This window comes from Leuciscus leuciscus (genome assembly GCF_965113295.1).
Source record: "Leuciscus leuciscus genome assembly, chromosome: 10".
Classification (NCBI taxonomy): domain Eukaryota; kingdom Metazoa; phylum Chordata; class Actinopteri; order Cypriniformes; family Leuciscidae; genus Leuciscus; species Leuciscus leuciscus.
The window spans coordinates 41,524,399-41,596,487 of NC_138734.1; the positions used below are offsets into that span (position 1 = coordinate 41,524,399).

Sequence of the window (72,089 nt, forward strand, 5' to 3'; positions counted from 1 at the left end):
TGGGCCGGGCGATGTCCACTCTCGTGGTCCAGGAGCGACACCTGTGGCTCACCCTGGCTGATGAGAAGGAGTCGGACAAGAGTAAGTTCCTGAACTCCCCCATATCCCACCGCGTCGCCGAAGAGCCCACCCTGGGATATGGGGGAGTTCAGGAACTTACTCTTGTCCAACTCCTTCATATCAGCCAGGGTGAGCCACAGGTGTCGCTCCTGGACCACGAGAGTGGACATCGCCTAGACCAGGGAACGTGCGGTGACTTTCGAGGTCCGTCGCCGTACGCAGCTCTTGCAGCACCCCAGGGTCGGTACCACCCTCCAACATGTCACTGAGCGCTTTGGCCTGGTGGACCTGGAGAAACGCCATGGCATGCAGGGCAGAAGCAGCTTCTCCACACGCACTATAAGCCTTTCCAGTCAGACTGGAAGAGAACCTACAGGCGCTGGAGGGGAGCGTGGGGTTACCCCGCCAGGTGGACGCAGTCTTGGGACACAGTTGCATCGCCACCGACCGTTCCACTGGGGGGATGCCCTCGTATCCCTTCACTGCCCCGCCATCGAGAGTGGTGAGGGAGGAGGAGGGAGTCGACCTGTGTCGGGCCGCCCGTCCACGATCTCGTCACTTCGTCATGCACCTCTGGAAAGAATGGCACTGGGGCGGCGCGCTGAGTACCAGCACGGCCCGCCCCGAGATACCAATCGTCGAGCCGCGAGGGTTCGGGACACGGTGGAAGATTCCACACAAGCCCAACACTCGCGGCCGCCCGGGCAAGCATAGCGGCCATTTCTGGGTCCGGCTCGGACAACGCTACCACACCCGAAGGAAAAAGATGCATTTGGATTGGCATTTAAAGACATTCTGAACTAAAAGCAAGTTAACCTATTCTATTACACCCAATAAACAAAATAATGAACTTTTAAAATAGAATCATATGACCTCTTTAAAATGTACAAATGTAGATCGGGGGGATGCGTCATGGTTGGGTCCAGGTGCAGGTCCACCATCTGATCTGGATACGGCCAGAGTCCACCTCACTTCAGTAAACGGAGAGACTGGTTGACACTTCAGTACTGGGTTGTCGTCGCGTCCAGGCGCAGGTCCTTCATCAGATCTGGATACGGCCTGGATCCGGCGGACTGCGGTAAACCTCGGTATAAACAGAGAGACTAATATTAGCGTAGACGCCATTCTTCTTATGATGTAACGAGTACATCAGGATTTATGGGAAGTGTTGCATCGCCATTCTCAGACCACCCATGGGATTAGCCGAAGTAGCCTTCTTCTGAACTGAACCAGAAGAAGAACTAGATCGGGGAATCTCCAAAGGGACTCCCCCTCGTCTGAGGGTTCACAGTCTCAATCTCAACGTCGCGATGGTCATGTTCCTGCAGTGGGAACACGACCATCGTGACGTTGAGATCGAGACTGAGAACCCTCAGACGAGGGGGAGTCCCTTTGGAGATTCCCCGATCTAGTTCTTCTTCTGGTTCAGTTCAGAAGAAGGCTACTTCGGCTAATCCCATGGGTGGTCTGAGAATTACAGTGAGGAATAACCCACCGGGTGAAAGACCCCTCACTCCTCCAGCGTCGCTGCCATCGGAGTCTTTGATGGAGACAGCCGGGCCATCTCGTGTGGCTCCGATTGTTTCCTTCGGAGCTCCGCCGGAGGACCAGATGTCGTTCGCTGCATCGGAGGGAGAGCGGTCATCTTCTGGGGATGACGACTCGGCTGCGTTGCCCCCTTCGGGTGTGGTAGCGTTGTCCGAGCCGGACCCGGAAATGGCCGCTATGCTTGCCCGGGCGGCCGCGAGTGTTGGGCTTGTGTGGAATCCTCCACCGTGTCCCGAACCCTCGCGGCTCGACGATTGGTATCTCGGGGCGGGCCGTGCTGGTTCTCAGCGCGCCGCCCCAGTGCCATTCTTTCCGGAGGTGCATGACGAGGTGACGAGATCGTGGACGGGCGGCCCGGCACAGGTCGAGTCCCTCCTCCTCCCTCACCACTCTCGATGGCGGGGCAGTGAAGGGATACGAGGCCACCCCCCCATTGGAACGGTCGGTGGCGATGCAACTGTGTCCCAAGACTTCGTCCACCTGGCGGGGTAACCCCACGCTCCCCTCCAGCGCTTGTAGGTTTTCTTCCAGTCTGACTGGAAAGGCTTATAGTGCGTGTGGAGAAGCTGCTTCTGCCCTGCATGCCATGGCGCTTCTCCAGGTCCACCAGGCCAAAGCGCTCAGTGACATGCAGGAGGGTGGTACCGACCCAGGGGTGCTGCAAGAGCTGTGTGCGGCGCAGACCTCGCCCTCCGGGCAACGAAAGTCACCGCACGTTCCCTGGGCCGGGCGATGTCCACTCTCGTGGTCCAGGAGCGACACCTGTGGCTCACCCTGGCTGATGAGAAGGAGTCGGACAAGAGTAAGTTCCTGAACTCCCCCATATCCCACCGCGTCGCCGAAGAGCCCACCCTGGGATATGGGGGAGTTCAGGAACTTACTCTTGTCCGACTCCTTCATATCAGCCAGGGTGAGCCACAGGTGTCGCTCCTGGACCACGAGAGTGGACATCGCCTAGCCCAGGGAACGTGCGGTGACTTTCGAGGTCCGTCGCCGTACGCAGCTCTTGCAGCACCCCAGGGTCGGTACCACCCTCCAGCATGTCACTGAGCGCTTTGGCCTGGTGGACCTGGAGAAACGCCATGGCATGCAGGGCAGAAGCAGCTTCTCCACACGCACTATAAGCCTTTCCAGTCAGACTGGAAGAGAACCTACAGGCGCTGGAGGGGAGCGTGGGGTTACCCCGCCAGGTGGACGCAGTCTTGGGACACAGTTGCATCGCCACCGACCGTTCCACTGGGGGGATGCCCTCGTATCCCTTCACTGCCCCGCCATCGAGAGTGGTGAGGGAGGAGGAGGGACTCGACCTGTGTCGGGCCGCCCGTCCACGATCTCGTCACTTCGTCATGCACCTCTGGAAAGAATGGCACTGGGGCGGCGCGCTGAGTACCAGCACGGCCCGCCCCGAGATACCAATCGTCGAGCCGCGAGGGTTCGGGACACGGTGGAAGATTCCACACAAGCCCAACACTCGCGGCCGCCCGGGCAAGCATAGCGGCCATTTCCGGGTCTGGCTCGGACAACGCTACCACACCCGAAGGGGGCAACACAGCCGAGTCGTCATCGCCAGAAGATGACCGCTATCCCTCCGATGCGAGGATCGACATCTGGTCCTCCTGCGGAGATCTGACGGAAACAACCAGAGCCACACGAGATGGCCCGGCTGTCTCCATCGAAGACTCCGATGGCAGCGACGTGGAGGAGTGAGGAGCCCGTGGGGGTCTTTCACCCGGCGGGTTATTCCTCACTGTAATCCTCAGACCACCCATGGGATTAGCCGAAGTAGCCTTGTTCTGAACTGAACCAGAAGAAGAACTAGATCGGGGAATCTCCAAAGGGACTCCCCCTCGTCTGAGGGTTCTCAGTCTCAATCTCAACGTCGCGATGGTCATGTTCCTGCAGTGGGAACACGACCATCGTGACGTTGAGATCGAGACTGAGAACCCTCAGACGAGGGGGAGTCCCTTTGGAGATTCCCCGATCTAGTTCTTCTTCTGGTTCAGTTCAGAAGAAGGCTACTTCGGCTAACCCCATGGGTGGTCTGAGAATTACAGTGAGGAATAACCCACCGGGTGAAAGACCCCTCACTCCTCCAGCGTCGCTGCCATCGGAGTCTTTGATGGAGACAGCCGGGCCATCTCGTGTGGCTCCGGTTGTTTCCTTCGGAGCTCCGCCGGAGGACCAGATGTCGTTCGCTGCATCGGAGGGAGAGCGGTCATCTTCTGGGGATGACGACTCGGCTGCGTTGCCCCCTTCGGGTGTGGTAGCGTTGTCCGAGCCGGACCCGGAAATGGCCGCTATGCTTGCCCGGGCGGCCGCGAGTGTTGGGCTTGTGTGGAATCCTCCACCGTGTCCCGAACCCTCGCGGCTCGACGATTGGTATCTCGGGGCGGGCCGTGCTGGTTCTCAGCGCGCCGCCCCAGTGCCATTCTTTCCGGAGGTGCATGACGAGGTGACGAGATCGTGGACGGGCGGCCCGGCACAGGTCGAGTCCCTCCTCCTCCCTCACCACTCTCGATGGCGGGGCAGTGAAGGGATACGAGGCCACCCCCCCATTGGAACGGTCGGTGGCGATGCAACTGTGTCCCAAGACTTCGTCCACCTGGCGGGGTAACCCCACGCTCCCCTCCAGCGCTTGTAGGTTTTCTTCCAGTCTGACTGGAAAGGCTTATAGTGCGTGTGGAGAAGCTGCTTCTGCCCTGCATGCCATGGCGCTTCTCCAGGTCCACCAGGCCAAAGCGCTCAGTGACATGCAGGAGGGTGGTACCGACCCAGGGGTGCTGCAAGAGCTGTGTGCGGCGCAGACCTCGCCCTCCGGGCAACGAAAGTCACCGCACGTTCCCTGGGCCGGGCGATGTCCACTCTCGTGGTCCAGGAGCGACACCTGTGGCTCACCCTGGCTGATGAGAAGGAGTCGGACAAGAGTAAGTTCCTGAACTCCCCCATATCCCACCGCGTCGCCGAAGAGCCCACCCTGGGATATGGGGGAGTTCAGGAACTTACTCTTGTCCGACTCCTTCATATCAGCCAGGGTGAGCCACAGGTGTCGCTCCTGGACCACGAGAGTGGACATCGCCTAGCCCAGGGAACGTGCGGTGACTTTCGAGGTCCGTCGCCGTACGCAGCTCTTGCAGCACCCCAGGGTCGGTACCACCCTCCAGCATGTCACTGAGCGCTTTGGCCTGGTGGACCTGGAGAAACGCCATGGCATGCAGGGCAGAAGCAGCTTCTCCACACGCACTATAAGCCTTTCCAGTCAGACTGGAAGAGAACCTACAGGCGCTGGAGGGGAGCGTGGGGTTACCCCGCCAGTTGCATCGCCACCGACCGTTCCACTGGGGGGATGCCCTCGTATCCCTTCACTGCCCCGCCATCGAGAGTGGTGAGGGAGGAGGAGGGACTCGACCTGTGTCGGGCCGCCCGTCCACGATCTCGTCACTTTGTCATGCACCTCTGGAAAGAATGGCACTGGGGCGGCGCGCTGAGTACCAGCACGGCCCGCCCCGAGATACCAATCGTCGAGCCGCGAGGGTTCGGGACACGGTGGAAGATTCCACACAAGCCCAACACTCGCGGCCGCCCGGGCAAGCATAGCGGCCATTTCCGGGTCTGGCTCGGACAACGCTACCACACCCGAAGGGGGCAACACAGCCGAGTCGTCATCGCCAGAAGATGACCGCTATCCCTCCGATGCGAGGATCGACATCTGGTCCTCCTGCGGAGATCTGACGGAAACAACCAGAGCCACACGAGATGGCCCGGCTGTCTCCATCGAAGACTCCGATGGCAGCGACGTGGAGGAGTGAGGAGCCCGTGGGGGTCTTTCACCCGGCGGGTTATTCCTCACTGTAATCCTCAGACCACCCATGGGATTAGCCGAAGTAGCCTTGTTCTGAACTGAACCAGAAGAAGAACTAGATCGGGGAATCTCCAAAGGGACTCCCCCTCGTCTGAGGGTTCTCAGTCTCAATCTCAACGTCGCGATGGTCATGTTCCTGCAGTGGTTTACTAAATGGTTTAGCTCCACAGTACTTGAGCGAGCTCTTAACGCAGTATAGTCCTTCACGTCTATTGCGATCTCTAAAGTCCGGCCAGTTGATAATACCTAGAATATCAAAATCGACTGCGGGCGGTAGATCCTTTTCCTATTTAGCACCAAAACTTTGGAACAGTCTTCCTACCATTGTCCGGGAAGCAGACACACTCTGTCAGTTCAAAGCTAGACTAAAAACACATCTCTTTGACCTAGCATTCACATAATACACTATAGACTTCTATAATTCAATGTTAGGCTGCATAGATTAGGTCAGCTGGAACCGGGAACACTTCCCATTAATCCTGATGTACTCGTTACATCATGAGAAGAATGGCAAAGAATTTGCGGACTTTCTATCAGAATTAATATTGACTGCAGATAAAATACTAATTGTTGGTGATTTTAATATACACATCGATAATGAAAAAGATGCATTGGGTTTGGCATTTAAAGACATTGTAAACTCAATTGGAGTTAGACAACACATGTCAGGACCTACTCATCGTCGTAATCATACTCTAGATGTAATATTATCACATGGAATAGATGTTGATGCCGTTGAAATTCTGCAGCAGAACGATGACATCTCAGATCATTATCTAGTCTCGTGTAAATTACATTTAGCCAAGGCTGCAAAGCCGACTCCGTGTTTCAAATATGTTAGACCTATGACTTCTGCCACTAAAGATTGCTTTATTAATAATCTTCCTGATCAGTTTCATCATCTCAGCATCCCAGATAGCTTAGAAGAACTTGATATTGCAACAGAAACTTTTAACTCTCTCTTTTCCAGCACTTAAGACACAGTTGCTCCGTTGCGCTTAAAGAAGATTAAAGAAAATAGTCCAACGTCGTGGTACAACGAGCACACTCAGGCCCTTAAGAGAGCAGCCAGAAAAAAAGGAGCGCAACTGGAAGAAAACAAAACTAGAGGTATTTCGCATTTTATGGAAGGAGAGCTCGATTACTTACAGAGAGGCTTTAAAAGCTGCTAGATCTGCTTATTTTACAACCCTATTAGAAGAAAATAAACATAATCCTAGGTATTTATTTGAAACGGTGGCTAAACTAACGAAAAAGAAAGCTTCAAGCACCAAAGTTTCCAAGCAACACAGCAGTAATGACTTTATGAACTTCTTCACTTATAAGATTGATAATATCAGGGACAAAATTATAACAATGCAACCGTCTACTACAGTATCGCATCAGGCAGTGCATTGTAGTCTCCCTGAGGAAAAATTTTATTCATTCGTTGCTATAGGAGAGGAAGAATTTACTAAACTCGTTAAATCATCTAAATCGACAACATGTATGTTAGACCCTATACCGACTAAGCTACTGAAAGAGATGCTTCCAGAGGTCATAGATCCTCTTCTTAATATCATTAATTCTTCTTTGTCTCTAGGATACGTACCAAAAAACTTTAAGCTGGCAATGATTAAACCGCTTGTTAACAAAACGCAACTTGATCTTACAGAATTAGTCAATTACAGGCCGATCTCGAATCTACCTTTTCTGTCAAAGATATTAGAAAAGGCAGTATCTTCACAACTGTGTTGCTTTCTTGAAAGAAATGATATCTGCAAGGATTTCCAGTCCGGATTTAGACCGTACCATAGCACTGAGACTGCCCTCATTAGAGTCACAAATGATTTGCTCTTATCATCCGATCGTGGTTGTATCTCTCTATTAGTGTTACTCGATCTTAGTGCTGCATTTGACACTATCGACCATAACATTCTTTTAAATAGACTCAAATTATGTTGGCATTAGTGGAATTGCATTAGCATGGTTTAAATCCTACTTGTCTGACCGTTATCAGTTTGTAGCAGTAAATGAAGAGATGTCTCATCGATCACAAGTTCAGTATGGCGTACCACAAGGCTCAGTACTAGGACCGTTGCTGTTCACTCTGTACATGCTACCATTAGGAGATATCATTAGGAAACATGGAATTAGCTTCCACTGTTATGCCGACGATACTCAGCTCTATATTTCTTCAAAACCTAACGAAACTTACCAATTCACAAAATTAACGGAATGCATAGCTGATATAAAAAATTGGATGACTCGTAATTTCCTACAACTAAATTCTGAAAAAACAGAGATTCTAATTATTGAACAAAAAATTTCCTCACGTAATAATCTAGAATACTGTCTAACACTTGATGGCTGCTCTGTTAAGTCTTCGTCGTCGGTTAGGAACCTGGGTGTGCCATTGATACCAATCTTTCATTTGAAAGTCATTATTTTAAAATGTGTTTAAAATAATGTTTATTTTAAAATGTATACAATGTTTAATAGGGAACCAGTGCAGTGTTGACAGAACTGGGCTAATATGGTCATACTTCCTGGTTCTGGTAAGAACTCGAGCTGCTGCGTTTTGGACCAGCTGTAATTTGTTTATTAAGCGTGCAGGGCAACCACCCAATAGAGCATTACAATAATCTAGCCTTGATGTCATGAACGCATGAACTAATTGTTCCGCATTTATCAATGAGAGCATATGACGTAATTTATATATATATTTTTAAGATGGAAAAATGCGGTTTTACAGATACTAGACACGTGACTTTCATATGAAAGATTGGTATCAAAGAGCACACCCAGGTTCCTAACCGACGACAAAGACTTAACAGAGCAGCCATCAAGTGTTAGACAGTATTCTAGGTTATTACGTGAGGAAGTTTTTTGTCCAATAATTAGAATCTCTGTTTTTTCAGAGTTAAGTAGTAGGAAATTACTAGTCATCCAATTTTTTATATCAGCTGTGCATTCCGTTAAATTTGTGAATTGCTAAGTTTCGTCTGGGCGTGAAGAAATATAGAGCTGAGTATCATCAGCATTACAGTGAAAACGTCTCGGTTACGTATGGTAACCCTCGTTCCCTGAGTGAGGGAACGGAGACGTCACGTCGGTAGGAGTTACCAACGAATTGGGATCATGCTAGGGAGACCAATTGCCTTCGAGTGAAACTAAAACGAGCCAATGAACATTGGCATGCAAGACTTGCATTCCGTGCCCCGCCTGCCAGTGCGGGTATAAAAGGAGGAAGCGAGAGCATACACAAATCGCTTTTTGCTTCGGAGCCGGCCGGTTGTGTCCTCTGAGTGAATGAGCGTTTGGATAGTGTTTTCCCTAAGCTCAACGAGTCTGCTGTTTCGAGACCTCTCTGTGTTGGTGTTACGGCGCGGCAGTGATCTTCGCGAGCTCCCGGATATCAACTGTCATTGATATGCAGTCTGCTTCTTTCAAAGAGCTGTTGTCACAGCTGGTATCTGGTTGAGTGCACACAGTGGGCTTGCAGTTTCTCCGCTGTGTTGCCGCGTTGATCCCTGCGTGCTTCAGCACACTAAGAGAGCGTTCTCGGAAAGAGTAACACGAGTGAAGATCGCGTCCTTTTCAGGATGACGTTTCACCCGTGTGTTTCTGGATGTGGTCAATATCTGCCAACGGTTGATGGTCACGATCGCTGCCTCTCGTGTTTGGGCCTCGCGCACGCTGAGGCAGCGCTCGTGAAAGAGTCGTGTTCCCACTGCGGGAACTTGACCATCGTGATGTTGAGATGGAGACAGAGAACCCTCAGACAAGGGGGAGTCCCTTTGGAGATTCCCCGATCTAGTTCTTCTTCTGGTTCAGTTCAGAAGAAGGCTACTTCGGCTAATCCCATGGGTGGTCTGAGAATTACAGTGAGGAATAACCCGCCGGGTGAAAGACCCCCACGGGCTCCTCACTCCTCCAGCGTCGCTGCCATCGGAGTCTTTGATGGAGACAGCCGGGCCATCTCATGTGGCTCCGGTTGTTTCCTTCGGAGCTCCGCCGGAGGACCAGATGTCGATCGCTGCATCGGAGGGAGAGCGGTCATCTTCTGGGGATGACGACTCGGCTGCGTTGCCCCCTTCGGGTGTGGTAGCGTTGTCCGAGCCGGACCCGGAAATGGCCGGTATGCTTGCCCGGGCGGCCGCGAGTGTTGGGCTTGTGTGGAATCCTCCACCATGTCCCGAACCCTCGCGGCTCGACGATTGGTATCTCGGGGCGAGCCGTGCTGGTTCTCAGCGCGCCGCCCCAGTGCCATTCTTTCCGGAGGTGCATGACGAGGTGATGAGATCGTGGACGGGCGGCCCGACACAGGTCGACTCCATCCTCCCTCACCACTCTCGATGGCGGGGCAGTGAAGGGATACGAGGGCATCCCCCCAGTGGAACGGTCGGTGGCGATACAACTGTGTCCGAAGACTGCGTCCACCTGGCGGGGTAACCCCACGCTCCCCTCCAGCGCCTGTAGGTTCTCTTCCAGTCTGACTGGAAAGGCTTATAGTGCGTGTGGAGAAGCTACTTCTGCCCTGCATGCCATGGCGCTTCTCCAGGTCCACCAGGCCAAAGCGCTCAGTGACATGCAGGAGGGTGGTACCGACCCAGGGGTGCTGCAAGAGCTGCGTACGGCGACGGACGTCGCCCTCTGGGCGACGAAAGTCACCGCACGTTCCCTGGGCCGGGCGATGTCCACTCTCGTGGTCCAGGAGCGACACCTGTGGCTCACCCTGGCTGATATGAAGGAGTCGGACAAGAGTAAGTTCCTGAACTCCCCCATATCCCACCGTGTCGCCGTAGAGCCCACCCTGGGATATGGGGGAGTTCAGGAACTTACTCTTGTCCGACTCCTTCATATCAGCCAGGGTGAGCCACAGGTGTCGCTCCTGGACCACGAGAGTGGACATCACCCGGCCCAGGGAACGTGCGGTGACTTTCGAGGTCCGTCGCCGTACGCAGCTTTTGCAGCACCCCTGGGTCGGTACCACCCTCCTGCATGTCACTGGGCGCTTTGGCCTGGTGGACCTGGAGAAGCGCCATGGCATGCAGGGCAGAAGCAGCTTCTCCACACACACTATAAGCCTTTCCAGTCAGACTGGAAGAGAACCTACAGGCGCTGGAGGGGAGCATGGGGTTACCCCGCCAGGTGGACGCAGTCTTGGGACACAGTTGCATCGCCACCGACCGTTGCACTGGGGGGATGCCCTCGTATCCCTTCACTGCCCCGCTATCGAGACTGGTGAGGGAGGAGGAGGGAGTCGACCTGTGTCGGGCCGCCCGTCCACGATCTCGTCACCTCGTCATGCACCTCCGGAAAGAATGGCACTGGGGCGGCGTGCTGAGAACCAGCACGGCTCGCCCCGAGATACCAATCGTCAAGCCGCGAGGGTTCGGGACACGGTGGAGGAATCCACACAAGCCCAACACTAGCGGCCGCCCGGACAAGCATAGCGGCCATTTCCGGGTCCGGCTCGGACAACGCTACCACACCCGAAGGGGGCAACGCAGCCGAGTCGTCATCCCCAGAAGATGACCGCTATCCCTCCGATGCGGCGATCGACATCTGGTCCTCCGGCGGAGATCTGACGGAAACAACCAGAGCCACACGAGATGGCCCGGCTGTCTCCATCGAAGACTCCGATGGCAGCGACGTGGAGGAGTGAGGAGCCCGTGGGGGTCTTTCACCCGGAGGGTTATTCCTCACTGTAATCCTCAGACCACCCATGGGATTAGCCGAAGTAGCCTTCTTCTGAACTGAACCAGAAGATGAACTAGATCGGGGAATCTCCAAAGGGACTCCCCCTCGTCTGAGGGTTCTCAGTCTCAATCTCAACGTCGCGATGGTCATGTTCCTGCAGTGGGAACACGACTCATTCACGAGCGCTGCCTCAGCGTTCGCGAGGCCCAAACACGAGAGGCAGCGATCGTGACCATCAACCGGTAGCAGATATTGACCACATCCAGAAACACACGGGTGAAACGTCATCCTGAAAAGGACGCGATCTTCACTCGTGTTACTCTTTCAGAGAACGCTCTCTTAGTGTGCTGAAGCACGCAGGGATCAACGGGGCAACGCGGCAACACAGCGGGGAAACTGCAAGCCCACTGTGTGCACTCAACCAGATAACAGCTGTGACAACAGCTCTTTGAAAGAAGCAGATCGCATGAAGTGACAGTTGATATCCGGGAGCTCGCGGAGAGCACTGCCGCGCCGTAACACCAACACAGAGAGGTCTCGAAACAGCAGACTCATTGAACTTAGGGAAAACACTATCCAAACGCTCATTCACACTGGTCGGCTCCGAAGCAAAAAGCGATTTGTGTATGCTCTCGCTTCCGCCTTTATACCTGCACTGGCATGCGGGGCGCGGAATGCAAGTCTTGCATGCCAATGTTCATTGGCTCGTTTTAGTTTCACTCGAACGCAGTTGGTCTCCCTAGGGGGATCCCAATTCGTTGGTAACTCCTACCGACGTGATGTAGGAGTGACCGAACGAAAGGGAACTAATGCCATGCTTCCTAATGATATCTCCTAAGGGTAGCATGTACAGAGTGAAAAGCAACGGTCCTAGTACTGAGCCTTGTGGTACGCCATACTGAACTTGTGATCGATAATACATCTCTTAATTTACTGCTACAAACTGATAACGGTCAGATAAGTATGATTTAAATCATGCTAATGCAATTCCACTAATGCCAACATAATTTTCGAGTCTATTTAAAAGAATGTTGTGGTCAATAGTATCAAATGCAGCACTAAGATCGAGTAACACTAATAGCGAGATACAACCACGATCAGATGATAGGAGCAAATCATTTGTGACTCTAATGAGAGCTGTCTCCGTACTATGGTACGGTCTAAATCCTGACTGAAAATCATTTCTTTCTAAAAAGGAACATAGTTGTGAGGATACTGCCTTTTCTAGTATCTTTGACAGAAAAGGTAGATTCGAGATTGGCCTGTAATTGAATAATTCTGTAGGATCAAGTTGTGTTTTTTTAACAAGCGGTTTAATCATAGCCAGCTTAAAAGTTTCCGGTACATATCCTAGTGACAAAGATGAATTAATGATATTAAGTAGAGGATCTATGACCTCAGGAAGCATCTCTTTCAGTAGCTTAGTCGGTATAGGGTCTAACATACATGTTGTCGATTTAGATGATTTAACGAGTTTAGTAAATTCTTCCTCTCCTATAGCAATGAATGAATCTAATTTTTCTTCAAGGAGACAAAAAAGTACTGCCTGATGCGATACTGTAGTAGACGGTTGCATAGTTATAATTTTCTCCCTGATATTATCAATCTTGTTAGTGAAGAAGTTCATAAAGTCATTACTGCTGTGCTGCTTGGAAACGTCTGGGGTTGAAGATTTATTTTTCGTTAGTTTAGCCACTATTTCAAATAAATACCTATGGTTTTGTTTATTTTCTTCTAATAGGGTTGAAAAATAAGCAGATCTAGCAGCTTTTAAGGCCTCTCTGTATGCAATCGAGCTCTCTTTCCATGAAATGCAAATACCTCTAGTTTTGTTTTCTTCCAGTTGCACTCCATTTTTCTGGCTGCTCTCTTAAGGGCCTGAGTGTGCTCGTTGTACCACGGCGTTAGACTATTTGCAGCATTGGCTAAATTAAGTTTACACGAGACTAGATAATGATCTGAGATGTCATCGCTCTGCTGCAGAATTTCAACAGAATCAACATTGATTCCATGTGATAATATTAGTAATATCTTCAGAATTACTGAGAAGTCTTGTTTTAAATATAATTCTTTTGAAGTTTTGTTGCTAAATGTAACACTATCTAGTGTAAATGATAAATCACGTTTAACATTTGTGCTGGCTATGTCTATATGTCTATATGTTTGTATGTCCTAATTCGGGGAACAGACACAGTCTCTATATGATCTAGGTCAGTGGTTCTCAATCCTGGTCCTGGGGACCCACAGCTCTGCACAGTTTGTATGTCTCCCTCATTTAACACACCTGATTCAGATCATCTCGTTAGGAAAGAGCTCTATGAACTGAACTGGGTGTGTCAGATAAAGGAGACATATAAAATGTGCAGAGCTGTGGGTCCCCAGGACCAGGATTGAGAACCACTGATCTAGGTGAAAGAGGCTCTATGTGATGGGATTTATCTGACCTTGGTGACGTGAGACAGCTAGCAGACGGTCGGTTTAGCCAGTCTGGGAGGGATGAATACCATCTCTTTTCAACAGGTCAGGTCTGCCCCATTTTGACGTAGCCTCCATTTCTTCAAAAAGATGGAAGAGCTTGAACTTTGCGCTCCACTTCCTTGCAGTACTTTTCTGGGAGCCCAGCTTCCCTACGGTCAGAAGAGGAAATATGTGATTGTCTGTCTAAATCATTGCAAGATGTGTGTGTGTGTGACCATGACATATAGAGCCCAACATAATAATCTCTGCGATGTTAGAAGATTGGAACTATCTTTTTCTTTCCCACAACCTCTATATCTGGACACTTACGCCACACTTAAATTAATGTCATCATTAATCATCATTACATCATAAACCTAAATGGCAGAAATACAGTGCAAACACACTTCTCAAGAAAGGTGGCGGGGGATACAAAAATGTGGAAGTAGAATCTGCCGTTTTCACGAAAGTCTCGGAGTGTTTTGTGTCATCTGGCACACTTTTGCTGAAAAATGGAAGCAATTTCTAACACTGGAAATATTGTAGAAATTAAGAATTTCATGTTTTTTCCCTAGCTCTACTCGTGCCTTTTTCTTTTGTTTTGATTAACTGAAGTTCAGTTTACACATAGATCCCTCAACTCTCCTCCTTCCTAACCTAACTGTGAAATATGGTCAATAACACAGCAGCTCTTTCACATGTTAGATTTTTGTCATTCACTGCGGTTTCACCCATTGAGTGGCTGCGTTAGTGTTAGCTTAATACTAATGCAGCCACTCAGTGGGTGAACCCGTAATGTCTTACTTTGACGTCATGTGCATACTCTCTATAATGCTTTTCCCTTTCATTCTTGTATAGCAAGCAGATTTCTCTCTTGTCTTCCTTTTTTTTTTTTTTTGGAGTGGTAGAAATGATTGAAATACTAAAATGACTTGCTTCATACAAAGTTATGTTTCAAATATTTTTTACATAAAAAAACACTGAATTTATGACAATCTTTTGGGCCTTAGACTTGTTCCCAATAAAAACCCTGAATGCCACTACGGGCCCTATTTTAACGATCTGAAACGCAAGTATCAAACGCGAAATGCAAGTAACTTTGTGGGCGGATCTTGCTGTTGCTATTATACCGACGGGATAAATGACTCTTGCGCCCGACGCAAATCTAAAACAGGTTGGTCTGAAGTAGCTTCATTACTCATAGGTGTGGTTTGGGCGTAATGTGCCATAAACCAATCAGAGCGTCATCTCACATTCCCTTTAAGGGCAGGCGTGCTTGTTCCATGGAGGATGGCTATTATAACGGCGGATTTGCCAGGAGCGGTTCACAGCCGAGGAGACCGACGTTCTCATCAGGGCCATAAAAGACAGAGAAGTGACATTGTTCGGATAAACAGGCATATAATAATTTTGGTAAATATGTTAGCTAGATTTATGCCTATTTTGTCACATCTTCATGGACACCACAATGATTTCCCTGATGTGGAATATTTTTCCTTGTAATTATGTATGGTTTGCAAAAATGGCAACTGCTGTGTGTAGATGAGAGAATCAAAGTGTATGCGCGTTGTGCATTATTAGCCAAGCATGCGCCCTTAAAGGGGAAATGAAGCAGTCAATCAAGTTTACATGATTTACAAGATGCATTTCCACTATAATCAACAATTATATAAGAAATATGACAAATGTAAACATATAAAAGAAAAAAGAAAAACTGTTATATCTTTCGCAGCCAGGGATTGTGCAGTATTCTAACATGTGACGTCACGGGGTTGGTTGGCTTTAATAAACCTTGCTGAATGTAGGAATATCCCGACATCAAACTGTCTACACCACGGTGTTTTGACCGGGAACAACTAACGACGTCTAACGTTATATGTTATATACAATAGATGGACTCTGACACGGTGGGCATCGCAGTACAACAGCCACACTGACACCAGGTAGCGTTGCCAACCCGCTCTTCGCTCCAAACCGCCACCGGCTGTTCGACATAACGACGTACCACTAACTTACATGGTGTTGACAAGAGACAGGAATATGATGGCAGACATCGCGAACAATGTTTCCATGTGCAGTTTGTTAACATATAACGTTAGACGTCGTCTTTTTGTCTGGTACTAATAAACTTCACTAAGTTAGCTAAACACTAAGTTAGCGTTAGCTAGTTCATGCTTACAGCTGTTAGCTAATAATGACTGTACCTATCGTTAGTTGTTCGCGGTCAAAACACCGTGGTGTAGACAGTTTGGTGTCGGAATATTCCTACATTCAGCAAGGTTTATTAAAGCCAACCAACCCCGTGACATCACATGTTAGAATACTGCACAATCCCTGGCCGCAAAAGATATAACGGTTTTTCTTTTTTCTTTTATATGTTTACATTTGTCATATTTCTTATATAATTGTTGATTATAGTGGAAATCCATCTTGTAAATCATGTAAACTTGATTGACTGCTTCATTTCCCCTTTAAAATTGCATCTGAATAATGCGCAGAAAACTTTTCTGGAACTGCAAAATAGCACCAGGGAACGTTTGCGCCGGAACACGCCTCCTCTTTTCGCTGAACCGCCCCCGAGAGCACAAGTTCATTCCCTAATTTACCGACGTGCGTCTGTGGAGGGAAAAGTCCGCTGTGTGTCGGGTACATAATAGGAATGATACATGCGTCGGTGTACAAAGTCAATTGAGCTGGGTGCAAGATAGGGCCCTTGGTGTGATATTTTGTAGTTAATGCAATGAAATTCATACATTTTTAATTGTGCCGTAAGTGTCCAAACACTTTTTGAGGCCACTGTGTCGTCTTTCCTGTATGCAATCCATCATTCCTTATTTCATTACTCATTCATAACTCATATTTTCATTACAGTCTTATGTCATTTTTAGGGCTGCCCTGACTAAAGATTTTTTCTGGTTGACTAGTAGTTGTTCATTTAAGCCATTAGTCGACTAGTCGCACGTTTATGACATTAATTGAATTACTTTTAATCATTTATTGATAAACTAGTGTTTATTAGTCAATGTCGGTGGCAAAGAGAATAGTGTGTATATATAGAGAAAAATGCATTTTTCTGTCTACTTTACTCTAAGGACATACCTGAGTTCCCTCAGCTTCTTTTCTTTAATCTCGTCCAGTCGGGCTCTGCGACTGCGCGCCTCCTCCTGCAGTCGTTCCCCCTCTTGAAACAGCTCTCGGTGCTGGCTGACGGCCCGCAATTCTCTCTCCCGTATCTGCTGCCTCGCAGCCTCAGCATGCCTTTGGATGTGTTGATGCCGCTGCTCCTCTTTTCCTTGTTCTTTCTCAATTAAATCCTGCTGTGCCCTGGAAAAGGAGTATACAGCATACAATCTTCAATGTTATCTTTGTCCATTCTCCCCTCTAAATTGCATTTATTAGGACTCATGGGATAATATAAAAAATAATCCAAACTATAATAGCCTATAATAGCCTAGCCTACATATTTTAAAATTGTATCATATATTGCTGCCATGATAACCATTTCAAATTTTTACGTGCTTTCTTCTCTTTCCCATTTTTGTTCGCTGAGGTTGATTTGCGATGAAATATTGTTCTTGTAAATATTTTCCATCATTTCAGTAATAAAAGTGTAAATCTTTTATCTTTAATCTTTTTTTTAGTACGGTGCTCGGCAGTGATCAAAAAGGACTTAAACGGTGAATTTTGTATCTCTTCTTGTAAACTCAGAGATGTGGATGATTCAGACGGCAATTAAATTACCACACGACCTGTTTGTCAAAAAACAGTACGTACTAATTTGGCCAGGGATTTTTACGCGGGTTGGGTGAGAAGAAACACCCGCCGACTTACCCCTGTAAATGTTTAAAATACGAGCCCATGAGAAACAATTAGCGTCTGAATAGGCCTTAACTGACAGTAGCCTATGCTTTCACTGGCCTTTAAAAGCGCTCTTTAATTAAATGAATAATATTATACATATAATAATATAATAAAAAAATCAGTGTAATGACAATTTTATTCTTTGCATGAAAACACTTGAATTAGCCTAATTGAACACTGTCTGGGTGTATTAAAACTTCAGAGTTATATTCGTATTGACCTGCAACAGTGATAAGGTAAAGCTAAGAGTGGTCCAGACCAACCTTACGATGACTTACAGAAGGTATACTTAACTAAGAACATTTCGGGAAACACGTATTATCGATAAGGTACAGCTTAAGGTGTAACTTAAGAACGATGTAGCGTTAAGAAGGTTTCGGGAAACGCAGCCCTGCTCTAGACATGCTCGCAGAAATTGGTTCTGGTCAATCTGCTTGATTATTTCGGGCTCTAACTGATTCGGTTATACCAATGCCATTTACAGTTAATGTTTACATTTGCTTTAGAAGCCTTGGAGTTTCCAATTATGGAAAGTGCATTGAGGATTTTGGCCAATCACAATGCACTGGGTCAGCTGGCCAATCAGAGCAATCTGTGCTTCAGACAGACTGGGAATAGAGGCTATGCAATGACATACAGGATGTAAACAAATGCTGTGTTTTTTTTACATAAAAGCAAGTTAACCTATTCTATTACACCCAATAAACAAAATAATGAACTTTTAAAATAGCATCATATGACCCCTTTAAAATGCACAAATGTAGATCGGGGGGGATCATGTCCCCGTATGCCCCCGAAAATGTTAGCAAGCTTAGTTTTTGGACCTCTGTATTTCTAAAACCTTGTGTACGGCCATGCTAATAGTACTTGATACATGTGATGGTGTTTGTACCTCAGGACCCTCTCAAACTCTGCTCTCTCTCGTCTGGCTTCAATGGACACCAAGTGATCCTTATGAGTCATTTGCACCAAACGAGCAGCCTTTAATTTCTCTTCCTCTCCCAGCTTTTTCATAGTCTGCTCTTTCTCTTTTCTCCTCCATTCCCTCGCAGCCCCTTCCTGGTTCCTCTGTGCCCTGATCTCATTCTTACAGTTCAGAGAAAAACGAATTTATTTGAAATCCAGAATCCAGAATGCAAAATGTATTACGCCATAATGGGTATACATCTCATACAAAGGAATTTTGTAATTTTTTATAAAGACATACTGAAACATTTTACCTGCTCGGCTTTGTGGTCTCTGTCCCGTTCTTGAAGAGCTCTCAGTTGCGCCACTTCCTTCTCTTTTTCTTTTTTCATAATTACCTGCACAGCTTCATACTCTGCCTCTCGTTCCTAGAGTTAATTAAACACATATGGGATTGATGTGGCTATTCAATGTGGCATGGTGGGAAAGCCAACTGCAGCTGCTGATGTCCCCAGGCCCTTGAATTTTTTTGTTTCGCTTGTTTCAACATTTACCTATGGTTAATCTACCCTTATGTGATCCTTCCTTTGATCACAGTAAAGTAGGTCAGACTTAAAAATATGTTTTTTCACTTGTGGCCCACTTCTAATATTGCGCAAAATCAATGGACAAACAAATGACGGACTGGAAATAATTAATTTCCAATGAAGAATATTACGGTCCAGTTGCATGGAGGTCTGACTTATATGCATAAATGTTCTGATTCAATTTGAACTTTTGCAACTACACCATATGTGACCACACGGCCAGATCTTAATGAAAACAATGAGCACAAGAATTACCAGCATTTTTGCACTGAAATATTAATATTTAAACACTTTTTCTGTAAAATGGGTGGCTATAATTATGTATGTATATATGTATGTATTTGAGGAGCGGAGAAGAGTTTCTCCGTCTAGCATGTGTCGTTGTGTCATAGCCAATCCTGTACAAGCCCAATTGCCTGTGCAAAGCACTTCACAGTTTGTTACTTGAGATTTTGGCCAAATCACAGAAAAACTGACCAATCGAGTCTCTTCAGAAAATTTGGACTAAACCACTCAGTTCCTTTTTTACAAACTCTTTATGAGAAAGTGGTCAAAGTGTTAGTTGCGAAGACTGTCAATGGAGGGTCAGAAAGCTCTCAGATTTCAGCAAAAATATCTTCATTTGTGTTTTGAAGATGAACAAACGTTTTACAGATTTGGAACGACATGAGGGTGAGTAAATGAGGACAGAATTTTCATTTTTGGGTGAGCTATCCCTTTAAAGTAATCTGTAGTACTTAATACAAAAAGGGATCAGGGAAAATTTTATCTCACACTATAAGGCCAATTCACACTGCGCAGACAGACAGCAACAAGACAGTTCGTCTGGTGTTTCCAGATCAGTGCGTTACCACTGTTGGCATCTATTGGCATCTATTGTCATGGGCTTATAGGGCTTTTTGCCGATATAACAAGCTGAATCATGCTTGTCGGCTTGTGGAATGTCTGAGAAGTGACGTACTGTAATCTGGTGTTTGTCCACGTTGGTCGCTGTCTGTCGGTGCAGTGTGAATTGGCCTGTATGAATGCTTAATTAATCTTATTTATTGTATTTGATTAACAAGGTAAGAACTGCAAGAACAGTCTGCCCCTGATTTTAAAGTTTAAGATTACAGTGGTGGATGTCAAGAGAGGCGAAAGTGAGAAACCCATTAAAAAGACTTTTCTTACCAACTTCTTGGTTGTATACTCTTCAGCACGCAGATCTGCTAATCTCTCTTCTTCCTTTTTCTGCTTTTTAGCAAGCAGGTTTTCCTCATTAATCCTCTGAATATCCTGAAGCAATTTCCTCTGCTCCTCCTTCTTCCTTTCAATGACCTGAGATAACATTACACAAAGAGTGTGAGTTTGAAAACTACCAGTACTTTGGATTCAAATTGATCTAGAGATTCATTGTATGTACTTTGAGCTCCTCCATCTGCATCTTTTCCATGTTTTTCAGAAACTGCTGACCCTCCTCTTCTTTCATCTCATCCTCAAGCATTTTCTCCTCCCGACGCATCTGGATCTGGTCGCGGACGCGCAGCTTCCCCCTTTAATAACAACCACCCATTAACCAGGGAACAATACATTGTATTTAGAGTATATGGAATACAGAGCGTAAACATCCTTACTGAATCATCTTTTCTTTGCGCAGTTGTTCGTTTTTTTCCTGAGTTTCTACAGCCCGGCGACACTCCACCTCCATGATGGCATCCAGCCTTTTCTCCTCCTCCAGCCACTTTGTGCGGTTCTGTTTCTTCTCCTTAATCTGCGCATCCCAGACAGCATGGCACTGCACTTCCCGAATCAACTGCAGGAGTACAAAGACAACATTTGCATGTAGGAAATAACCAGTGCGTAATGGTTTGGCTTGTTAGTGTGGTCCTATCTACCTCATTGAGGTTCTTGACTTCGTCCTCTTGTTCCATTCTCATGGTGTTGGCTCGTTCCAACAGGTACTGAGCGCGGTCCCTCGCCTCTATCTCGAGCTCACTGAGTTTCTGGTTCTTCAGCCGAGAGAGGTCTGTCTGACGCATCTGTGCTTTTCTCTGCTCTACAGAATCCTGATATGACAACAACCAGATCAGGGACGTTTCCTCAGAGGAGGCAAGTGCCTCCTCAAAAAATTGGATCAAATATTCCAAAATGTTAACAGACCCCCTAAAGTGTGCGGTGGGTTTAGTGGGGGGTAATTAAGAATGAATGGGGGAAAGTCATGTGAGAGGAGGTACTGCCTCCTCCTATCGCACTATGATTTGTTCGTGTGATAAATCCCGCCTCCTGTTTACATGCGTATTCCACGTTCGCTACTCAGTCCGAATGAACAAAATGAATGCGTTAATGGGAAGACTAATTAAAAAGTCATTAAACAGCTCTGCCACTTAGATAACGACGCTTTATGTCACTTCAAAATTCAAACTTTAATTGGCCTGAAAACATGATGACACTGGTTTAAATAGCAATCTGCTCAGTGAAATTAAAGGTACAACTTCATGTCTGTGACCAGTGTTTACCGAGCTTGATGACCCGAAAATAAGTCGACTATTAAAAAGAACAGCTGAACATCAGGTCACAAATAAAATATATTGTTTAAATAGTTTACAGCCTTTAGTTATTATTTTGAAATAAATGTAAAAATTCTTAACCTACTCTGAACTAGATTTACAATTCCTGAAGCATATAGCAGTGCTTGGAAGACAACCAAAGAATATTGTGGAGGCCATTCATACGAAACACATTTTTGCACTGAAAAATGCGAGATGTGGGCAGGGGTATGGGGGGGGAATGGTCTCTCACACACACACACACACACACCACACACACACACAACACACAACACACAACACACACACACACACACACACACACACACACACACACACACACACACACACACACACACACACACACACACACACACACACACACACACACACACACACACACACACACACACACACACACACACACACACACACACACACACACACACACACACACACACACACACACACACACACACACACACACACACACACACACACACACACACACACACACACAGTGACAACAATGGCAGTGCCAAACAAGAACAAGTTCAGGAATCAAAGTCTTTACACAAATTAAATATTATGAAAATGATTGAGCTGCCGATGCTTACTCTATAAAGCACGAACATTTCATGAAGACCCAGCAACATATTACATTTTTGAGTCAGCTTCTGGCTGTCAGAAATGCTAGTTCATTTATTTCTAAATGATGGCACTTATAATTATGTTGTGCATTAATTCATTAAGCTGATGTGGTTTCATTATTTTATTCTATCGATATTAGATTAGCATTGTTGTTTCATTGAGTTTAATACATTCTTAAATTCCATTCATACAGAATTGTTTGTTTAATTCATTCTTGTAAAAATGTGCATGCATGAACAAAGAATAAACGTTGTTGTGGTCTTTTTAAAATAATTTCTCACGATGTAGCGATTCAAAGGAAATGACTGAATGAGTAAATATTCTGTTATTGACACTGGAGCACTGCTAGTAAAAAGCAATACAGGAAACATTTATATTTTATACTGGGATAATTCTGGGTGGCTTATGGTCTGGGAATGGTTTTTCTTAGGGTGGTCCACCCCATGCAACCCCAGTAGATCCGCTCCTGCATGTGTGTGATCAAAAAGTATTTAAGATAAATTGCAGATTGAGTTTGATATGGTTGACTCACCAGGGCTTCCTTGTGGGCTTGGCGTCGGGCCCTTAGCACAGCTGCCTTCTCCTCTTCACTAGGAACATGAGACCTAGCCATGAACTCCATGAACTGATCCGAGGACATGATTAAAGGCTGTTCAGGTGGGTTCTCTCTTCGGATTCTGGTAAAAAAAAAAAAAACAAGAGCAAAGAGCAGGCTTAAAAGGGGTTATGAACTGCATTTTTTATTATTATTCATTTTTAATGTTTCTTGAGGAGCACTTATAATGGTAGTAGGATTTTTACATAAAAAATTGTCATAATTTAGAAATAAAAGGGGCGTATCTACTGTGAGACTTCAGTGTAAACGCCGACTGCTGTGATTGGCTTGCATTTTAAATAAGTATTATATGTGGAACTCTCTCAAAAACTACATTAAGAAATCTTTAACTACATTTTTACTATTACAGCTGTCGAGATAAACTAATTGTGAAAAGTGTTGATTATAGCATTATACAGACCCTTTCCAAAAAATTTGAATATCATGGAAAAGTTTATTTATTTCCATAATTCCATTCAAAACGTTAAACTTCCATAGATTATAGATTCAGGGCCCACAACTTAAACGATTTCAAGTATTTAGTTATTTATTTGTACATAATTTGTACTTCCAGCTCATAAAACCCACGAAAACAGGATTTCAAAAAATTTGAATATTACATGAAATCACACAGTAATTACACCGTGATACCATGGTCATTGAACCAGGTTTTGGTTATTTTGGCAGTGTGGGCAGGTGCAAATCCTGCTGGAAAATGAAGTCAGCATCTCCATAAAGCTTGTCTGCTGAAGGAAGCATGAAGTGCTCTGAAAATGTCCTGGTAGACGGCTGCGTTGAGTGGACCAACACCAGCCGATGACATGGCTCTCCAAACCAACACAGACTGTGGAAACTTCACACTGGACTTCAAGCATCTTGGATTGTGTGCCTCTCCATTCTTCCTACAGACTCTGGGACCTTGGTTTCCAAATGAGATGCAAAATTTGCTCTCATCAGAAAAGAGGACTTTGGTCCACTGTGCTTTATTAAATCCAGAGTCAACACAGCTGTCTACCAGGACATTTTCAGAGCACTTCATGCTTCCTTCATTTTCCAGCAGGATTTGCACCTGCCCACACTGCCAAAAGAACCAAAACCTGGTTCAATGACCATGGTATCACTGTGTAATTACTGTGTGATTTCATGTAATATTCAAATTTTTTGGAAAGGGTCTGTATTTAGATCTACTCCCGTCGTATGAAAGGTTGCAGCGATGAGCATGCAGCCGATGACACACATGAATGCAGTGATCTTATCAATGCAACTCGATTTCTGCACTCTCACGAATGCTTTCATCATAACTAACAGTGCAAACACAATGTGAATAAGAGATTGATTATAATGGACTCAGTCACTGATAAACTTGCGCTCTTTGATTGGCAGCTCCAGCGATTATAAAGGGAGCGTTCTTTGATCGCTGTCAGTATATAATTTAATCACAGTTTAAATAACAGATTGCTACTAAGAGAAACGATGTGAAGTTGACTGTTTAGTCACTGGATTGATTTACTGATGCATAAACGGCAATAAACAATGAACGTCTGACTGTACATGAATCATTACATATCAGAAATCACTGATCACAGATTAAGCATTAGAATGAACACGGTTACTTGCATGTTGTTGCATTACTGTCGGGTTCATATCTTGCAGTAAAAGTCTGTTTGCAAAAAATTGCGACTGATTTACCAAAGAATTCACAGTGAAATTTTCCGAACAAACAAATAACATTACCTTCCATGCTAGGAATGTGCATTATGTAATGTCCAGTGATTCTGTATCTCTCTTTTCTTCTAATCTCACTAACATGCCAGTGGGCGGGGCCAAATATGCAATGATGTAGAAGACGGTCTTTCGTCGCACTATTGCGTCATAATATGGCAAAATCCGAAACTAGTTGTCTTCAGAGCTTGGTTTCAATAAAAGCTGTTTTTAGACTAACAAGGACGTTTTGAGTTCTGAAACTTACAGGATGTTTTTATAGTGCAATGACCTCGTATATGTCAAAAGATTAAGGATAATTTAATTTCTCAATTCATGACCCCTTTAAAAATAGTCAAAACACAAATGGCCAATATATGCAGTTCAGGGATAGACAGATTTACTGGTTTTATTCACGTCAAATCAGGTTACACTAACATTTTGAACAAGTAATGTAAATATCTCAATAAGGATAACTACATGTCTCCACAGTGTAAAAACCTTTTGCTTCTACTTGCCTGAGGTCTCTGATGAGGTCTTTAGTGATGATGCGGACTGTCTCTGGCTTTTTGGCTGCAGCAGCAGTGCGTGACAGTGTCCTTGACCTCACGCTTCTGCCTTCAGCACCGTCTTTCATATCCGCAGCAGAATGCTGAGAAAGATTCAATAGACTGTTGGATCTTCCTTTACTTTTCATTTAATGTCTAAGACTATAAAGTAAGCTTTTTTCTACCTGTTTGGGGGTCCCAAAAAGGGTCTCATCCACATAAGAGGTGAGGGCCCGTGTGCGATCGCGGCGAGACAGTTTCCCAGGTGATGATCCAGAGCACTGAGGCTGAAAAGCATGTCAAATTACCAACTAGTGAGTCGCAATGTGATTTAAGAATCAGGAGTCTTTAATACAACAACAAAACAATTCGTTTCTGGTTCTTTTTTTATTCATTATAAAAGTACCGACTCATAATATTAATTCGTTCTAGAATTGGACTACACTTCCTGCTGAATATACACGGGTGGTTAAAAGTTTGGAATAATTGTATTTATTTATTCATTTTCATGTTTTTGAAAGTATCTTCTGCTCATCAAGGCTGCATTTATTTGATCAAGTATACAGTAAAAAAAATGGTAAAATATTATTAAAATTTAACACAAGTGTTTCCAATGTGAATATATTTTAAAATGTAATTTATTCCTGTGATCAAAGCTGAATTTTCAGCATCATTACTCCAGTCTTCAGTGTCACATAAGTCCTTCAGAAATCATTCTAATATGCTGATTTAGTGCTCAATTTATCAGTTATAATTGGTGCTCATTTATTAATAATGGTTTATATTGCTGTCAATGTAAAAAAATAATAATACTGACATTTTTGTGGAAAATGTGATACTTTTTTTCAGGGTTCTTTATTATAAACAGTATCAAGTTAAAAAGAACAGCATTTAAATATACATATTGAATCAATTTAAACTGGTTAAACTTTTTCTATCTCGTTTCCAAAAATAAATAAATAAAAGTTAAGCAGCAAAACAGTTTTCAACGTTGATAATAAAATAAAAAATGTTTCTTGAGCAGCAAATCAGCATACTAGAATGATTTCTGGAGGATGTATTGTATTTTTCATCAAATAAATGCATCCTTGGTGAGCATAAGACACTTAACGTTAAACATTTTAAAATCTTACTCATTCCAAACTTTTGACAGCCAGAAAATTTTATCATTTTAATGCCCATAATATAGTGTATATCAGATATGGTGTGTAAAAGTAACGTTACTTACCATTTCTATCGAGTTGACGTGAAAAAGCTTAACGTTATAGGATAAGTTAGACGTTATGACACAGATACAAACAGAGTAACGTTTGTATTTAATTTATGTGTTTAAAATGGAGCTAAAATAAGAATAACACGTGTTAAACAGATAAGTTAGCGTACAAGCAATAAAACTGACTCTCCACAGTAATAGTTTGTTATTGTCTTTCCAGTTTCCATGGAGACGCGTCACGCGGTTACTGCGGTTATGTACAGAGCGTATTTAGGCCACGCCCACACCGACTTTGCATTGCGAGAGACTGCCTCCTTGTCATTTATGACTTATAACAAAAGACAAAACAATGTCTAAAAGCTGCTATGTGACAAGGTGTACAGCAAACAAGCTAAATAACCCAAGAATACATTTTTATAAGCTGTCGACCCCAAAAAACGGTTGTTTCAGGACATAAAAGTGGATAAATTGACACCGAGCGCAACTAGTTCTCGAACTTCGCTATGACTGTCAATCTACTGTGGTAAATAAAGCTTGTTTATCAACCCTCTCTGCCTCGCTCACACAGAGAAAGGGACATTTTATTGGAATGATGTATTCTTTGTATAATCTTTTTCCAAAATTCTCTAGTGTAGACGAAAATGTCAATTTATAAATTTACATATTACTTTTGTAAAGTAACTAGCTGCTAAAGTAATGCATTAGTTGCAAAGTTAACTTACCTTTTCAAATAAGTAACGCAAGTTACGTTGTTTTCCCATGTGTTGACTGACAGCTCTCCTGTCCCGATGTAGAGGAATCAGGAGTGAGAGCAGAGGTGTCGTGTGTGAACATCATGATTATTATGGATCTACACTAATGTACTCATCTCACTTACACAAACACAGATTCAATATTCCTCAAAATGAATAAAAACAGTGAAATGCAAAAGAATATTAGAATAATATTATGCAAATGCTCAGAATATTCTGCAACAGTTAAATGACGCAAATATACTTTCCCATAATACTGTGACGTGTTTTTAAATAAAATCCATCGATAACTGATTGAATCGTTTAAAGTTAAAATCAGTGAGGAAAAGAGGAGGTTGATGTCAGCTGAAAAGGAAAGTGTCCTCAGAGGCAAAATATTCTGTTGAATAATTGACAATAAGACCAGGAAAACGCATTAAAAACATTAAGAGGGACAATTCTGATGATTTCATGACTGTCGTTCAAAGCAAGATGCGATGCAACAGCCAAACCCGTGAAGGTGTAGTTTCTGTCAGCGAGTCTGTATTTCACAGTCACACAGAGACATCTGGTGGTTGTCTGAGGCACTTCAACCTCCACACACTATAACATCATCAGATAACGACGTTTGTCATGGCATGAAACTTCAAGTTTAATGTTCTGAAGGCTCACATTTACCACATAATCACATAGCATTACACATAAGTTTGATATATCAAAAGATTTCTTTATGAGTTTCTCATCAAACACATGGAATGACCTACATAATGTAAGATAAAGCCTGAAGGGTGTTGTGTGGCTTCTGAAGGAGCCGTCGAGCTCTCCACACCGTAACTATAATGATAATTGCTCGGAGGAACTGTATTGTTGGAACCACTTTCAAGGAATCTTTTTTTCAAAACATGAATGGTAAAAACAGAGCTTGAGCATTTAAAGCGGCAGATGATTAAAAAAACAATGCAGTGCGCGTTTATAATAACCAGAACAATATCATGCTTTGGTGTCTCATAGTTTATGCTATAGTCATTGTTCCTGTTGTGAACAGGCCTTAACAATAAAAGCTTAAGGTTTGATTTAGTCCTGTTTTATCTTAAACATCTCACAGTTAAGACAATGATCATCACACTTTAAGAGTACAACGAATAAAGCAGACATGACAAGGACTTCGCTTTCGCTTTTTATCACGTAAAAAAAAAAGAAAAAAAAATCTGACTAATATAACTCAATACTGTGGCATGCAGAGATGCATCCAGTCATTATTTTTTCATAATGCAGATCTGAGTGCCAAATGGCGAATCCATGATTTAGTTGTACATCTGTACACAGGACTCATCTGGATATATGAAGTGATTCTCAATATGAGAGTGAAGCTCAGACAGGAGCTCAAGTGTTGGAGAGAGCGGTGACGGATGTGTTCTGCAGCGCTGCCGAGCTCAGCAGGAGAGACGAGGAGATGGTGGCCTGTAGGGGTCGACCTGTCGAAGAAACACACCATTTATCTCCTTCATAAACTCAATCATTTTCATTTATTATGGCTACAACCTGGGGCTTATTAGACAAGTAACATTAATTTAAATGAGTCATCAATCCTTCCAAAACAATGTCTTTTTTTAGTTATGAGAAAGTCGCACAGAGCCGAAGTATAACCAAAAAAAAAATAAAGTTCTTCCACAAAATCAATGCAGTTTTGTTTTTTAACCGCTAGAGGGCCAAAAGTTACATCACGTACCTTTAACTGCAGACACTATTGGATGAGAACAAGATGTGTGCATGAATTGAGCTGGAGAAATGTCTGAATGAACTTTGCAATATTAACACGTTTATTGAACTGAATTAAAACTAACACTGAATTGACTTGAGCTGAATAATATTATTGTCGTCTGTAGAGATGGCTTAAATTGGGTTTCATAAATGATACATTTTACAACATTGTTTTTTTCCCCTGTTATTTACTACTTTTATTTTCCTTTTTTATTCATGTGAAGCTGCTTTGAAATGATCTTATATTGTATAAATGTGACTTGACCTGCATAAATGATTTGCTGTGGTTTGTGGGAACTGTCTGACCTGTGCCGCTGTGTTCTGCCGTGAGGTTCTGATTGGTCAGGCTCTCCTCACTGCTTTGCACTCGCTGAAACGACTCAAAGTTCACAGACGCATCAACTTCTGAAAGGCCATGTGCCACCTGTCCGTCACCAGGCCGACAAACCTCGAAACGCACCCACTGATAACTGAAGCAGGGAGGCAAACAGATACTCGATATATTTTGCACTGAGGCCACTAGTGTGTGTCATTAATAAATACATTTTTATGACCTAAAAAGTTTTATTGTGGCTTCTTAGACATTTTTAAAGCTTGCAATAAAATTAATTTTGTGGTGTAGAATAAAACCGAATGTGACTCACTTGCTGCACTTGCGAGCCCCAGGACAGCTCTGGATCAGGTTCTGAATGGTGGGATGAGAGAAACCAAAAAAGTCTGCTCCAGATGGGACAACGTTGATCAAGGGTTTGGCACTAGATAAAAAAAACAAAAAATCATGATCATTTTGGGAACATATTCTGTGTAGTACAAAGTAAACCGGTTATAGGGTGAATCAAACACATTTCTGGGTCACAAGGTGGATAAACCTAAATGCAAGATCATTAAGATTAAATTTTTAAATGTTTTTATTCATTTTATAAAAAATTTACACACATCACCGTTGAATAGTTTGGGGTCGGTACGATATTTAAAATATTTTTGAAAGAAGTCTCTTCTGCTCACCAAGGCTGCATTTATTTGATCAATTACAATAAAGTGTAATTTATTCCCTGTGATCAAAGCTGAATTTTCAGCATCATTACTCCAGTCTTCAGTGTCACATGATCCTTCAGAAATCATTCTGATATGATGATTTGATGATCAAGAAACATTTCTGATTATGATCAATGTTGAAAACAATATTTTTATGGAAATATTATTCAGGATTCGTTGATGAATAGAAAGCTAAAAAAAAAAATTTTAAAAACGTTTTTTGAAGAGAAGTATATAACAATCATATATAAATATATTTTACAATTTAATTATCTCTTTTTTTTTTTGCATTACAGTTCTGAGGATGTTGGGGGACAAAGTGCTTTAACGTGATGAAAATATGTACGATTTACACTGATAAAAGCTGGTTTGCAATATGTAGACTACTTTAATTCCATTCAGTTACGAGTACGAGCTCCAGATGAAACTGATCACATGTTCAAGGCCTCACCTGCGGGCAGCGATGGCTTTGAGCAGGTTTGTGTGGCATGTGAGCGCAGATGAAGCAACGATTGCATTCTGTGGGTCATCCTCTGGTGCGATCTCAAACTAAATATTACAAGAATAAATTACAAGAATGTTCAGTGAGATCATCAACGACAGGTCGGCTATACAGAAGCACGCGTCTGCACAAGTGAGCACCTGTGGTCCTTGGCCTCCATCTTTGATTTGGCAGGTGTAGAGACACTTCTGATCAGAATTCTTCATGCTGGCGAAAACTCTGGTGCTGCAGAAGCCCACAGGATAGATCGCAGTGTCGTCATGAAACAGAGCCCTGTCTGTGATGATCTACCATGAAAACACAAACATAGGAGCTCAGGAAGGAAAGATTCAATACAATATTTATTAATAAAGCACATTTAAAAACATCCAAGGCTGACCAAAGTGCTGTACAGAACAGAATTTTTTTTAATTAAATTAAACAACCAATAAAGGAACACACAACAATAGATAAACAATAATCGTTCCTAAATCAAGGAGTTTTAAAAGCCAAAGAGAATAAATAGGTCCTTAAAGAAGATTTGAAGGTGGAAACAGAGGGAGCTAATCTGATCACTTCGTTCTTTAAGTCTGGATCCAGGCACAATGAGTCGACAGTGATCACTGGATCTCAGAGTTCTAGGAGTGTACGGACAGAGCAGATTTTGGTATTTTTTTACTCTACATTCAGGGTGAAAGAAAAAAAAGTAAAGAAACAAATACATAAACAGGCATAAATAAGTAATAACAGTATCAATAACAAGATAAATAAAAGACAGAGTAAAAATGAAGGTGGTAAAATAAATATATAAATACAAATCCATTCTCATCAGCAGATAATGTAAAACTGAAAAATACTAAGACAGACAGACAGATAAAGTAATAAGTGCACTTAAAACTTAATTCTAAATATTAATGTAAAAAGAAAACTATTAGCTGGAATGAAAAGGGTTAGTCAGACAAATTAAGAAAATGCAGAGTTTGTACATATGAAAAGTATGTACTGGGCCGGCGAAGAGAAAATCCACCTAGCGTGTGATGGAGGATGGGAGTTCTTCCAGTTAAGCAACATTTGTCATCTGGCCAACAATGTGAGAAAAGCAACAAAATCAGCAAAATAGCGGGGTACCATATAGTCAGCAGGCAGGACACCAAACTGGCCAATGATAGGAGAGGGTTGAATATTGAGAGGTAAAGAGTGAAAGGGAATTAAAAACAGACAACCAGAATGAGGATTGACCAAAACGTGTGTTAGAGTGGCAGGACTAGAGTGGCATCTCTCGCATTCGGGGTCAATCGCAGGATTAATACGGGCCAGTCTAGTCTTGGACCAATGCGCTCTGTGGACAACTTTACATTGTATCACTCCGTGACGAGCTCAGATAGAAGAGGAATGAACCCGACTGAGAGCTTCTGCCCAGGGCCCGGTTTCCCGATAACGCTCACTCTTAGCGTGCCAAGAAGACTCGAAAGATATATCTTACCAAATTTGTTTATGTTCCTAAGTGTGTTCCCCGAACTATACCTTAGAAAGCTGCTTAAGATATACCTTCTTACATGCGACGTTACCCGGCGCTGTCCGTGGCGATGGTGCTGAATTGGTTGAAATCGATGACTCGAGAATCAATTATTCTCTCGTGCAGGGGCTGTTTATGTGAGAAAGTGGTGTTCTTTATTAGAGAAGCACTTCAGAAATAGTTGAAATTGCATTTATTATGATTACTGGATATTATAAAAAAGAATCCAAACTATAGCCTATAATAGCCTAGCCTACATATTTTAAAATTGCATCATATATTGCTGCCACAATAACCTTTTCAAAAATTTACGTGCCGCCTTCTCTTTCCCATTTTTGTTTGCTGAGGTGGAGCTGCGATGAAATATTGTTCTTGGAAATACTTTCCAGCATTTCAGTAATAAAAGTTTACATCTTGCGTACGGTGCTCGGCAGATCAAAAAGGATTTAAACCGTGAATTTCGAATCTCTTGTAAACTCAGAGATGTGGATTCAGGCGGCAATTAAATTACCACACGACCTGTTTGTCAAAAAACAGAAGGTACTAATTTGGCCAGGGATTTTTACGCGGGTTGGGTGAGAAAAAACACTGATATTATGGATTCGGACGGCACTAAAATCACCGACTTACCCCTGTAAATGTTTAAAATACGACGAGCCCATGAGAAACAATATTAGCGTCCGAATAGGACTTAACTGACAGTAGCCTATGCTTTCACTGGCCTTTAAAAGAGCGTTTTAATTAAATTAATAATATTGTATAATAATATAATAAAAAATAAAAAAATCAGTGTAATGACAATTTTATTCTTTGCATGAAAACACTTGAATGAGCCTAACTGAACACTGTCTGGGTGTATTAAAACTTCAGAATTATATTCATATAGACCTGCAACAGTGATAAGGTAAAGCTAAGAGTGGTCCAGACCAACCTTACGAAAGTGTGACTTACAAAAGATATACTTAGCGTACGAACGTTTCGGGAACCGTCCCATAAGGTTAAGAGAGAGGTTAAGGAATAGGTTAAGAACTACTTTGAGATAAGAACGCTTTGGGAAACCGGGCCCAGGTTTCTTCATCTATTTCTTTACTAATGTCTTGGGACCAAGTGATAGGAAGTGAGTCGGTAGATATAGATTGAAAAGAGAAGATAGCACTGTATAACTCTGAAATAGACCCCCTTTGACATGGGCTAACACTTGGAATCATGTCGGAGAGTGAAGGTTTGTTTGGAAACCTGGGAAATTGTTTGCGCATGAAGTCTCGAATCTGTAAATATCAACAACAAAAAAGTGCCTTTTAGGAACATTAAAAGAATGAGTTAACTGTGAAAATGATGCCAAAATATAATCAATGTACAAGTCAGCAAAGGAGACAAGACCGCATTCTTTCCAAGAAGCAAATGCTCCATCCATGGTGGAGGGGGGAAATAGAGGGTTGGAGTAGATGGGAGATGACAAGGGAATGACCTGAATCCCCAAATAGCGTAAAAACTGGGTCTAGACCTTCAGGCTATTAGTCACTAACACATTATTGGACTATTTGACCACAGATGATGTGGTCGGGAGACAGACGTGCAGACAAGGAGGAGAGCTTTTTTTTTTTTTTTTTTTACTTATATTTTATTGAACTTTTTAACCAGAACAATAACAATATTAACATGACTGGGTTTTACATCATTATTAATTACTTTGCTTGTACAGTGACCAATTTTCCCATTTCCTTTCCAATTGTGGTTCTTGTAGTCTCAGTCTGTATGTCATTTTCTCCATTAGGAATAAGTCCTCAATTGTAGTTATCCATTGCTCCTTTGATGGCACTGTAGCTTTCCCCTATTTCCTTGTGATAGATTTTTTTGCTGCTATCAACATTATTTTGACCAAATATTCATCACATTTATGTATAGTACCATCACAAAAATTACACAAATATAAAACCTCGGGTTTCAAAGGAATTGTATATCCCAAGACTTGGCACATGACATTACAAGTATTTTCCCAAAACTCTAGAAGTTTCGGACATTTCCAGAAAATGTGTGAATGGTCAGCGTCTGTCTCCCCACATTCTCTCCAACATATCTGTTGCCTCTGTAATTGTTTACTTTTTAATTTGGGTGTGATAAAAAATCTTATCAGATTTTTCCAGGCAAACTCCCTCCATGTCCGAGAGCCGGTTATTGTATGATGTAATTTCCACATATCTAGCCAATCCATATCTTCAATTTCTATGTTAAATTCTTTTTCCCATTTTAATTTTACTTTTTGAGTTGTATGTTTATCATTTTTTATTAATTCTTTATATAATGCAGAAATGATCCTAATACTACTATCTTTGTAAGCTTTTGCCATTATTTGAACAACACCACTCTCTTCTATGGAGGGATCCACCTGAATCTCTCTTCTATAATAGTCTTTCATTTGAAGATAACGAAAAAAATCCTGTTTGTCAAATAAGTATTTCCGTGTCAGACTTTGGAAACTCTCCAACTTCCCATTATTCTCCAAAACACACCATGCTGTGACTCCCCTAGTTATCCAATATTTATAATTGTAATCTAATTTAGCCGGCATAAATTTATTATCGTATGCTATCCATTTTAATTTTGCTGCCTGTTTTTGGAGTTTATATCTCTTAAGTATTCTATACCATACACTAAATGTATGTTTAGTTATTACATCTAGGCAGCTTTTGTTTTGTTCATATGTGTCTTTATCTCCAAGGAAGTTTTGAATTGGCTGTTTCGTTGTCCCCATTTCAATCGCTTTCCATTTACCTTCACAATTTGGATTACACCAACCATATACATATTTCAATTGTGCCGCATAATAATAGTCTCTTAACTTTGGTAATGCCATCCCTCCTTCCTCTTTGGGTAACTGAAGAGTTCCATACTTCACCCGAGGCCTCTTACTTTCCCAAATAAATCTGGATATTATTCTATCCCAGTTTGTAAATTGCATTTGAGTGACCTCCACTGGAAGTGCTTGGAATAAATATAAATATCTGGGTAAAATATTCATTTTTACTATTTCAATCCTGGAACTAAAATCTAAGGGTAAAGTGGTCCATCTTTCTATATCTTTTAGTATATTGTCTTGAACTTGCTTATAATTTTTATTGTTGATATCCAAAAAGTCTTGTGTTATTTCTACTCCGAGGTATTTGATTGATTCCATTTCCCAATTAAATTTGTAGGATTTTTTTGTGTTTACAGAAGGTATATAATTAAATCTCAGAACTTGGGTTTTTGAAATGTTTATTTTATATCCAGATAAATATCCAAAAGATTCTAAGAGATTCATCAATTTAGGCAGTGATGTGTTTGGTTCTTCTAGGAATGCTATCACATCGTCTGCAAAAAGCCCGATTTTGTGCTCTACTCCATTTATCATAACTCCTTTAATTTCTTGACTTTGTCGTACTGCTTGCGCCAGAGGTTCGATACAAATTGAGAAGAGCGTAGGTGAGAGCCCACACCCCTGTCTAGTGGATCTTTGTAAATTAATTTTGTCTGTAAGGTTCCCATTTATTTTTATTCTGGCAGTTGGCTGACTGTATAGTGTTTTAACCATTCCCACTGAATTATCATTAAACCCCATTTTTCCCAAGACTTGATATAAAAAGTTCCAATAGACACAGTCAAATGCCTTTTCTGCATCTATACTGAGTATAACTGTACTCCTTTTCTCTCTCTGTGCCCTCTCATTTGTGATATGCAAAGTTTTCCGAATGTTATCGTGTGTCTGGCGCCCAGTTATAAACCCCGTCTGATCTTCATCAATTAGTTCTGATACAAAGGTATTTATTCTTCTAGAAATTATTGATGTATATATTTTATAGTCAATATTTAGTACTGAAATTGGTCTATAATTAGCGCAGCATTCCCTGTTTTTACCCGCTTTGGGGATAACTGATATTATTGCCTCTGACCACGACAATGGCATTGAGTTTTCTCTTAGAGTCCAATTCAAAGATTTATATAGAATTGTTATTAAATCATTCTTAAACATTTTGTACCATTCGGCTGGAAAACCGTCGCTTCCTGGTGCCTTGCCATTTTTTAATGTATTTATAGCTTTAAGTATCTCCTCTTGTGATATCTCCGCTGTTAATGCATTGTTTTGGCTGACTCCAATTGAAGGGAGATCCAGCGATTGGATAAAGTTTCTCATCTCTTCTTCGTTTGCAGAGGGAGGTTGTGTATAAAGTTTCTCATAAAAGGTTTTAAAGATATTCTCAATTTCTTCTGGCTTATGAGTTACTGTGTTAGTGTGTGGATCTTTAATTTTATAGATTGAGCTTAGTTCCTTTTGCTTCCTTAATCTTTTGGCTAAGAGTTTTACGGATCTTGGTCCCGTCTCATAGTAACGCTGTCTAAAATAAATGTTTTTTTTTTCTACTTCGTCCTCTAGTATGTTACCAATACGTCTTTTAGTTTCTAAAATCTGCTTATGAATTTCTGATGTTTTCGTTTTCAGGAATTTCTGTTCCAATTCTTTGAGCTTTTCACAACAATCCTCATATGATTTTATTTTTTATTTTTTCAACCAAGCTGTTTTGGATATCAACTTCCCTCGAACCACCGCTTTAAGGGCATCCCACACAACTGTCGGGTTCACTTCACCATTATCGTTTTGTTCAATATATTGTTTGATTTCTTTTTTTATTTCCTGTACTACTTTCTCATTGTTCAAAATACCTGTGTTCAATCTCCACAAAGTTAGTTTTTTCCTGCTTGTAATGTTAATTTTTAAATATAGAGCATTATGATCTGATACGTCTGCACAGCCAATTTTACATTCATCCACTTTATATCTATCAGATTTATTGACAAAAAAATAATCTATCCTCGAATGTACATTGTGACTGGAGGAATAGTGGGTATAATCTTTCTTAAAAGGATTTAGATTCCTCCATATATCTGTCAATCCTAGTTCTTCCATTGACAGTTTTACAAATCTGGTCAAATAATTTTTGTTTTTCCTAACACTCGTTGTGTCCAATTTGTGGTTTAAGATTATGTTAAAGTCCCCTCCACAGATTAAGGTTCCTTCGGCTTCAGTTGCGATGGTATTAAACATTGATTTAAAGAAATGCTTGTCGCTTTCAGGAGGAGCATAAACATTCACGATTGTGACCATCTCGTCTGCCACCCTTCCTTTTACTATAACATATCGGCCTTCCCTTTCTTTAATCTCCTTTTCCAAGTTAAACTTTGTAGAATTAGATACCAAAATTGCCACTCCTCTTTTGCGACCCTGTTTAAATGAACTGTAATATGTATTTCTAAATCCCATTTTTTTTAATTTCTCATGTTCCTCGTCATGCAGATGTGTCTCTTGTAGTAAAGCGAATTGTATCTTTTCTTTTCGTAATTTTTGTATTACCTTCCCTCTTTTCCTTGGGGTAGTTAGACCATTCACATTCAGTGACACGATATTTAAGATATGCATCTTATTATTTTTAGATGTGTAATTGTGTACCCAGCCAGCCAATAACAAATCAACAATAAATGAAAAACTAAACAACACTGAACAAATGACTTCCAATAAAGGGATGTCACCAGACCTCTCCCATTCCCCCTGTTGGTGGGTGGGCAGGAAATCCCCACTGCAAGTGGGGGCCCGCCTCTAGACACTTTAGAATATCCTTGTGGATTCCCTGGTCTAGCAATGTCCAACATAATCTTTATAGCTCTCTCTGTCGGCATTTATGTATACATAGGCGTGTCAATTTTAAAAGTCCTGGGCTCTTGTATCAGATCGAATTATTAAAATGAAACATTAGCCCAATTGACTCCACATTATACCGGGTCCCCTAACGGAACCGTTACCTCAGTGCTTCTGTCTTTGGTCTTGCTGGAGTCTCTGATATTCCCGCAGCTTGTCCCGTGTGCGTTCCTCCAACGCGACCGACTCGCTCCCATCCTGTAGCTGCATTGATGTTGTTGTTCCTTCCGCCACTCTCCTCTGGTAGGTTCACGTCGTATCCCCTGGCTTTTAGATCCAATGCTGCATCCATAGCGTTGTTGTAACTTTTGGTGCCTTCGCTCCAGAAAATCCGCATCTTAGTGTAGGGGGTCTGGAAGCGGACGCCTCGTTCCTTCAGCACTTTTTTAATGCCCGTATAAGCGCGTGCCGTCGTTTTTGCACTATTTCCGTGGGGTAATCGTGGTCAAACTGGATCGACCTATCTGCAACTCGTATCTTCTTCTCCCAAGCTTTCTTGAGAATCATCTCTTTGGTTTCAAACTCCAAAAAGTTGACCACTATTGCCCTGGGCCGCTCTCCTGGCTTTGGCTTAAAAGGAGGGGTTCTGTGTGCTCGTTGCATATGCAGCTCGGTGTCTTCCGGTAGGTTCAGCTCGCTTTTAAAAAGTTGGTCCAAATACGTCACCACAGAACCTTTTCGCCTCCTTCCAATAAACCAAATATTCTGATATTATTTCTCCTTGACCTTGCTTCAAGATCTGTTATCTTATCTTGCATGCTTCGTGTATGAGTTAACATGCTCTGAAGTGAAACATTAGCCTCCGTATTCCGCTCTTCCAGTTCCGCGATGCGAGCTTGGGCCTCAGCCAGGTCAGCCTTTTGATCTTCCAGCACACTACTGCTTTCTCTGAATTTCCGCTCCATATCTTGACGAAGTGATGTTATGTCTTCTTTACGCTCGGTTTTGAACGAGGTTAGTTCGCATCTCATGGTCGTTTTGAAGTCTTGAATCTCGCTGCTAAGCTTAGCTAGCCCCTCTAGCATTAGCCTAGCATGGCCTGGATCAGCCTCGCTCATAGTCTCCTCTGTCCCTTCGCGGTCACTTCTTGGGTTTTCAGGGACTCCGGTCATTTCTTTTTGTCTTCTCATGCCTTTCCGTGATCCTGTTCCACTCATGCTATGTTCTCTAGCTTTTCTGGATCGGGTTTTGTGGAGTTCTAGTTCACCGACTTCGGAGAGCTATTTACTATGCGTCTGTCTCGTCCGCCATCTTCATGGAAAGTCCAGCAAGGAGGAGAGCTTACAAGAGGCCTTTTCAATGTGGAGCTGTCCAAGATGGGACAGTGCTGCCCAGTAATAAAATAAATAGTTGAGGAGTCCAAGGCCACCCAAATGTTTAGGTTTTTGCAGGATACTTTGACGAATCCTTGGAACTTTACTATTCCAAATAAACAGAGGTCAAACTATCAAGAGTGTGAAAAAAAGATTTGGGGGTGAAAATTGGGAGACACTGAAAGAGATATAGACATATAGACCAGCGCTTAAAGTCTTGAGCTAACTTCTTAATCAGGAGAGTGAAGTTATTATAAAAACAAATCTGAAAATTGTGCGTCACACAAATGCCTAGATACTTAAAAGTTGTGCTGAGAAGCTTTAAAGGGCAATGTTTGCAGTGGATACTCTAAGGCAGCAGAGTTGATAGGCATCAGCTCACTCTTGCGCAGATTCAATTTATAGCCAGACCAACGCCAAGGGCCAACGCCAAGGGTTCAATTGCTGTGGCAAACAACTGAGGTGAGAGCGAGCACCCTTGTCTCGTCCCTCGACTTAACGGGAAATACGTAGAATGGCACTTATTTGTCCGTACACTAGCTAAAGGGGAATTATAAAGAAGCCTAATCCATGAGATACATTTGTAACCAAACCCAAAGCTACTCAAAGTATAAAATAAGTACTGCCACTCAACTCTATCAAACGCGTCCAACGTATTCTTCTGCGTCCATAGAGATAACCAGTTCAGGGGCTCTTGATAGAGAAGGCTTGTAAAGAATATCAAGGAGACGCCTGATGTTGTCAAAGGAGAGTCTATTCTTAATAAATCCAGTTTGATCTGGTGAAATAATGATTGATAAAATGGGCTCTAAACTTTTGGCGAGGATTTTGGCTAATATTTTCACATCAACCCCGATCAGGGAGATGGAGGGGCCAATTTGTTGAGAGCTTTATAAACAAATAATAACATTTTAAAATCAATTCTAACTTTGACAGGCAGCCAGTGCAGTGTGGATAAAATAGGGGTGACTCATAGCCTAGAAATCTAGACGCATCCTAGCGGCAGCAACATTTATTTTGCAGCCAGTGTAGTCCAGCAACTCTCCGTTGACTTTCGAGCTGGAAAAACCAAACTCGGATTGAGCCCTGACAATGGTGAGTTGCCAGACCTCACATCTTGATGTAGGTCTGGCTTGCCAGGCTAGGTGACTCATCGACTCATAGTCGCGTGTCCCAGTGCGGAGTCTGCGTTTTGCAATAGCTGTAGACGGAAGAGGGAAGACTGAGAGACACCAATATAAAGTAAATTATAATAATCTGGACGAGTTGTCAACCAAAGCATGAATCACTGTTTGAAAGTTACTCTGGAATAAAAAGGGTTTGACTTTAGAGGTTTTTAGTAGGAAAATTCTTCACTTGAACGCTGAGCAAGACAGCGAGTTAAGCGTGCCAGCGATGGATTCCTGAGGATATGGCCAGCGAGAGGGACAGTAAAGAGTACAGGCCTGTGGTCAGAGAAGCATGCACTACTGATTTCTATGTTTGAAATAGAGAAACCATGGGTTCAAATTTCACTCTTAAAAGATTTCACTCTTAAAAACTGCTACTTCTTACTGCCAAGAAAACAATATGACCTTATATCACACGTGTCAAACTCGTGTTTTGTCTCGTGTCAAAAACGTAATTACCGTAATTATGAGATTTCAACTTGTAAAAAGAGTATATTACACTATTCCGTAGCATTAAATGATCATCATTGCCAGATGATTCTGTCAGCATTAAATACTTTTAAAATAATTGACCTCAAAACTCACTTTCATGTTTGAATGCCTTCTGTTTGTGATCCGATGTGGATTCTGATCACCGTATAAGGTAGAAATATGTATACGTGATGTAAAAGACTACGTACGCTAACCATTACCATAGTAAACATGGTAAATATGAACGCTTGAAGAAATCAGACAAATCATAAAAGGCTATCACAATCCTGTTTTTATTTTATCTGTCAGTAGTCTCTTTATACCGGACTATCATAAAATAAAGCAACTTTCTTTTCGGGAGCTTCCTCTGTTTCTCTGAATGAAAATAGAACTGTGTAGCCTACTGGGAGAGAGCGCAAAAGCTCCTCGGGTCGCATATTTGTAGAAATTATCATTCTTTCTAAATGTGATGTAAATATGTCCTGTAACTTCCAAATGAACAGAAACAGCCTAGACTGAATAAGTAAGAGTGTCCTCCTCCTTTTGTAATAGACCTAATGGTAAACCACTTTATTTCTGTGTGACTAATGTGACATTTTTACACAAATTAATTCATTATGGTCAATGTATCACTTTTTATTGTGAATATGTGGTAAAACATTGATTCCTGGGTTTTAAATATTCAAGTAAACAACGAAAATGCCAGCAAAAGGTCGCTTTTATCATGTTTGTTTTGCGATCACGCTGTTTCCAGTGATTTCTTTCTGATTAGTTTTCTGATAAAACTTCCATTTGTTGGTGAAAAGATGGGTCAGTGTGACGTTGTTCCAGAGAGGCATGTTTTAGTGAAGCGCTGTGGAGCTTCTGGCCCGACAGTGGAAACGCAGCAGATTTTGGACCTGGTGCTACAGGCCCGAGGCTATTAGTCCGGCACGGCCCGTTTAAAGCCCTGGCTCGCACTGGCCCGACAGTGAAAACCGGCTACTGTAACAATGACACCTTAAAATAAAGTGTAACCAAAAAGCCTTCATGTGCTTGTTGAACTTGTAATTACAACATGTAAACTCGTACGTTTTTTGAGAGCTAAGATTTGTACCACCTGACCACTGCAGATTTAAGCAACGCTGTGCAGACCAATAAGTGTATGACATCAAGGTACCACGAGAGCGATTTGAAAGTATTAGGAGCTTTATTTACGGTAATTATGATATAGCGTGAACACAGCACCAGGCCTGGACCTCTCTCTGCCGTCACTTCTCATTTTATCCTTCCGGAGCTCCTCTGTGGACTCGAGACTGGTGTGTCGCTCCGTTCCCAAGGCTCTTGGCCCCGCAGTGGCCACAAGCTGGTTTATGTGTGTTTTATTAGGGTTGGAGATGTAATCTGCATAGGGCTGGGCAATAAAACGATAACGATATGTATCGCGATAGACACGTAATCAATAAAAAATGCGTTCGATAAAACGTTCGATTTTTTTTTTCTTCGTCGGAAGAAACTAGAGGTTGCGAAGCAAGTTTGGTTGCATGAACAAAGGCAGTAAGGCACTCACTCTCTGGTAACCTAGCAACGTAGGGGGTGACACGCTAACAGCCAGTCATGTACAGTATGGTTGCACCCAGAGCCGTTGAAAAACGTATTTAATCATATTTAACGGCTCTGGTTGTGCCATATCATCGTCTCGTGTTGGATTCTTAAGTAACAGAACCGGCGTGGAGTGATAAGTGGAAAATGAGTGCCGCAGCGAGCTAGGAAAATGTTGATAAAACAGGAATAGTCAGATCGTCAGTATGGCAGTTTTTTGGATTTTACAAGCCTGACTGTAGTCAGACCAATGTTGTCTGCAAATTATGCAAGACCGTCGTCGGTTTCTCTATGTTTATATTTAACACTTTGCACTATTTTATTACACTTTATTAAGCATTTCTTATGTATTCTTTATGTAATTTACGTAGTACTTTACAACTTAATGTTAAGAGATAATTGTTAAGGTTTCATTGTGATTTTAGACTTATGTTTACATTTGAATTATTTAAGTTTTTTCCATGGTTGACATTTCTGCCTTTATAACTGAGGGGATTTTAATCAGAGGAAGGTTAAGTTTAAAATAAAAATGTTCAAATGTAATATATTTGTCTCCTGGTCCTTATTTTAAATAGGTCATAAAAAATATCAATAATTATCGATATCGACCGATATGAAACTTTTCAGCCATATCGCCCAGCCCTAATTCTGCAGAAATTGCTCTTCAAGGTTTGCATTCTCGAGCCACCAAACATAGTTGTCGTGCAAATGAACGGCCAGAACACATTAAAAGTGTTCTGTTTTCAGTTAAAACGGTGTCGTGTAAGTGCCCCCCAAGTTAACAACTAATGATCTTTGCAACGGAAGTGAATCAATCAAAAACTAACTTTAGCTGGACAATAACTTTATTCTAGAGCTTCTGTAAAGCCTAAACCATCTCTGTTACTTTAATTTCCTATTATCACTGTAAAGCTGCTTTGAATCAGTCTATATTGGTAAAAGCGCTATATAAATGAAGATGACTTGACTAAAATAACTGAGTTTGACACATTAGTACTGGATGATTGTCTGACCTCTCCTAGGCTGTACACGGTCAGTCCACCGAGGACGATGGGAAAGAGCGGTCTCCCGGACGAGTCCAGCGAGATGGGCTGAACAAGCTTACGCACTCCTCCCTCTGCAACTTTCCTCCTCTTACAAATCCTCTTCATGACTGAAAGTTGAGCAAACAAATGCTAAGTAACTATTAAATCAAAATACAGACGCATATAAGAGAGAACACAGCAGCGAGAAACACTCACATTCTTCCCTGCCATTCTCTCTTCCTCTCTCTTTTCGTTCTTTTTTGGGTTTCTTCAAAAGGCTGTCTTCAGATGCTGAGAGTCCGGGGGTCTGGCTGTGGCTCGCAGGTAGAGCAGCGCCCCCTGGTGTGCTGGAGCTCATAGTGACGGGTGTGTGTGTGTGAGTGCTGCAGCTGGGAGTCGGGACGGCCTCTCCTTCAGACAGAGACTGAAACTGCAACAAAGACTTCAGCAGGAATCTGGAGATACAGGATGAGATTAAGTGGACTGCATCTCACTTTTTGGTGTGTGTATATATATATATATATACATATGAAGAGTTCAGATGCAAAAGCCTCTAAGTGCCACCTGAAATTTTCTTCTAGAATGATCATTTTTATCAAGCCCGTATATTTAAGTTCAGTAATTTCACTTAATTGGCAATGAAAATTACCTATTAATTGTCATTAATTGTCATTTAAGTGAAATGACTAAACTTAAATATACGAGCTTGATAAAAATGATCATTCTAGAAGAAAATTTCAGATGGCACTTAGAGGCTTTTGCATCTGAACTCTTCATATATTATACCTATGTTAACTACGTTTTTTTTTTTTTTTTTTATGCCAGCCTCCACCGCCAGCATTTTTGATCATTTAAAAAAAAAATTGGCCCCCAGAAGATTTTGTTGTATGAATATCTGAACATCCAATATGTCAAAAGAAAGAACAGACCCTCTGCTTTTAAACAAAAAAACTGTTTTATTTTATCTTCATGTATTCTTTTTTTTATGGGTAGTTTGGCAAGTTTCATTAAAAAAAAAACTAAACTCTGAGTCACGTTTAGATTTAGTTCTGAGGGTCCCTTCACACCTTAAGGGATTTATTTAAAAAAATATACAACCTGATCATGTCGTTCCAAAATGTATCAATAGAAAAGAACAAAACAGAATGGATAGGAGAGTTAGGAATCGACATATCTGAAGACACCTGGGATAGAGCTGTTGATCGAGTAAATGGGACTTCATCTTGTGCAAGACTCAATCTGATTCAGATGAAAGTTCTCTACCGTATTCATTATAGTAAAACAAAGTTGGCTAAACTGTACCCAAATATAGATGAAGCGTGTTACCGCTGCAATGCATCAAAGGGAGATCTAACCCATATGTTTTGGTCATGTCCTAAATTGAGACAATTTTGGTTTTCAGTCTTTGAGATTTTAAACTCAGCTTTTAAATTGAGAATTCACCCTAACCCAATAATGGCTCTATTTGGAGTCAAATTTATCCAATTGAAAAAAATAAAGAGAATGCCCTGGCTTTTGCCACATTAATAGCTAGAAGAAGAATTCTCCTAGAGTGGAAATCACACAATCAACCTAATATGTCATCATGGCTTAGTGATCTAATGATGTTTCTTAAAAAAAATTAAATAAAAATAATAATTCTCAGGAGATAAACCAGAACATTTTACAAAACATGGGACCCTTTAATAAACTATTTTGAGAAGAATATACTCCTCCCTCTTTTAAGTAATTTGATGTTTCTATTTTAATATATTTGTCATATATTGCAAAATGTGCTGCTTGATATTTTTGAGGGAATTACATTTTTTATAAAAAAAAATAAAATAAAAAAATCTGGATTATTTGATGAATGGTAAGTTTAAAAGAACAGCTTTTATTTGTCATAGAAATATTTTGTAACGTTTATTAATGTCTACTGTAGCTTTTAATCAAAATATTGACCACAAACTTTTGAATGACTTTATGAAGAGTTTGGGAAAAAAAATGTGTTTCAAATACAAATTCAATTTCAATCAAGAATATTTTGTAATGAAGATAAGTGAATGTGGACAAACCTCCTTTCTTCTTTTGCCAGGACAAACTTCTCTTCCAGGTGAGCAATCTCATCATATAGTGCTGCGTTTTCCTGTGAGTCAAAGGGAACCAATTCAAGCATGGTTACACCGATAACCAGGCAATTACATATTTAAGCTGTGTTAACACTGTCAGCGTCGTCAGTGAGGTCACTGGATATTTATCTGTGACGAAAGTGCAAAATGCCGGTCTATCTGGTTTCACGAGACCATTCAGGCTCGTCGTCAGCATGGCGAGAACCACTGTATGTACAGAGATATGTCATAAATTACAGGAAAGTTACTGACCACTAAAATAACTTAATCTCCCTGCCCAAAACACTCTCCACTATAGGATGTAGTGACGGATCACGTGCGCTCCACTAACTTCACTCCTATTGGATGTCTCTGCCGCAAGTCGCCCCTTAATTTGCATGAAGTTACACATATTCAACTTGTATCACCAAAGGTCACTGTTGCTCGTGTCCAGGGCCGTCGCTAGTGGGGTGAAAGGTGGTGACAATTATAGGGGCCCCCGCTGCCCAGGGGGCCCCACAAAATCCAGCAGTTATACTATATAGGCCCCTGTTGTATGAATAATTATAATATTTATATTAGTTGCATGCCTGAGATTTAAATGAAAACCACAAAAACATACAATTTGGTTAAATATTTTTTCCAAATATCTGCTTCTCTTACCTCCCTAAAAATGGTTTAGTCCGATCTAAAGTATTTATTCATTATTTAGTCAGTGACAAACATCAGATGGACCCAATAAAATTGTAAGTCCCACCCCAGCTCGTGAACAGAACCAATCAGAGTTGAGGCGGATGAAGTTGGTGGAAGAGCAGGAGACTGACTGACTGAAAATTTCGGGGAAAAGAAAACATAAATCAGGGTACCAGAAACGACATGAACAGAATGAGAGGGAGGCCAGGAGAGTTGTTGTATCCCAGTCGATCAAGATGTTCTTAAAGACAGGTTGCATTGTTATTTCGCTGGGAACTACCGCCGACTAAAGCCTGCCGGGTCCTGTCACTTTTCATTATCGCTGCGCACCACAATCGACCGAATGGTTACGTGGTCAAAAGTTCTCTTTTTACACTATTGTACATAGAGTTAAAAAAATGTACATGAGTCACGACGCATTGCATTATGCACCGGACCTGCCGGCTGATGAAGTATTTATTACATCAAGAAAACACGGATACAACACACTGCACTTGGATGAATACATTTATTAGATTTATTTAATAATATTACCAGTTCCATATGATCTTTATTAAAAAATAAGACAATAAATGATTTAATTTTTTTTATTTGACTGCATTCTTGTCGATTTCTAAATGTTTACTTTTGATTTATGAATTATAACAGACTGATGGGGGGGGGGGCATTATTTTGCTATTACTTTTTTTAAATTGGTTTTATTATTATTCAACAATTTCTTGCTTTTTGTTAGTTTTTATTAGTTGTAATTTTATATAAACATTTAACTTTTAAAATAAAGGTTTTACAACAACATCAACCATCTTCTGTTATATTTGGGCCTCCATGCTCATCTATTTACAGTATATGATATTGGTGGAGGGGGCCCACATCAATATTTTTTCAGGGGGCCCCGAATCCTCTAGCTACGGCCCTGCTCGTGTCATTAAAATGAATGGGATCATGTCACTTTGACGCTGGCAGTGTGAACAGCTTTAAACTCACTGTGTTATTGGTATAAAAACTTTCACTCACAAATATCATGGAACGGGCAGCCTTGCGCAGACGGATGTACTTCAGCCGGTACTTCTCATTTTGGTTCTTGCGAGGACCTTTCCTGACCTTAGGCCTGGACTCAGTGTGGCTTGTGGGAGAAGGAAGGTGTCCCAGCGACGAAGCGGACCCTGAACTTGAGAAGGTCGACTGAGCAGAAAACGCCTGCAATGCATGCTGTCTCTCCTCATCAGTCTGCGTATGCGAGTTACAAACAAGAGTTTAACAGACAAAAAATCAGCAGAGCATTTTTGTTTGCTCTGATTGAAAAAAGCGTCACATGGGTTATGCCATTAAATCGTTGGGAACTATTTAAAGGTGAAGTGTGTCATCTCAGTATAATGAACATATAAGTAAGATTAGATGGACTTCATAAAGAGTAGAAACACAGCAGCTCTGTTTGATTTGGAGGTCCAAATGTCACTGCAGCTGGTTCGACCAATGTGGACAAACCACAAACCACACCATTGTGTGGCAAATATTTCCGTTTGTAAAAAAAAAACTGTGGGATTGCAATAAACTCAATTCACCTTTGAAGTAGACCACACAAAACATAAACCATCAATTATGAGGTTGTTTAATGTGTTGATGCAGACTCCAAAAACATAAAAATAAGAAAATGATGACTGGACTGTTGGACCCCACAAAAAGCAACAACAAAACAACATGGCACTTAAAGCGTCATGTGATGACTATTTCTAAGTTAAAATTAATGTAACGGCTAACCGACACGTGCTCATGGACTTACCAACAGGGCAAAAACTCCATTTCTGCTCTCAATCCTCTTGAAGCGTCTGCTGCCTTTCTGTGTCTGTAACAAACTGTGTCACTAAAGCAAATGCTGAAGACTGAGAGCTGACTTTTCATGAAGACTCTCTCTGTGACAGACTGCTCTGACTTTACACTGTTTCCTAAACCAGTCACTTTAATCAATGTTAAAATGAAAGACAAACAAGTGAAATCATGCACTAAATTAAAAACATTGCTGGCACTGAATGGAAAACAAAGTAAATATGGTACATGACTGACAGTGAATAGCATGAGTGTCATAAATCGTGCCTTGTCTCACCTCTCGATACATGACCGCCTCAAGGCTCGACTTTGCACTGTGAATAGGGTAAAAGATACAGCGTTTATCTTGACATCTGTGCGTTGCGATGTAAATATTTGAACTTAAGGAATATTTCTGTACTTTGACTGCACCAGTCCACGATCAATGATCCGCTGCTTGATCTCCTTGATGTGCATGGGCCGCCCAGCCTCTTCCAGAACAATCTTAAAAATCAGAAAACTCATTAATTTGATCACATGAAATGTACAGTACAGGTCAAAAGTTTGGAAACTTTTTTTTATATTTTTGAAAGAAGTCTCTAATGCTTATCAAGGCTGCGTTTATTTGATCAAAAATACAGGGAAAAAAACAGTAATATTGTGAAATATTATTACAACTTAAAATAATAGTTTTCTATTTGAATATACTTTAAAAAATAATTTATTCCTGTGATGCAAAGCTGAATTTTCAGCATCATTACTCCAGTCTTCAGTGTCACATGTGACATCCAGTCTATCACATGATCCTTTAGAAATCATTCTAATATTCTGATTCATTATGAGTGTTGGACACAGTTCTGCTGCCTAATATATTTGATGAATAAAAGGTTAAAAAGAACTGCATTTATTCAAAATAAAAAAAATATTTTCTAATAATATAAATCTTTACTATCACTTTTTATCAATTTAACACATCCTTGCTGAATAAAAGTATTGCTTTATTTCAAAAAAAGAAAGAAAAAAATTACGGACCCCAAATTACTGACCAGTAGTGTATATTGTTGTTACAAAAGATTTCTATTTTTAAAAAATTTGCTTTTTTTTTTTTTTACTTTTTATTCATCAAAGTATCCTAAAGAAGTATCACAGGTTATGAAAAAATATTAAGCAGCAGAACTGTTTCCAACTTTGATAATGAATCATCATATTAGAATGATTTCTAAAGGATCATGTGATAGACTGGAGTAATGATCCTGAACATTCAGCTTTGCATCACAGAAATAAATGATCATTTAAAGTATAATAAACTGAAAACCAATTATTTTAAATTGTAATAATATATTACAATATAAAAATAAAAATAAACTGTATTTTTGATCTAATAAATGCAGGCTTGATGAGCAGAAGAAACATCTTTCAAAAACATTAAAAATAGTAATGTTTCCAAACTTTTGGCCTGTACTGTATGTGAAACAGCACGGTTTAAGAGAGATGTTCACCTGAGCAGCATCGAGCCACGTGAGGTTCGGTTTATCCGCAACCTCACTGGGGGTTTCACTGAAAAAAAAGCAGAAGTACAGTATATGACCATGTAAAGCTTTCACACACATCCACCATAGGAAGCAGTGTTCTTATATTGATGAAGTAATCTCAGTTATCAGTTTAACTATTATTTATAGTACTACTATAGTAACAAAATAATACAGCTTCATACTAAATCCCATTGAGACGCACAGCCCTTGTGAAAAAGTGCTTTTAATTGTACTGAATGTGCTCTTGTATGGCCTGTTGCATGACGCTAGCTGAACAAACTCAGAGTTTCTGAGTAGGTTTAGTGGTCTTTCACACTGAAAAAAGAATGTATAAAGAATGCACACATATAAAGTATGTATAAAAGATACTTCAATGTCCTAATTGAACTAAGACCTAACCTGAGCCCTGTCTGTGAAACCAAGCCAATATGTTTTAATAATCTTTTGTCATGCGATTACTAACTAACAATTGCGATGTGTTGACTAACATACAAGAGCACGTCGAGCACTTTAATGTAATTTCAAAAAACACTAGTTAAAAGTGTTTGAGTTATTCGTCTATAAATGACACGTGCCTTTTTCCCGTGCTGGTTTTACCCCGTTTTACCCACCTTGCCAGCTCATACATGTATTTTTAAACAAAACAAACCTCTTTTATAATTTATTTTCACACAAAATGTGTTGCTCCATCAATGTTCAAGTATATTTGTCTGCAGTCATACACAGTGAGAGTACTGAAAAACACATGTTTCTTAGGGTGTGCCTTTAACCCTGTTTTCGGTAAGACAAAGAATTTTGTGTTTTGGGCAAAATATTATATTACTACCATGTGTTTGGATATGTACTTCAGTAGTGCCATATTTTTTTAGAACAACACCATGGCATACCACAGTAACGTTACATCAACCCTGATCGTGGTAACTTTACTGCGTCATAAACATGATTGCAGCATTTTGTGCAATAATGTAACGTAAAACAGCTGTGTAGCTTCATTGCGTAAGAAGTGAAGCCAATATTTAATAATGAACACAATGATTAGATGACTGATCCTCCGCCTAAACTCACGCATCGAGACTCTCGGCGGCTCCAGTCAGGCTAGTCAGGCTGTTCATGCTGTCCAGCGCTGGAAACAGAGAATAACTGCCCTGCACATCAGCCTCCATCTCCGACTCAAAGTTCAGCGAATCCATCCCTGCCCGATCTGTGCTTTACATCCACGCCTGGGGCGAAATAACACACATCATTAGCTGTGCTAGTAGTGCTAACTAGGCTAAAAACAAAACAACACGATCCAGCCGTGCAGAAATTCAGAATACATGTCGATGCAAGTTCACCTGTAATCTCACTCGATATTTATTACAGTATCCATGCTGTGCAGGAAAGAATAAAAATGCTTCTGATCTTCATTTTGCTGACATGTTTGTCGTTTGATTTAGCATTTGTGTTCAATGCTCATGGGAACCACTGATCGATTGAGTGAATCATTATTCGTGTTTCCGGGGGGCATGTTTAAGGAGCACACATCACATCCGCTTGAGTGCCATCTACTGTATATTTTATGATTTACATAAAAAATATTTAAATCAAAGAGAGGGGGGGGGGGAGTGGTGTTTAAAAAATACAAATACATAAAACATGCATAATAAGAAGTATATAGTGATTGTCAAAACATTTGGTAACTGAACAGAATTTCATTAGGTTAACATTTAGGTGTAATGCGGTTACCATTCATAACAATTAGTAAATATCTTGAACTGCTTTTATACATCCTGATGGAGGTTTTATTAAATGTGCTAAAACTATACGTACACTATATGTAATACTTTAAAATTGATGTTTGATTTGTTTGTAATCAATTAGAGAGAGAGAGAGAGAGAGAGAGAGAGAGAGAGAGAGAGAGAGAGAGAGAGAGAGAGAGAAATCCTAGACCATGCAAAATTGTGCCGTTCTGCTTATTTAAGTTCTCTTCCGTTTGCCGGGAATATTTTACAATGGGATGTCATAAATCCGGCCACTTCACAGAAACAGTGGACAAGCTGAGTCACTTCCTAGTCCCTAGAGTAATCTGCCCTGTTTCTTTTTTGCTCACCACCATTGTCAATCACTTAATGTTGCATATTGCATTTTGTGCATCATCAGCATCTTAAAGGCATGATTAATAATGTTTGATTTTTTACCTTCCATTGTACAACACGTGATGTAGAAAATTCCAACTGTAGTCAGAACAACATTAGCCTATGTTGGTGAGAACTTTCAAAAATCAAAGGAACAGTAAGAATATTAGCAGAGATCACCTAGAGATATCCTATAATTCAAAACATATGTAGGCTACTACCTACGCTACACGTCCCTGTTTTCCCGGGTTTGCTGTGACGGCTGTCCAAGGTGGAAAACCATGAATGTGTACAGAGGCCTCCTGTGAATGAGGAGTACTTCTGTATGCAAGTAATGGTGTCCCTTGCTGTAACATTTGACTTATTACCTGCACCTTATGTTTTAGTCCGCTTGCGTTTATTGATTTGTTTGTTTGTCTGTCAGAACGAGCGTATCCTGGAGTTTTTTTCTTTCACTTTTCTAACACTGCAAGCCTTGTTGGAAATATGTGCAGTAGTTTTGACAGTATTTGATTTATTATTTACTCATTATTCATTAAGAATGAACAATACTTCTACAGCATTTATTAATCTTAGTTAATCTATTTTTTTTATATATTTACTAATACATTATTAAAATCAAAAGTTGTATTTGTTTACATTAGTTAATGCTCTGTGAACTAACATGAACAAAGATTAATAAGTATTGTATTGCTCATTGTTAGATCATAGTCAATACATTAATGTTAACAAATGAGACCTTATTGTAAAGTTTTACCCATTTTATTAGTTATATTTATATTATTGATATATTTATTTTATTATTGATATATTTTTATTATTATTATTATATATATTTTTTGTTGGTTCTTGTGATGGTGTTCAACACTTAATTACAATACATTTTGTGTATGCTCCCAATAAGGTTAGTTCGGGTGATTAAGTTTAACCACTTGGCTTAAAAGTAGGACTGATGTGGGGGCAAGTTTCATGGATATGACACTTTCATAGTGAGAAATATGAGGGGGTGTATTTCCTGGAAGATTGGCTTGCTGTAAAAAGCATCTGCACACTACATACTACATACATCTATACTATACTAATATACTACATCCAATGCAAAACTTAGTATTACTAAAGACTATAAAAATTATAGTCTTTAAGGGACTTTGGTATTACTACACCTGTCCTTTCAACCAGATTTGGCAGGTTATAGGTGTTACGTAAAGTATACGAGGATGCAAGATAAAAGAGGTACTATACGGTTATCCGGACCACACAATGGCCTACCCCTAACCCCGCCCCTAAACCTACCCGTCACTGGGGTTAAGACCAATCAGGGATGACTATACGGACTATACGGGACTAAAAGACACACGTGTGGTCCGGATAACCGTATAGTTCCGTAAAAGATCTCTTTATTGGGAATGACAACAATAAGTCCAACACGCTGCAGACAGCAGGAGAGTGGTGACGCAGGGACTTCGATGGGCAACCCGGAAGGATGAGTGATAAGAGTGAAGAATTCCCCGGAGTGATGAGTGATGATCAAAGTGTAGAGTCCACAACGAGACTGGAAACAGGAATCAGCACAACACGATTAACTCCAAATAGAACAGGAGAACAGGAACAGGAGAACAGGAACAGGAGAACAGGAACAGGAGAACAGGAACAGGAACAGGAGAACAGGAACAGGAGAACAGGAACAGGAGAACAGGAACAGGAGAACACAAGGAGAACACAAGGGGAACACAAGGAGAACACAAGGAGAACACAAGGAGAACACAAGGAGAACACAAGGAGAACACAAGGATGATGAGAGAGAGACAGCGGATCTAACAACCGTGTATGGCAAGCCGTTTTAGCTTAAATTGTACCCAGCGTTACTCGTCGTAATTGCATTTTTACTAGTAAGAATTCAATTAGAGAGCTCTACAAATTTTTACTAGTCATATGTCTCCATTGACTTCCATTCATTTTTAATTACTGAGCTCTCTAATTCAGTTGTTACTAGTAAGAATGCGATTGCAGAGCTCTTTAATTCAATTACAGAGCTCTGCAATTATACATATCTTTAATTCGTTTTTTAACTAGTAAAAATTCAATTAGAGAGCTCTGTAATTGTAATTGTTACTAGTAATAATTGATTTGTAGAGCTCTCTAATTGGAATTCTTACTAGTAAAAATGCAATTACGACGAATAATGCTGGGGACAATTTAAGCTAAAACGGCTTGCCATAACCGTGACAATAGGTTGCTCCATTATATTGGATCCATTTATTTGAAACATGTCTCCTTACATCTATCTACAATCCTCAGTACATTTTTTTTTTACATTTTACGCATACAGAATACAAAATGTGTTATATTATGCGGATACATGCGACTTTAATGAGTACAAAATGTGATGTAGAATGAGAAAGCTAATGATTAGTGTCGGTTGTTTTCCGTTTTAAGGCGACTGTCTTCAAATGCGCGTTCCCGTGACGGGGGTGCTTTTTTTTTTGGCATGCCAGACCTTGTTTTAATATTAAAAGTAGCCTCTGTCCTTGTCTGTCATTGTCAGCGCGTTGTCTGTGTCCTTTGCTGTTTTCTTTTCCACTGCGTGAGAAAATGGCGTCACTTGTGTGCTGCTGAATGTATAAGAGTTGCTGAAATCAGTCCCAGAATTGATTGATCTGACAAAACAGCTCTAGTGTGATCTCTCCAGGATTACACAATGTGATGTATGTATTTTCCATGAGAGTGCAGAGCTGTAATGTGTGTGTGTGTGTGTGTGTGTGTGTGTGTGTGTGTGTGTGTGTGTGTGTGTGTGTGTGTGTGTGTGTGTGTGTGTGTGTGTGTGTGTGTGTGTGTGTGTGTGTGTGCATGTTGGATATGCTGGATATCAGCTTCTGGGACAAAACCTGACTGATGGTGATCCATAAGTTTCTTATTAGTGCTCAGAGTTGACAGTTTGTGGACTTCTGCTTGTCCACTCGCCTTTTGAGGATTTAGGTTCTCGATGGGATTAAGACACAGAGAGTTGCCTGGCAACGGATACAAAATTTCCATGTAATGATCTCCGAGCCACTTCAGTATCACTGCTACCTTGTGACATGAAGCTTCATCATGCTGGAAAATTTCTCCTGAATCATTGGGAGAAGTTGCTCTTGTTTGTTTTGATACCATTCTTTGTTTATGGCAATGTTTTGGGGCAGAAGCCTGCTCACATACCAGACACTTCGACTGGAAAAACATGCCTTAAACAGTAAAAAGCTAAATCTTACTGGAAAAATCTTATCCACCACTTATCCACATAAACAACAACATGCTTTGCATACCAGTGGCCACATACTGTATGTAGAATCTCATGAAGATCTCTTCAGAGGATTTCTTAAAAAAAACAAAACATTCTGGTATCTTAAAAAGTGTAATCATTCCGTGGACCCGCTTTCTTTTAGTAAAGTTTTATTCCCTACAGACAAGTTTGGCTCAGACAAACCTGATATATTTGTCATAGCTGCATGCTCTGCCAACGCAAATACATTTATATTAATTCAACATGTATCTCCAACACAGTGGGTGGCTGATACAGTACTTGTTCTCCTTTTTTAATGGCACATCTGGTAAAAGGACACCCACCAACAATGTCAGCTAACAGCTCAAAAATAAAATAAATAAATAAACTGGCCAAATGGCTGAATGATAAAAGAATAAATGATAAGAAGCAGGTGCATTGTAGAGTGCAGAGTAATGTGTAATGTAGGAAGAACATGCAAACAGCTACATACATTTGCAGAGTGAAGTTGTCCAATATAAGAGCAGACCACCACCTCCTGATCAACTGGAAATGTAGGAAACAAACATGGTATGCTCTTAAAGTGAAGTGAAGGCCAAGTATCCACATACTTGGAATTTGTCCTCTGCATATAACCCATCCAAGTTAGTGCACACACATTAGGAGCAGTGAGTAGTGAACACGTTGTCGGAATGATTCTGGTTCACACGGCTATGCAGAAGCCAAAAAAATAAATAAATCTGTATTATACATTTTTAAGGCCAGACAAGTAATTTGTTGAGGTCAATTTGTAAAGAAAGACTACACGCATGCGCACGTATATATTCAAACGCGCATACTTTTAGACTAAGCACGTAATATGCATGTGCAGCTATGAAAAATGAAAACAAAATCAACATGAATTATCACTTCATCTGAATCAAACATGACTGAATTTCTCACCACAACAGCGCCTTCATACCTGCATGTTGACCGCATACACCAGTATCAACAGTGTTTGAAGAGTCAGTTGCATGTCACACACTGGTTAAGTGTGTAAAAAAAACTACATATGTGACCCTGGATCACAAAACCAGTCACGAGTCGCACGGGTATATCTGTGGCAATAGCCAACAATACATTGTATGGGTCAAAATTATCGATTTTTCTTTTATGCCAAAAATCATTAGGCTATTAAGTAAAGATCAAGTTCCATCAAGATCTTTTGTAAATTTCCTACCGCAAATACCTTACCAGTTTCCAATTTCCTAACCAAATGTTTTCCCAGAAATGTGTTTAAAGAAGTTGCCGAAAGCAGTCTTAGCGGAAGAGTGGAGTAACATCTCACCGAAAGATCAGTCCACCAGCCGCTGGCAACACCAGATACTGCTATTTTTTATATTGACCTTTATGGTGCAATTCATGTCTTTCCAGGAAAATGTGGGATGCTGGATTCATCATACTCAGGAAGTTGAATGGCTGGATCATGTTCAGGATTTTTTTTTTTTTTTCATTTCTGAAAAAGTTGCTCAGCTTTTCAGGATGTAAATTTCAGCAAGCTCAGGGATATATTGGAGCCAACAGCCTCGTAATCTTAGAGATTTTAGTGACTTTTGTGAGCCCGCAACTCCTCTCTCTCCCACTTGGCTTACTGTCTTCAGCATACTATCTCAATAAAGGCAAAAACATCTGCATTGAAAACCCTTTATGTTGTTCTTGTTGTCATTGTTCAAAACGTCATTAGCATAGAAACCAATGCAGATATTCTGCAACACAAAAGAGCACATGACACACAAATAAGATTTGAACGTTTACTATACAGAGTATGGACAGTCAATAATTTAGATCAAATTCCAAACGGATACACAAATAATCGAATTTTGACTGACAGTGTGAGGTATCTGAATCTGCTCACTTGTTTTCATTCACTCCCTCAAGTGGACTTATTAGTGGACTAATGCAGGGAATAGTGAATGAGGGTATAGGGGACGATTTCGAACACAGCAGGATGGCAGGTTGGGTAAATTAACTAATAATCAATAAATATATATAATAACTAATAATAAATGTAAAAACAATTATCGTAAATTATTGGGGAAATATTGATTCTGTCCTGAGTTTTAAAGGCCCGTTCACACCAAGGACGATAACTATAATGATAAAATAGATATCGTTGGAATCACTTTCAAAACGATTTTTTTCCAGGTAATGAACAATAAAATCATTGACAGCCAATCAGAATCCATCCTGCTTTAAAGCGCTCAAGCTTATGTTGACAGATGACATAAACTGCAGCACGCTTACAATAAACAGAACAATATCGTCTGCTGGTGTGACGCTAATATAGTTATCGTTCTTGGTGTGGGCTTAAAGTCCCCCCCCCCCCCCCCCCCCCCCAAAAAAAAGCAAACAAATGGCCACTTCTGTCATGTTTGATTTGCGATCTCAAAAGCTAGTTTCCAATCCAGTCTGATTAAAGTTTCCCTTGCTTATAAAACTGGTGGCGTTGTGATGTTTGTTCCAAGGAGTGTTAAAAGTATTTTTTTTAAAAACTGTACTTGTAGATAATATATCATTGAAATAAAGGCCACTTTTATGACTGTTTCTTAACACACTTAATTACACTTTTTAAAAAAGTGCACTTTGTAGTTTCAATTAAAGGTTGCATTTGAAAAAAATTTATGTTTAAAAATCTTTTGATTCATCTTTTTAATCTTTTAATCTACTAACATATTAAACCACATTTAAAGTACTTGATTATAATTTTAACTGTAGTGTTTTCTTTGCTAATACATTTAGAGTTAATGTATTTTAAATGTACAAAACTGCAAATGTGTAATTACAGATACATTTCAAATACATGACAATAAAAAAATGGCATTAATGACATTATATTTTAGTTCAAGATAAATGCTTTTGTCAGTACATTCAATATACTTTAACCATATTTCAAAGACAAATATAAGTAATCATAAAATTACACAAATATGTATTTAAGTCCTACTTAAGTGTGTCAAAAAAAGCACTACATTTCAGCTAACTGTATTTAAATTCTAATACATTCTTCATTTAATTTCATTTAACTGTCCAAAAATATTACAATCAGTTTATACTAAACTATATTATTTTAGAGTATATTATTTCCATAATACAGAAAGCATTTTTAAAAACAAACAAAAAAAGGTAACACTTTATTTTAGTGTCCTTGTTACATATGTTACAGCACATGTACTTACCATAGTAATAACAGTAAATTATGCATAATTACATGCAAATAACCCTCAACCAAATCCTAACCCTATAGTAGGTACATGTAGTTGCTTAATATGACTCAGTACTTAAATATATAATTACACTGTAACAATGACACCTTAAAATAAAGTGTAACCCAAAAAAGCAACCCTGACTTTTGAATGACAAACACGTTTGGCATCAGCATATTAAGTCACATTGAGTCAGCCACAGGTAGAGAAAAAGAAACAAACTCGGTGTGTATTTTCTGCTTAAAAGGACATTTCTTTCCCACTTATGATGATGCAATCTTTTCCACAAGAATGTTTACACACTAATTCTGCTGAGGTCACAAACCACATGTTTTTCTTCTTTTATTAATTTGACGTAGCCTCCATTTCTCTTGCTCCTCAGTTTGAAAAAGATGGAAGAGCTTGAACTTTGCGCTCCACTTCCTTGCAGTACTTTTCTGAGAGTCCAGCTGCCCTGTGGTCAGAAGAGGAAATATGTGATTGTCTGTCTAGTGGTTCTCAATTCCAGTCCTCGGGACCCGCTGCTCTGCACATTTTGTATGTCTCTTATCTGACACACTCAGTTCAGTTCATGGAGTCTCTCCTAACGAGCTGATGATCTGGTTCAGGTGTGTTAAATAAGGGAGACATACAAAATGTGCAGAGCAGCGGGTCCTGAGGACTGGAGTTGAGAACCACTGCTCTAAATCATTGCAAGATGTGTGTGACCATGACATATAGAGCACAACATATAATCTCTGCGAAGTTAGAAGATTGGAACTCTCTTTTTCTTTCCCACAACCTCTATATCTGGACACTTACGCCACACTTAAATGAATGTCATGACATTACATCATAAACCTAAATGGCAGAAATAGTGCAAACACACTTCTCAAGAAAAACTTTTCACATAATAAGCTTGTTTTGCTTTAAATTATTGTTTTGATGTAAATTATTATTATTCATTGTCTTGTTTTATTTAAGGTCTTTTTGCAATACTATATAAAGGGGGGGGAAATGTAGTTGTGGGCCTGTAAATTAAATGCAAGCTTTATTGATGATTAAACATTTATCAGTTTGAGCTTATCTTGGGCCCTTTCACACCTACCTTGTTTGGTCCGGACTTTCGGACTTTTCAGTTTGGTCCGAATCAAAATTACAGGTGAGAAACCTCCCTGGACCACGGTCCGGACCAAACAGACAAAATTTGGTCCGACGAAAAGAGGTAGTCTCGGTCCGGATCAAACTGTTCAAAGGTTTGGATCGTTTCTAGTGTGAAAGCATTTTCTGTATGGTTCGGACTTTCGGACCATTTACAGGAAGTTCCGGTGGTTCCCGCGTAGCCTAAACAACTGAAGAAGAATATTTATGTGCAGATCTGTCAGTCCTGCCCACCGCGTTTCTTCCAGCTGATTCGCATGCGCGCGCACACACACACAAACACACACATTTGTCCTGCGCGTCCTGCCGGCGATGATAAAATGTTTGCACAATGAGGACGTTCATTTGGCGAATTTGAACTGGCCTCGAGTATAGTTGGTGCTGCAGGTCGTAATGCCGTAATAATAACAGTATAGTGGCAACGATATACGTCCGTTCATTCATTCTTGTCAAAGTTACCCACCGAATTGACAACACGCTGACTCCAGACGCACGTCCGTTTACAAACCAATCAATGTCAATATGCAGCCCATATAGATGATGACGACAGGACGCAAGTACGTCATGAAAAGTTCTTTAGTGCGCTCGCATAATTGCAATGTGAAACCAAACCAAAACTAACCAAATGTATACAATGTATCAAAACATGAACTCTGGTTCGGACCTTGGTGCGGACTTTCAGGTGTGAAAGGGCCCTATAGAAAGATTTATACATTTTGTGCAAAAAAACTTTTTTTTTAACATTATAAGTGAACCTCAGGGAACATATAAAAAAATAAAAAACTCATGACCCCTTTAATAACCCTCTGTCGATCCGATGGCGGGGATATAAAAATGTGGAAGTAGAATCTGCAGTTTTCACAAAAGTGGCACACTTTTGCTGACATATGGAAGCAATTTCTAACACTGCAAATATTGTAGAAATTAAGAATTTCATGTTTTTTCCCTAGCTCTCCTAGTGCCTTCTTCTTTTGTTTTGATTAACTAAAGTTCAGTTTACACATATATCCTCAACTCTCCTCCTTCCTAACCTAACTGTGAAATATAGTCAATAACACAGCAGCTCTTCCGCATTTTAGATTTTTGTCATTCACTGCGGTTTCACCCACTGAGTGGCTGCGTTAGTGTTAGCTTAATACTAATGCAGCCACTCAGTGGGTGAACCCACAATGTCTTACTTTGACGTCATGTGCATACTCTCTATAATGCTTTTCCCTTTCATTCTTGTATAGCATGCAGATTTGTAGAAATGACTGAAATACTAAAATTACTTGCTTCATACAAAGTTATGTTTCAAATATTTTTTACATAAAAAAACACTGAATTTATGACAATCTTTTGGGCCTTAGACTTGTTCCCAATAAAAACCCTGAATGCCACTATGGGCCCTATTTTAACGATCTGAAATGCAAGTATCAAACGCGAAACGCAAGTAACTTTGTGGGTGGATCTCGCTGTTGCTATTATACCGATGGGATAAATGACTCTTGCGCCCGACGCAAATCTAAAATGGGTTGGTCTGAAGTAGCTTCATTACTCATAGGTGTGGTTTGGGTGTAACGTGCCATAAACCAATCAGAGCGTCATCTCACATTCCCTTTAAGAGCAGGCGTGCTTGTTCCATGGCGGCTTGCTATTATAATGGCGGATTTGCCAGGAGCGGTTCACAGCCGAGGAGACCGACGTTCTCGTCAGGGCCGTAAAAGACAGAGAAGTGACGTTGTATGGGGACGGGAGAAACCCACCCAAATTAGCTTCCGTTAAACAGGCGATAATAATTTAGGTAAATATGTAAGCTAAATTTATGCCTATTTTTTCACATCTTCATGGACACCACAATGATTTCCCTGATGTGGAATATTTTTCCTTGTAATTATGTATGGTTTGCAAAAATGGCAACTGCTGTGTGTAGATGAGAGAAGCAAAGTGTATGCGCGTTGTGCACACGCTACATTATGGCCAAGCATGCGCCCTTAAAGGGAAACTTCACCTCTGAAAAGATGAATGTGTATTTAAAATAGGTCATTTATGTAGAAGAAATGTGAAATTATTTTTGAATTTGGAGCTTTCTAGACTGAGAAAAGCCAGAAAATGTATTTTTGGCTTATGTGGATGAAAGACAACAACTTCCAGAATGCACTTGTTTCCCTGCCCTAGGAGGCCACTCCCAAGCCATGCCTACCGGTAAGAGAGCGCAGTTGAAAACAACAAGGCTAGGCTACTAGTGAGACTCCGTGACGAGTTTGCCCGGGATTTCGAGATCGCCCAAAATGTCCGGGATTAGGCTTTTGCGTTCTACAGTCGCCATTCATTATGTTTACTGTGGCGAGCAGGACGAGGCTGAGGGGCGCGGGAGAACGGCGCGAGGCCGGTGTCGTGATTACCGAGACGCACAGGTCTCGTATCTCTCACGGAGGAGCGGGAATTTTCTTAGCAATGTTAAAATGCACATCAACCGATCACTTGTTTAGTGTTCATGTAAACACTACATTCAGATTCACCAATCGGAATGAATTCAGTTAGATTGAAACAAAAGGTGTGCATGTAAACAATGAATGGCGACTGCAGAAAGCAAAAGCCGAATCCCGGACATTTTGGACGATCTCGACGGCCGGACATGTCCGGGAAAAAGAAGATGGTAACCCCTAATACTCAGCTTTCTCCTACTACTCAGCTTTCTCCACAGAACAAGAGCCAGCTAGCTTAGCTTCCAAAGAAAGACGGCTGACACTATGTGTACATTCTGTGAGTGAGATCCCACCTCCTATGGGCGGGTTGAAAACATGCGGGACGAGCTCCTCCTACTGGCTGTAGTCTTTAGCCTCTGGCCAAAAAATCCTCCGATGACGCAAAATGACGATTTTTGCGTCATCGGAGGATTTTTTCCAGACAAAAACTGGAACAGACAAAATACTACAGGTTTTCTACTAATACAAACCTTAATGCTCTGTCTCCTGAAGTATCCCTTTAAAATAGCATCTGAACGCGCCACTGACTTTAGACTAGGTTTTTCCTGGTCTGTGGTGGAATTGTTTTCTGGAACTGCAAAATAGCACCGCCCCCGGGAGAGCAAGTTCATTCCCTAATTTACCGACGTGCGTCTGTGGAGGGAAAAGTCCACTGTGCGTCGGGTACAAAATAGGAATGATACATGCGTCGGTCGGTGTACAAAGTCAATTGCGCTGGGTGCAAGATAGGGCCCTTGGTGTGATATTTTGTAGTTAATGCAATGAAATTCATACATTTTTAATTGTGCCGTAAGTGTCCAAACACTTTTTGAGGCCACTGTGTCTTTCCTGTATGCAATCCATCATTCCTTATTTCATTACTCATTCATAACTCATATTTTCATTACAGTCTTATGTAATTTTTAGAGCTGCCCTGACTAAAGATTTTTTCTGGTTGACTAGTAATTGTTCATTTAAACCATTAGTCGACTAGTCGCACGTTTATGACATTAATTTAACTACTTTTAATTTTTAATTACTTTTAATCATTTATTGATAAACTAGTGTTTATGAGTCAATGTCGGTGGCAAAGAGAATAGTGTATATATAGAGAAAAATGCATTTTTCTGTCTACTTTACTCTAAGGACATACCTGAGTTCCCTTAGCTTCTTTTCTTTAATCTCGTCCAGTCGGGCTCTGCGACTGCGCGCCTCCTCCTGCAGTCGTTCCCCCTCTTGAAACAGCTCTCGGCGCTGACTGACGGCCTGCACTTCTCTCTCCCGTACCTGCTGCCTCACAGCCTCAGCATGCCTTTGGATGTGTTGATGCCGCTGCTCCTCTTTTTCTCGTTCTTTCTCAATTAAATCCTGCTGTGCCCTGGAAAAGGAGTATACAGCATACAATCTTCAGTGTTATCTTTGTCCATTCTCCCCTCCTCCCCTTTCATAAGATAAAATGTTCAGTCAGTAAGTGCAGTGAATTCTTTGACGTGTGTGGATTATGGAGGTAGTTGTTTAATTTTCAGGTTGACTCATTGGGTTTTGTAATGCTTAATATGCTGCATTATAATAAACAATAAAAGCTTACCGATGTGAAACATTCTGGGCTGCGTTTCCCGATAACGCTGTCTCTTACCGCGCTACGAAGACTCTTAACCTCCTACGACCCCGTGTCCACATACGTGGACATCACATTTTTGGCTGTGTGCGGCATAATACTTAATTCTGTGTAACTGGAACATGTTTTTCACAAACGAGGACACTTATACTGCCATCTGGTGGTGTCAGGAGAGAAAAAAATGTAACATAAATAATGTCAAGATGGCGGAGAACACAGGCGAAATGTGTTCCGAAACGCAGGCACTTCAGACCAAAACGTCCACAAGGTAAAAAATTTAATAACTTCGATGAAACTGTATAAGAATGCTGGCAAAAAAATAAAAATTTGTAGTTGCACTAAGCTTCGTGACGCACATTGACTCACACTCTCGAGCACACTGTCACACACACACACACACACACACTCGCGATCGCGCGCACACACACACACACACACACACACACACACACACACACACTCTCTCTTGCTCACTCCCGATCGCGCGCGCACACACACACACACACACACACACACACACACACACACACACACACACTCTCTTGCTCACTCGCGATCGCACACACACACACACACACACACACACACACACTTGCTCACTTTTTTTTGGGATATTTTTTTTATTTTGATATAAATTTTGTTTTTCCATATCAATGTTCAGAAGTGGTGATCAGTTGACAGCTCCGCCCCTCTCTTTACCAGAGTGTCCAAGACATACGGCCGCAGGTCAGATGAAACGACCACAAAGTCGATCATCGGCCTCTGGCCTAGGGTGTCCTGGTGCCACCCCAGACAGCAACATAGTATCAGCCCAGATCTGGCCCAAATCTGGTTCATGTGGATTCCACACGGTCCAGATGTGGGCCGGATCTGGGCCGACACTATGTTGCTGTCTGGGACGTGCACTGATGGACACCCTTATGCTTGAACATGGTGTTCGTTATGGACAAGCTGTAACTAGCACAGAAGTCCAATGACAGAACACAGCTCGGGTTCAGATCAGGGGGGCCGTTCCTCCCAATTACGCCCCTCCAGGTGTCACTGTCGCTGCCCACAAGGGCGTTGAAGTCCCCAAGTAGAACGACGGAGTCCCCAGTCGGAGCACTTTCCAGCACCCCTCCAAGGTCCAGGGATCGGGTCGTCGAGGCCCCCGCCTTCGACTGCCGCCCGATCCTCTAAGCACCGGCCCCTTACAGTCCCTCCTACGGGTGGTGAGCCCACGGGAGGGCGGCCCCACATCGCTTCTTCAGGCTGAGCCCAGTTGGACCCCATGGGGGGAGGCCCGGCCCACCAGGCGCTCTCATACGATCCCCAACCCCAGGCCTGGCTCCAGGGTGGGGCCCCAGCAAAATTTTCGGATCCAACTCACCTGGGCTGAGTTGTGGGTCATGAGCTGTGGGTAATGACCGAAAGGATAAGATCCCGGATACAGGCAGCCAAAATGAGCTTTCTCCACAGGGTGGCTAGGCGATCCCTTAGAGATAGGGTGAGAAGCTCGGTCACTCAGGAGGAGCTCAGAGTAGAGCCGCTGCTCCTCCACATCATGAGGGGTCAGCTGAGGTTCCGGATGCCTCCTGGACACCTTTCCGGGAAGGTGTTCCGGGCACGTCCCGCTGGGAGGAGACCCCGGGGAAGACCTAGGACACGTTGGAGGGACTATGTCATCCAGCTGGCCAGGGAACGCCTCGGTGTCCCCCCGGAAGAGCTGGAGGAAGTGTCTAGAGAGAGGGAAGTCTGGGCATCTCTGCTTAGACTGCTGCCCCTGCGACCCGGCCCCGGATAAGCGGAAGATGTATGTATGTATGTTCAGAAGTTATACAAGAGTAACAACGAAAAATGTTCAGGCACTGGCTGTAAATAAAAGAGATTTGCACTTTGTTACACAATGGTGTGTTGATTTTTTTCTGTGAATACAGACCCGGTGTCCACATATGTGGACATCATTTTTTTCAAAAAGTGCTTCATGTTCAAAGATAATATCTGGTTATTATATTTATTGGTCCCTCCTAACCCTAAAAAGCTAGAAGAAATCTAAAATGCACGCCAAACCAAAGCTCGGGTCTTAGGAGGTTAAGGTATAACTTAACTGAAGGTATATCATTGCTAGGCGTGTTCCCCGAACCATACCTTAGGAAGTTGCTTAAGATATACCTTCTTACGTGCGACGTTACCCGGCGCTGTCCGTGGCGATGCTGCTGAATTGGTTGATATCGATGGCTCAGGAATCAATTATTCTCTCGTACAGAGGCTGCTTTACTGCATTATGTGAGAAAGTGCTGTTCTTTATAAAAGAAGCACTTCAGAAATAGTTGAAATTGCATTTATTAGGACTCATGGGATAATATAAAAATAATCCAAACCATAATAGCCAAGCCTACATATTTTAAAATTGTATCATATAATATTGCTGCCATTTAAAAATTTTACGTGCTTTCTTCTCTTTCCCATTTTTGTTCGCTGAGGTTGATTTGCGATGAAATATTGTTCTTGTAAATACTTTCCAGCATTTCAGTAATAAAAGTTTACATCTTACGTACGGTGCTCGGCAGTGATCAAAAAGGATTTAAACAGTGAATTTTGAATCTCTTCTTGTAAACTCAGAGATGTGGATTCAGACGGCAATTAAATTACCACACGACCTCTTTGTCAAAAAACAGTACGTACTAATTTGGCCAGGGATTTTTACGTGGGTTGGGTGAGAAAAAACACTGATATTATGGATTCGGACGGCACTAAAATCCCCGACTTACCCCTGTAAATGTTTAAAATACGAGCCCATGAGAAACAATTAGCGTCCGAATAGGCCTAGGACTTAACTGACAGTAGCCTATGCTTTCACTGGCCTTTAAAAGCACTCTTTTATTAAATTAATAATAGAATGTATAATAATAATATAATTAAAATTCTAACAACAATCAGTGTGATTGACAATTTTATTCTTTGCATGAAAACACTTGAATTAGCCTAATTGAACACTGTCTGGGTGTATTAAAACTTCAGAGTAAAACTTCTGACCTGCAACAGTGATAAGATAAAGCTAAGAGTGGTCCAGACCAACCTTACGAAAGTGTGACTTACAGAAGATATACTTAGCGTACGAACGTGTCGGGAATCGTGCCATGACGTTAAGAGAAAGGTTAAGGAATAGGTTAAGAACTACTTAGCGATAAGAACGTTTTGGGGAACCGGGCCTTGATCATTTCGGGCTCTAACTGATTCGGTTATACCGATGCCATTATTAACTGTGTGTTTACATTTGCTTTAGAAGCCTTGGAGTTTCCAATTATGGGCATTGAGGATTTTGGCCAATCACAATGCACTGGGTCAGCTGGCCAATCAGAGCAATCTGTGCTTCAGACAGACTGGGAATAGGGGCTATGCAATAATATACAGTATGTAAACAAAAGCTGTGTTTTTTTTAACATAAAAGCAAGTTAACCTATTCTATTACACCCAATAAACAAAATAATGAACTTTTAAAATAGCATCATATGACCCCTTTAAAATGCACAAATGTAGATCGGGTGGATCATGTCCCCGTATGCCCCCGAAAATGTTAGCAAGCTTAGTTTTTGGACCTCTGTATTTCTAAAACCTTGTGTACGGCCATGCTAATAGTACTTGATACATGTGATGGTGTTTGTACCTCAGGACCCTCTCAAACTCTGCTCTCTCTCGTCTGGCTTCAATGGACACCAAGTGATCCTTATGAGTCATTTGCACCAAACGAGCAGCCTTTAATTTCTCTTCCTCTCCCAGCTTTTTCATAGTCTGCTCTTTCTCTTTTCTTCTCCATTCCCTCGCAGCCGCTTCCTGGTTCCTCCGTGCCCTGATCTCATCCTCACAGTTCAGAGAAAAACGAATTTATTTGAATCCAGAATCCAGCATGCAAAATGTATTAAGCCATCATGGGTATACATCTCATACAAAGGAATTTAGTCATTTTTTATAAAGACATACTGAAACATTTTACCTGCTCGGCTTTATGGTCTCTGTCCCGTTCTTGAAGAGCTCTCAGTCGCGCCACTTCCTTCTCTTTTTCTTTTTTGATTCGTATCTGCTCAGCTTCATACTCTGCCTCTCGTTCCTAGAGTTAATTAAACACATCTGGGATTGATGTGGCTATTCAATGTGGCTTGGTGGGAAAGCCAACTGCAGCTGCTGATGTCCCCAGGCCCTTGAAGTTTTTTGTTTAGCTTGTCTCAACATTTTCCTATGATTAATCTACCATTATATGATCCTTCCTTTGATCACAGTACAGGAATAAGTAGGTCAAACTTGAAAATATATTTTTTCAGTTGTGGTCCACTTCTAATATTGCGCAAAATCAATGGACAGACTGGAAATAATTCATTTCCAATGAAGAATATTACGGTCCAGTTGCATGGAGGTCTGACTTATATGCATAAATGTTCTGATTCAATTTGAACTTTTGCAACTAGACCATATGTGACCACACGGCCAGATCTTAATGAAAACAATGAGCACAAGAATTACCAGCATTTTTGCACTGAAATATTAATATTTAAACACTTTTTCTATAAAATGGGTGGTTATAATTATGTATGTATATATGTATGTATTTGAGGAGCGGAGAAGAGTGTCTTCGTCTAGCATGTGTCGTCGAGTCATAGCCAATCCTGTACAAGCCCAATTGCCTGTGCAAAGCACTTCACAGTTTGTTACTTGAGATTTTGGCCAAATGACAGAAAAACTGACCAATCGAGTCTCTTCAGAAAATTTGGACTAAACCACTCAGTTCCTTTTACGAACTCTTTATGAGAAAGTGGTCAAAGTGTTAGTTGCGAAGACTGTCAATGGAGGCACAGAAAGCTCTCAGATTTCAGCAAAAATATCTTCATTTGTGTTTTGAAGATGAACAAAAGTTTTATGGATTTGGAACGACATGAGGCTGAGTAAATGAGGACAGAATTTTCATTTTTGGGTGAGCTATACCTTTAAAGTAGTCTGTAGTACTTAATACAAAAAGGGATCAGGGAAAATTTTTATCTCACATTATAAGGCCAATTCACACTGCGCAGACAGACAGCAACAAGACAGTTCGTCTGGTGTTTCCAGATCAGTGTGTTACCCCTGTTGGCATCTATTTGCATGGGCTTATAGGGCTTTTTACCGATATAACTCATGCTTGTCGGCTTGTGGAATGTCTGAGAAGTGACGTACTGTAATCTGGTGTTTGTCCACGTTGGTCGCTTTCTGTCGGTGCAGTGTGAATTGGCCTGTATGAATGCTTAATTAATCTTATTTATTGTATTTGATTAACAAGGTAAGAACTGCAAGAACAGTCTGCCCCTGATTTTAAAGTTTAAGATTACAGTGGTGGATGTCAAGAGAGGCGATAGTGAGAAACCCATTAAAAATACTTTTCTTACCAACTTCTTGGTTGTATACTCTACAGCACGCAGATCTGCTAATCTCTCTTCTTCCTTTTTCTGCTCTTTAGCAAGCAGGTTTTCCTCATTAATCCTTTGAATTTCCTGAAGCAAATTCCTCTGCTCCTCCTTCTTCCTTTCAATGACCTGAGATAACATTACACAAAGAGTGTGTGTTTGAAAACTACCAGTACTTTTGATTCAAATTGATCTAGAGATTCATTGTATGTACTTTGAGCTCCTCCATCTGCATCTTTTCCATGTTTTCCAGCAACTGCTGACCCTCCTGGTCCTTCATCTCATCCTGAAGCATTTTCTCCTCCAGACGCATCTGGATCTGGTCGAGGACGCGCAGCTTCCCACTTTAATAACACCCACCCATTAACCAGGGAACAATACATTGTATTTAGAGTATATGGAATACAGAGCGTAAACAACCTTACTGAATCATCTGCTCTTTGCGCAGTTGTTCGATTTTTTCCTGAGTTTCTACGGCCCGGCGACGCTCCACCTCCATGATGGCATCCAGCCTTTTCTCCTCCTCCAGCCACTTTGTGCGGTTCTGTTTCTTCTCCTCAATCTGCGCATCCCGGACAACATGGCACTGCACTTTCCGAATCAACTGCAGGAGTACAAAGACAACATTTGCATGAAGGAAATAACCAGTGCGTCATGGTTTGCCTTGTTAGTGTGGTCCTATCTACCTCATTGAGCTTCTTGACTTCGTCCTCTTGTTCCATTCTCATGGTGTTGGCTCGTTCCAACAGGTACTGAGCGCGGTCCCTCGCCTCTATCTCGAGCTCACTGAGGTTCTGGTTCTTCTGCCGAGAGAGGTCCGCCTGACGCATCTGTGCTTTTCTCTGCTCTGCAGAATCCTGATATGACAACAACCAGATCAGGGGCGTTTCCTCATAGGAGGCAAGAGAGGCAGTGCCTCCTCAAAAAATAGGATGAGAAAAATAAAACAACAAAAACAACACAAATATTTCAAAATGTTAACAGACCCCCTAAAGTGTGCGGTGGGTTTAGTGGGGGTAATTAAGAATGAATGGGGGAAAGTCATGTGAGAGGAGGTACTGCCTCCTTCTATCGCACTATGATTGGTTCGTGACGTGTGATAAATCCCGCCTCCTGTTTACATGCGTATTCCACGTTCGCTAATCAGTCTGAATGAACAAAATGAATGCGTTAATGGGAAGACTAATTAAAAAGTCATTAAACAGCTCTGCCACTTAGATAACACCGCTTTATGTCACTTCAAAATTCAAACTTGAAATGGCCTGAAAACATGATGACACTGGTTTAAATAGCAATCTGCTCAGTGAAATTAAAGGTACATCTTCATGTCTGTGACCAGTGTTTACCGAGCTTGATGACTGATGACCCGAAAATAAGTCGACTATTAAAAAGAACAGCTGAACATATGGAAGTAGAATAATGTCAAATGTTTTTGAAATAAAAACCCTGTTGAATTGCACTACTTGAAAAAAATAGGCATTGCATTAACCATGCTTGCATTTTAATTCATTGTATTTTTAGTGCTTACATTTTTATGGGCTGAAATTCAACATGGTTGAATATTTAAGCTGTGAATATTTCAATTAAAAACATTTCAAACACCTTTTCATTATTAAAAATTCAATAATCCATATTCACCTTTCATATTTCACTTCCAAAATATTCAAACTGTTTAAAAATACAACCAATAATATTCAACAGGCAATTTTCGGTCCATTTTATTTCGCTTTGCAAATTCGCTTCCACAAATTCAGTGGTTCAAATTCGACAGTAAATTCAACATTGACGTCCAGGAACTGCAGGAAAAGCAGTAGATTGCCGAGCATACTCTCCATCTGCTGTTAGTCGACCTCACCATCAGATGGTGCAAAAGCGCTTGTTGTTGACGAAGACATTCATTCATAAAATGAAAATGATTATCTGTGTCAGTATATGCGGAAAAGATGATAAACACACAAAAGCTGTGTTTATGTTTCATTCAATAACTTCATTGTTACTTTCCCTGTGTATTCTACATGTCATCAGCTTTCTCTACCATGAACAGGATTCTAATCGGTTTCCCTCAATACCTCATACTCAAGGATTTCCCTTCCGTTGATACAGTGATATGAAAGACCAATCTTGCACCTTATTAGGGAAGTAGGCTGTAGGCTATTATATAGGCTACAGGCAAGAAGATGGACTCAGAATATGAACTTAACGCGCAAAGTTTCATGCTGAGCGTTTCGTGATATACTGGCATAAAATCAACACATACATATAGTATGCATACGTGTATTGCATTAGCTTAAACTGTCACAGCACTTGCATATTGTCCTCCTATTGTTAGTTTAACTGTAAATCGCTTAGGATAAAAGCTTCTGCTAAATGACTAAATGTAAAAATTGGCTTGACATTGGACATTCGCACATTTAGGGACCGTCTCTAAAGTTGCATACAACATTGGCATGTACGTTTCTAACTTCAATAGCAAACTTAAATGTATTGAATAAATATCAAAAATCCAAAGGGTGCGCATTATGCCTGACACTAAATAAACACTTTACAGTTGGTTTTATGACTGTAAGTCGTTCTATTCAAATGCTATCGGAGTTAGAAACGTGTATACCAAAGTCGTATACACTTTAGAGACGGTCCCTAAATGTGCGAATGTCCAACATCAAGCCATCTGTATGCCAGTCTATCACTGGGAAACGCTCAGCATTAAGCTTTGCGCGTTATTCTGAGTCCATCTGCTTGCCTGCGAGTTTGGTCTTTTACATCACTGTAGTCCATTAAGCTACGTTGCGTTGTATATGTCCAGCAGGGGAATCCTAAGTATTGAGGGAAACCCTAATAGCCTGCATGCAGCACATCCACAATATAAAGTTAAGGCAACTAAACAACCAAGAGAAATATATGTCAACCTCAAAATTTTAACATTGGATCTGTATATCCGCATCGGGGAATAACATTATAATCTCGTTCACGGTAGAGAAAGATGCATGTAGGCTACACAGGAAAAGTAACCGTGAAGACACTGAATTTAACATAAAACAGCCGTCATAATAATCACAAATACACTTACATTGCTGTAAATGAGTTTTATGAATGAATGACTTGTTCTAACTGTTGCTGGTCTTCAACACGCGCTTTTGCACCATCTGCTGGTTAGGTAGACTAACAGCAGATGGAGAGTATGCTCGGCAATCTACTGCTTTTCCTGCAGTTCCTGGACGTCAATGTTGAATTTACTATCGAATTTGAACCACTGAATTTGTGGAAGCGAATTTGCAAAGCAAAATAAAATGGACCGAAAATTGCCTGTTGAAAATTATTGGTTGTATTTTTAAACAGTTTGAATATTTTGGAAGTGAAATATGAAAGGTGAATATGTATTATTGAATTTTTAATAATGAAAAGGTGTTTGAAATGTTTTTAATTGAAATATTCACAGCTTAAATATTCAACCATGTTGAATTTCAGCCCATAAAAATGTAAGCACTAAAAATACTATGCATTAAAATGCAAGCATGGTTAATGCAATGCCTATTTTTTTTCAAGTAGTGCAATTCAACAGGGTTTTTATTTCAAAAACATTTGACATTATTCTACTTCCATATGAACATCAGGTCACAAATAAAATATATTGTTTAAATAGTTTACTGCCTTTAGTTATTATTTTGAAATAAGTGTAAAAATTCTTATTCTAATGAGATTTATATTTGGTTTTAATAAATAGAACAACAATTACATT

At 41.1% G+C, this 72,089-nt stretch overlaps 3 protein-coding genes across 5 annotated transcripts in view; all 3 read right to left on the minus strand.

Moving 5' to 3' along the window:
* Positions 1-10,346: 10,346 nt before the first annotated feature.
* Positions 10,347-27,416, minus strand: LOC309507230 (cilia- and flagella-associated protein 45-like). The gene is made up of 12 exons (XM_082181364.1): positions 26,212-27,416; positions 25,169-25,270; positions 24,954-25,087; positions 22,672-22,816; positions 20,838-21,008; positions 20,577-20,755; positions 20,366-20,495; positions 20,134-20,280; positions 18,691-18,804; positions 18,363-18,556; positions 16,709-16,933; positions 10,347-13,779 (listed from the first exon to the last, which is right to left on the minus strand). Exons 1-12 carry the CDS (start codon positions 26,212-26,214, stop codon positions 13,710-13,712), a joined length of 1,614 nt encoding a protein of 537 aa, XP_082037490.1. The 5' UTR covers positions 26,215-27,416; the 3' UTR covers positions 10,347-13,709.
* Positions 27,417-27,554: 138 nt separating this feature from the next.
* tbrg1 (transforming growth factor beta regulator 1) lies at positions 27,555-50,622 on the minus strand. Of its 2 annotated transcripts, XM_082181360.1 has the most exons (15): positions 50,457-50,622; positions 50,188-50,342; positions 49,090-49,147; positions 48,012-48,094; positions 47,889-47,925; positions 47,568-47,630; positions 46,802-47,014; positions 45,062-45,132; positions 43,224-43,462; positions 42,996-43,135; positions 30,366-30,512; positions 30,175-30,272; positions 29,333-29,443; positions 28,995-29,158; positions 27,555-28,402 (listed from the first exon to the last, which is right to left on the minus strand). In XM_082181360.1, the coding sequence occupies exons 2-15, from the start codon at positions 50,310-50,312 to the stop codon at positions 28,311-28,313; spliced, it is 1,641 nt and encodes a 546-aa protein (XP_082037486.1). In that variant the 5' UTR covers positions 50,313-50,342; positions 50,457-50,622; the 3' UTR covers positions 27,555-28,310. The 2 variants fall into 2 exon arrangements, with proteins under 2 accessions (XP_082037486.1, XP_082037487.1); XM_082181361.1 differs by lacking the exon at positions 50,457-50,622 and having other exon boundaries at positions 47,568-47,640; positions 50,188-50,338.
* Positions 50,623-56,271: 5,649 nt separating this feature from the next.
* Positions 56,272-72,089, minus strand: part of cfap45 (cilia and flagella associated protein 45) — a 28,284-nt gene continuing 12,466 nt past the window's right edge. For both annotated transcript variants that reach the window (XM_082181358.1, XM_082181359.1), the window contains exons 5-12: positions 69,040-69,210; positions 68,779-68,957; positions 68,568-68,697; positions 68,336-68,482; positions 66,916-67,029; positions 66,589-66,782; positions 62,478-62,702; positions 56,272-58,191 (exon numbers count right to left, since the gene is read on the minus strand). In XM_082181358.1, coding sequence (XP_082037484.1) covers positions 58,116-58,191; positions 62,478-62,702; positions 66,589-66,782; positions 66,916-67,029; positions 68,336-68,482; positions 68,568-68,697; positions 68,779-68,957; positions 69,040-69,210 — 1,236 coding nt within the window. In that variant the 3' untranslated portion in view covers positions 56,272-58,115. The remainder of the gene's footprint in view (positions 58,192-62,477; positions 62,703-66,588; positions 66,783-66,915; positions 67,030-68,335; positions 68,483-68,567; positions 68,698-68,778; positions 68,958-69,039; positions 69,211-72,089) is intronic.

Excerpts from the sequence above, each read along its gene's own strand:
- LOC309507230 (XM_082181364.1), bottom strand. Across the intron at positions 20,281-20,365 it reads TGCAGATGGAGGAGCTCAAA|GTCATTGAAAGGAAGAAGGA; the intron begins GTACATACAATG and ends ATGTTATCTCAG. Across the intron at positions 16,934-18,362 it reads GAGTTTGAGAGGGTCCTGAG|GGCACAGCAGGATTTAATTG; the intron begins GTACAAACACCA and ends CTCCTTTTCCAG.
- tbrg1 (XM_082181360.1), bottom strand. The coding sequence starts at position 50,312 with ATGGATTCGCTGAACTTTGAGTCGGAGATGGAGGCTGATGTGCAGGGC. Across the intron at positions 48,095-49,089 it reads CGTGGCTCGATGCTGCTCAG|ATTGTTCTGGAAGAGGCTGG; the intron begins GTGAACATCTCT and ends CTGATTTTTAAG. Across the intron at positions 28,403-28,994 it reads GGCAGAACACAGCGGCACAG|GTCGACCCCTACAGGCCACC; the intron begins GTCAGACAGTTC and ends TTTCTTCGACAG.